This window comes from Vigna unguiculata, chromosome 2, assembly GCF_004118075.2.
Source record: "Vigna unguiculata cultivar IT97K-499-35 chromosome 2, ASM411807v1, whole genome shotgun sequence".
NCBI classification, from domain to species: Eukaryota; Viridiplantae; Streptophyta; class Magnoliopsida; order Fabales; family Fabaceae; genus Vigna; species Vigna unguiculata.
Genome location: NC_040280.1, coordinates 6266409 through 6338497, shown reverse-complemented (window position 1 = coordinate 6338497; position 72089 = coordinate 6266409). Strand labels below are relative to the sequence as shown.

The 72089-nt window shown below is 32.7% G+C and overlaps 3 protein-coding genes across 8 annotated transcripts; 2 read left to right on the top strand and 1 right to left on the bottom strand.

The window, feature by feature from the left end:
• The first annotated feature begins 14655 nt into the window (after nt 1-14655).
• Nucleotides 14656-24510, top strand: LOC114173223 (probable RNA-dependent RNA polymerase 1). Of its 4 annotated transcripts, none has more exons than XM_028057489.1 (6): nt 14656-14674; nt 17765-17850; nt 18797-19322; nt 20650-22535; nt 23273-23423; nt 23566-24510. In XM_028057489.1, the coding sequence occupies exons 3-6, from the start codon at nt 18798-18800 to the stop codon at nt 24340-24342; spliced, it is 3339 nt and encodes a 1112-aa protein (XP_027913290.1). In that variant the 5' UTR covers nt 14656-14674; nt 17765-17850; nt 18797; the 3' UTR covers nt 24343-24510. The 4 variants fall into 4 exon arrangements, with proteins under 4 accessions (XP_027913290.1, XP_027913292.1, XP_027913289.1 ...); XM_028057491.1 differs by lacking the exon at nt 14656-14674 and adding an exon at nt 17551-17650; XM_028057488.1 differs by lacking the exon at nt 14656-14674 and having other exon boundaries at nt 17733-17850.
• Nucleotides 24511-27539: 3029 nt separating this feature from the next.
• LOC114173336 (probable RNA-dependent RNA polymerase 1) lies at nt 27540-36870 on the top strand. 2 transcript variants are annotated; one of them, XM_028057655.1, is made up of 5 exons: nt 27540-27734; nt 31898-32448; nt 32825-34719; nt 35141-35291; nt 35836-36870. In XM_028057655.1, exons 2-5 carry the CDS (start codon nt 31924-31926, stop codon nt 36664-36666), a joined length of 3402 nt encoding a protein of 1133 aa, XP_027913456.1. In that variant the 5' UTR covers nt 27540-27734; nt 31898-31923; the 3' UTR covers nt 36667-36870. The 2 variants fall into 2 exon arrangements, with proteins under 2 accessions (XP_027913456.1, XP_027913457.1); XM_028057656.1 differs by lacking the exon at nt 27540-27734 and adding an exon at nt 27823-27840.
• Nucleotides 36871-49713: 12843 nt separating this feature from the next.
• Nucleotides 49714-53865, bottom strand: LOC114173832 (alpha,alpha-trehalose-phosphate synthase [UDP-forming] 6-like). Of its 2 annotated transcripts, XM_028058471.1 has the most exons (4): nt 53573-53865; nt 50873-53495; nt 50515-50788; nt 49714-50267 (listed from the first exon to the last, which is right to left on the bottom strand). In XM_028058471.1, the coding sequence occupies exons 2-4, from the start codon at nt 52876-52878 to the stop codon at nt 49962-49964; spliced, it is 2586 nt and encodes an 861-aa protein (XP_027914272.1). In that variant the 5' UTR covers nt 52879-53495; nt 53573-53865; the 3' UTR covers nt 49714-49961. The 2 variants fall into 2 exon arrangements, with proteins under 2 accessions (XP_027914272.1, XP_027914271.1); XM_028058470.1 differs by having other exon boundaries at nt 50873-53865.
• Between the last annotated feature and the right edge of the window lie 18224 nt (nt 53866-72089).

The window sequence follows — 72089 nt, the reverse complement described above, 5'->3', positions numbered from 1 at the left end:
ACAGTTTGTTCCAAAAAAAAATTGTTATGGAAAGTACTATTAGTATCAAAAAGCATATTTTAAAAGTTTGTTCCGAAAAACTTATTTCGAAATGTATTTTTTATATATATATATAAGTTTTAAGTTCGTCAATTTAGAGGGAATATATGACACTTTGAAGGAGTTTGCTATCATTAGCAAATCAGCTAGTGGAATTGGTGTTTCTGTTCACAATATTCGTGTCACAGGTAGTTACATCTGTGGCACAAATGGGACATCAAATGGTATTGTTCCAATGTGTTCTTAAAATGGTAGAACCCTTCCCTTAGCTATATGTGACAAATTAAGTCTTTAGTTGGGTTGTGATGTTATGTTGAAGTTCCTGTTTGTGGTGTTTCGATTTCTGTCTTGTGTACCTTGATCTATTATAATTTTTAATGTTAATTTTTTTTTACTCAGTTCATTCTTATGTTTTAATTTAATGCTTTGTAACCAACACCACACAAGCTATCAAGATTTATAAAATATAAATGATAATTAAATTACATAAAAATAAAGTCCAAACTCTAAAAGGAAATGCTACATGTAACCAGCTTATTATGATTTGGATTGGAGTGGTAATAGAAGTTGAAATAATGTAAAATGTAAAACTGAGTGACACTGAAACTTCTTATCGTATATCAGTTTGGTAGAGGCACAAAAATGAATCATGCATGTCATTTCAGTATTCCATTTATTTCATTTTATCTGTCAACTAAACTCATTAATCTATGTATAAAAATGTTTTTTAGTATATCTTACTATATAATAATTAAATTACTAACTTTTATTACATTATCATGCCTTTTTTTTCCTTAGTATATTTGTATACTATATTATATATAATACAAATCCATAACTTAATAATACAAAATAATAATAATAAAATAAATACATTTATACGATAAATTGTTTAAATAATATTATTAATAATAATTAACTATATAAGTATTTTAGTATAATGATATAATTATTTAATTCTTTTCTTAAAAGATTAAACTTTTCATTTTGATATTCAATCTATTTATTATACAAAACTATTATTCATTTGTTGTTTATCGGGATTTGTATATACTAGATAATTTTTTATTTTAATAAGTATTAAGTTTTATATAATTTCATTATTTTTATTATAGATATATTTTTACTACAGTTAATATTAAAAATATAATTAAATATTTTTATTACAGTTACATATGTAGATATATTTTTAATTTCAGTAATTATTATAATTTTATTTAGTTTTAATATTCTTATTACATATATGTTTTTACTGTAGTTTAAATTTTTAAGAAGAAAGATACAATTAATTACTTTTATTATATTTGCATATCGTAGATTATTTTAAATTTTAATAACTATTACAATTTTCTTTAAACACGAGACTTTTATTACATATATATTATTAATAAAAAAATGAAAATTTATTTTATATTATTTTTCTTAAAAAATAAAAAATTTAACAAAAAGAACACTGGGTAGGTAAGCACGCAATATGGTCTAGACCATTATATATATATATATATATATATATATATATATATATATATATATATATATATATATATATATATATATATATATATATATATATATATATATAAGTTAATCAAGTTAATTAATTAATATTCACAAATCTATTTATAATAACAATAAAAATGATTTTTTTTTATATTGTTAAAATCTTGATTTAAATACTATATCTACAATTATACATAATTTCAATATTTTACATAATTATATAATAAAATTATTTATTTAAATGTAATAAAAAATATATTAATTTACTTAGTAAAATAAATTAAAATGTAAAAAAAAAATAACAACCTTGCATACCTATTTCATTTTAATAAAATATATATTTCATTTTAATAAAATATATATTTCATTTTAATAAAATATATATGTGTTTCTATTTAAAAGGTTTAACATTAATTTTATGTTATATTTATTTTTGTACGGGACCATATTACACAATATGTCTACCCATGTATATACATCTCATTTTAGTATAACATACACCTATTTATATCTCTATGTATTTTCATTTAAAAGTTTTAACATCAATTTTATGTTGTATTTATTTTGTACGGGATCATCTTACACGATACGCTTACGTTTTACTATAACAACAATTTGTGTACACATTTCATTTTAATATAAAATATAACATACATGTTTTTTATATTTACATGTGTTTCTATTTACAAATTTTAACATCAATTTCATGTTGTATATATTGTATACAGGACCATTATACAATATGTTTACAACATACACATTTCATTTTAATATAATGGTATAATTACTGATTTGATCCCCTAATTTTTTTATTTAGTTCAATTTAGTTTCCTTATTATTTGTTGGTTCAATTTAGTACCCTAATTATTTATTAGAATTCAATTTGGTAATCTCCCTTAAGTTGGAGTTAACACTGTGTCCTTATAAGACACGTGTCAAGCCGTGATTTTTTTTTTAATTTTCTTTTCTAAAAATTTATAAATTTGCCACGTGTCAGATTACTGTCGTGTCACGTGACAGTTTACAGTCATGACACATGACAGTTGTAATAGTTGTTTTCAACGTGGCAGTGGCTTGACAAGTGTCTTGTATGGACACGGGGTTAATTCTAACTTAACGGAGAGGATCAAGTTGAACCCTTTTAAATAGTTGAGATATTAACTTGAATCAACCAATAATAAGGAAACCAAATTAAATTGAACCAAAAAATTATGGGACCAAATGACTAATTATACCTAATATAATATACATGTATTTATATCTACACGAATTTTCATTTAAAACTTTTAACATTAATTTCATGTTTGCTTTTACTTACGGGACCATTTTATACATTAAGCCTACATTCTACATTTAACAATGATCGTGTACACACATCTCATTTTAATATAATATTTAACACAAAAATTTAATTATAAATTTTAATCATATAACAATATTATTTTACTACCTATTAAAAATTAATTTTTTTCAATTTTATAATTTAAAAGAAATAAATTCATATTTAAATATTATTTTTTAATCTTAATATTTAGCTATTATTTTATAATATTATTATTATTATCATTAGTATATTCTATTATTATTAATATTACTTGTCGTATTTTTTATAACCTATTACTTTAGCATAAAAAATAATATTAAAATAATACTATTTACTTTTAATTAATTCATTAAAATTAAAATTAAAATTAATTATTTAACTTTTATTATATTATTTAAATATTATATATAATTATAATAAAATATGTATATACATGAATAAATAATTTATAAATGTTATAATAATTATATTAACATTTTTACTCTAAATTAGAAAAAAAAAACTGTGCATAAGCACGAGTCTTAATTTTCACTTTTCTTTGTATGTGGATAATACTTTTGCACGGGACAAAAGTTCACAATATACCTACATTTTATTTTAACAACAATACATATGTACGGGGAAAAAGTTCACAAGACACCTTATTACTATACCTTGCCATCAAAATCACACCCTTCATATTTATTCTCAAATGATTTCAATATTTCAATATAAATTAAGTATAATTATAAACTATGTATTGTGTAAAATATGGATTATATCAATATATAATGAATTTAATCAATGGTCTTGAATAATGAGAAAATAAAACAGATTGTCATAATTAACCAAAATCTAAATAATATATTTACAATTTCACATAAATTATTCCAATAATAATAATACTTTAATTTAAGTTTTTTATTATTATAATGTATAATATTTAAACAAAATACTCACAATATCAACAACACAACAAAAAAACCCGTGAGTATGCACAGGTTTCATACTAGTGTATATATATATATATATATATATATATATATATATATATATATATATATATATATATATATATATATATATATATATATATATATATATATATATATATATAAGTTTTAAGTTCGGCAATTTAGAAACTTTCAACTCTTTATTAATTATTTGTCCTCTAAATTTTCAATAATTTAAAACTTTTCACTTGTTTAATAATTATTAGATTTTTTTATTAACGAAATGATGCAAGTGTTAAGTGGATAAAGTGATTGTTATATTTTCCTTCCTTAGTTTATGTCGTATCTAATTTTATGATTTTATTATTTTGTATTTTTTTAATTATATAATATTGTAATATTAGAATTTTGTAATTTTATAAAATTTCAGCAACTTCAAAACGAAAAACCGTAAACAAAAGAAAGAAAGTGGTATAAGACCCTTGAGCTAATTAAAAAAGAATCAATATAAATATTGCTAAAAGTGAAAGTATTTACAAATTGAATGAACATATTCAAAATAAATAATAAGCAAATACCATAAAACTAAAAAAGAAGAAGATAAGAACACAGATAAATAAATAAATGTAAAGGAAGAGATTGAATGATAAGAAAAATTTGATATAAAAGATTGATGTCATTTTGATATTACAAAAATAAAAATAGATTATTCATAAAAACAAATTTGATTACACATTATGATTCTGCTTGGTAAGGACAATATCTTCAAATTAGTTTTCACTTATTCAACTATTATTTTCAACTAAAACTCTAAGTAGAGTAAAACAATGAATTGATATTTATACAAGTATAAATATTTTAATATAATATATAATTAACGTTAATTAATAGAAATTATAAAATTTCTAATAAAAAGATTTGTAAAATTTTAAAATGTAAATGACTGGTTTAAATAATTTCATCCAAGCACATGATTACCTTTACAAATAAAATTTCATCCCAACTATGCTCAAGATTGAAAAGATTGTTAATTAGAAGATTGTTTAGTTCTATATTTATCTTTACCGAAATTAATTTATTAATTACTCATTATACTAATTTGATTACTTTAGCTTTATCCTTTTGAAAGTCAATACTCAAGTCTCATAATTCATACTTATGCAACAAGGAGTCCTAGTTCATTTGTGGAGAAAAAGGGAAAGTAAAACAATCAAATAAAGAATATGAAGTAGCCTTTTTTAAGAAACTCAATTTTTTCCTAAAGAATAATTGAAAAATGAGTTAAATATATCATTGTTCTCAATTTTTATAAACTTTATTCACTTTTGTTTAATATTTTTTTTAAATGTTCGAAAAGGTCCTAATATTTATAAATTGTGGTCAATTTAATCATTTTTCTAGATTTCGTTTAAATTGATAATGGAAAGTGAACAGTGACTAGAGCTGGCAATTTAGCCCCACTCATAGGGCTTGGCCCTGGCCCATGTGGGCTGGGGCTAAAAAAGCCCACAGGACCAAAAAGCCCCCCACTAAAAAAGTCCACAGGGCTAAAAAGCCCACAAAAGCCCTGTGGGCCTGGGCCAACCCATGGGCTTTTCTATAAACATGAAAAAAAATTATATGACAAAAGTCCAAGCTTCCAAATCCTAATTAATTGTACCAGCCATTGCAAGAGAAATAAAAACATCACTCACTTAAATTTAAACATAAATCAGAACAACCCATGCCAAAAAGAGATGTGATTTCATACAACACATTCACAATTATACTATTTTTCCATTCATAAAAGGATATTATCATTAACATATCCTTTCATCCAAAGATCCAATAGCTAATAGACCTTAAGAATAACACTCTAATAGCTTCAGCTATAGAAGACATCATAGATTGCCTGGATACAGCCACTTCAAGTATGATGGTCAAAGTCTGTGTTGTCCTTACTAAGATATTTTGATATCACTGGAAAACAAAAGAACAAAAAAAATTAGTCTAAGTGCTCAATAAGAGTACCCTCTGTCAATGGAAAAAAAAAACCATGTAAGTAGATATAAATACAAAATGTATGGCTTATGAAAGAAGATTTTTGAGTAAAAATTAGTGAAAATTAAACCAAAATTCTTGCTCAAGCATTTTAGTCATGGCATGAATCGCAATTCCATGTATCTTCCAAGATTTACATAGTTTGTTGCTCAACTACCATTTTTTTTGGCATAACACTCTGACTAGGCACCACCAGATAGCAAATATTTGTACAAAATAGCAACTTAGATGGCTAGAAACAATAGCATTCGCAAATGGTTCTTTTCATGGCTTGAAACAATAGCAGTAGCAAATGGTTCTTTTCAAAAAATCAGTGTGAATTTTTCTACTCGGCATATCAGTTTAATATCATCCACCACATCATGTGGGAGTTTAAATTTATTATGTATGTAACAGAAAATAGTATCAAGTCATGTTTACACTCCAAAATAATCATGCTTCTTGTGGCGCCAGTGATGGATTGTCCAAATTAAATTTTCAATCACATGGTGTACAAATAATATATTATAATCACAAACTAAATAGAAAGAACAATAAAATCAAGTTCGGAATTTAAAATAAACTAAGGATGAGAAACTAGGCAATTCACTTTCATGGTTTGAAACATCAAACTTCAGTTTTTTAGCAGTATTATTCTCTGTTCAAACTGGTATATTCAACATCCTCAAATATGCAAAATAAAACTATTTCGCGCAAAACTCTGTAAATTTTGTAAAGGAAATGGTGAAAACAAATTTTTTGTTATCAATGCCATCCCCTTTTCAAAATCATGAAATCTATAACACATAAGGAAGTACTTCTGAAATTATTAGTGAAACAGATCAGCCAACATCACAATAGACACCGCGAAACAAAACTCCACCAAAAAGCTAAAATCCAAATTCACCCACATGCTACTAGTCATAGGTGAATCTTACTACATAACTAAAAGCACAAAAAAAAAGGAAACAACCATGCCTATCCAAATATTGCGATCATTAACCTATGAAACTACAGGGGTTTTATTCTGTCATATTAAATCTAGATTATAGAAGTTTCCATGATTTCTTTTCTATTTTGAAGAACTCCCTCTAGATCTTACTGAAATGCTTTCCAAATAGTCGTATCTATATCTTCCTTGAAACCAAACTCAAAATATGAAATTGAACATAATCCATTTTCATTAAATATTCTAGCCTGAATGACAGAAAAGCACGATATAATCCATTTTCATTAAATAAAACTTGACAATTATGCAGCCTATAACGAGAGTTGATTGGAGACACACTTTGAAAGATAATTTGAAAAGCAAGATTGACTAATGGATAGAAATTTGGCACATGGAACAAATAAAGGACAATATGAAAAGTAAAATACAATGGAAAAACAAAAATAAAGTAACTTACATGTAAAAATTATACTGTTTTGGTCAAGGTTTGTGGTCTTTTCTAACCTTATAAATCTGAAAAATTATCTCTATCAAAGCAATAAATAAATTTTTGATTCTAAAATAAATAAAAAACAGTCGAAGACATTTTTTTTCATCTTCAAGGACTGTCATTTTCTAGAGATATGTTTTGATATCTTCATTTTGAAAATTTTCTAACAAAATACACTATATTACTCAGTCACTGCTAATTATAGTTATCAATGCTTACTTTGGTTGTCAAATAGATTCATATCAAATCCATTGAAGATCTAAACATATATTTCACAGATTTACATATATAATGACTATGTAAAATATCTGAATCTAAAATAGTAATGCTTTTCAAAAGAAAACAAAAGCTAAAAGCATGTTTGAAGCAGTAATTGAACCTGTTAATCTTCAACATCTTCAAGAAGTTTAGACTCATCAGTGATTCCCTCATGTCCAAAAATATCATGCAGAACTTCATCTATCTCAGAAACAATTAACAGATAATCAAACTATTAGTCTAGAGTTAATTATACAATGTAAAGTAATTTTAAAAACAATAATATATAAACTTACCACTAGGATTTTCAGAAAGTCCGTATAACCAACTTTGAGTACAAATCAACATTTGCACATGATCAGGAAGAATAGAGCTTCTATATTTGGAAAGTACATGCCCACCTTTGCTAAAAGCTGACTCTGATGCCACAGTAGTAATGGGAATACTAAGCACATCTCGAGCCATTATAGACAACATAGGGAATTTTTTCTCATTAGTCTTCCAATATTTGAGTACATCAAAATCTTCACTTTCTTCATCATCTATTGTTGGTTCATCTAGGTAAACATCTACCTCGCTCTTGCCAATTATGGATTTTGATTCATTTTGATACATTTTAAAATCCTACAATGTATTACATATTAATTATCAAAACGAAACAAGAAAAAAATGAAAATAGTGAACACCAAGTATAAAATACTTACCGAAATAATCCTTGATCTTTTGGCCTTACTCTCTTCGATATTGGATTGAGACATGAAGACGAATTCCGTAGGAGATTGGGAAAGAGAACCACTAGAGATAGACAAGTTCTTTGCATAATCTCCAAACAACATCTTGAACTTTTCTAACACTTTCTTAGTTTTCTCTTCATAAGTTAGAAGATCCAACTTTTTATAACAATACATTATAAAATCAACCTTTAGTCGTGGGTCAAGAATAGCTCCAAAAGCTAACACAATACTATACTCCTTCCAATACTTTTGAAACTTCTCCTTCATATTCAAAGCCATTGTCTTTAAAATGACATCTTCATTCAACAAATTCTCTTCAATGATTAATTGAATCTTCCAAATTTCCATAAAATACAAATTTGAAGTGGGATAAGATGAACCAGACATCATGTTTGTGATTTCATAAAATGGTTCTAAGAATTGACACATTTTCTCTCCCTTATCCCATTCCTCAGAAGATGGACAATTTTTATAACTTCTATCAACCACTTTAAGAATTTCAAAAGCTTGTTTGTATCTTATTGCACTTTCAAGCATCAAATAAGTCGAATTCCATCTTGTAATCACATCTAATCTCAAACCAATGCTCATATTTATGCCAACATCACTAACACATTCTTTGAATTTGAGAGTTCTTCCATCCGATGATTTAACATACTTAACACTCTCTCTAATGTTATGAAGTGCTTTGTCAACCACCTTTAAACCATCTTGAACTATCAAATTAAGAGTATGAGCACAACATCGAACGTGAAAAAACTCACCATCACATAATAAATTTCTCTGAACACAAAGATGGCTTTTTAAAATATCTTGCAAGGTATTATTAGCAGAAGCATTGTCCAAGGTAATGGTGAAAATTTTCTTATCAATACCCCATTGCTTTAGGCAATCAAATACAACACTTTCTAGTTCAGCACCCGTGTGTGGTGGTTTCATTCGACAAAAGTTCAGAATCTTACTTGTCAATTTCCAGTTTTCATCAACAAAATGTGCAGTTAGGCAAATATAACCCTCAGAAGTAATTGCAGTCCAAACATCAGAAGTTAAACAAATTCTATTAGGAATCCTAGACATGATTTGCTTAACTTTATCCCTCTCTTCAATGTATTCCTTCTCCACATCTAAAACAGTGGTGTTCCTACATTTCATGTCAACATCTGGATTAATGTATTTTATCCACTCCCTAATTCCTTCATACTCAACGAAATTATAAGGAAGACCATGTTTAATTATGGCTCTCGTAAGTAACTTAAGATGAACCTTTTGATTGATTTTTCGTGTCCCAAACTTTCCTTCTTGATCAAGACTGAGATCCACATCTAAGTTTGCAATACTTTTACATGAATCGATATGACGACTTAAATGTGAAGTCCCATAATTGTTTTTGGTTTTAGGGTTTTTACCAACTTTATAGTGATGGCCACAATACTTACACGTAGCCTTTTCAATTCCATCCTTGTCTTTACCTATTCTTGTGAAAAAGTTCCAAACATTTGATACTTCTTTTTTATTTGTGGCAGTACTTTCAGATGGACAAGGAGTTTCAGATACAAGATCATCATCCAAATTCAAAGGGTTACTCTTAGAGGGATCCATATTTTAAAGCTATTCCACACAACTGCATAAAATATTTTAGAATTTAATCCTCATTGTAATAGTTAAAATTGCTAGATAATATAGATAGCTAAACAATATAATTAGACATTTTTCACTATGAAGATGTCTATATTGGAATTAGTATACAAAATCAAAATACAAATAGGCACACCAAGAACTTACAAACACAGAAGTTACACAAATGATAATATATACAGAAGTTAAGTTATTCAATAGTTTCCATTTGAAAATATTTCATACTGAGGTATCAAAGATAATATATACCAAAAGTACTGTAACATTTACCCATCTCCCAAGATCTTGTACATGCACTATGAGCCCAACTTTAATAAAAAGAAAATTAAGTAAATCAGGGAAGTTCATCTGAGATGGTAAACACACCTTTTTCATAGAAGATACAAATTTATTGTTTATAATACCAGCCTGAAAAACATCATATCGAAGTCAACAACGATGTAATGAAAAAAAGTCCATTAATATTATGCCTAGTTCACAGAATGCACTTAAAAGCTTTTACAAAAAAGGCAGAACTAGATGTCAAGAAGCTTTTAAGCACAAACAGATTCATGTTAATAATCAACTTAGATTCTGCATCAGTACGTTGGTTACTGCTAAGGAAAAAGAAACAAAACCTTCTAAATAATGACACGTATCTAAACGAAAAAAGGAGAAGAAAGATAGGACAAAAAAATATACTAACAAAATGTTTGTGTTTACCCATTTTTCAACATCTGTATCAACCATCTACCATAGTTTTAAAAACATAGGTTTTCACCACTCTCAAAAATTGTAATAAAAAACAAATAGGGAACCGAAGTGGCTAAAAGTAGCTAAAATAAAATAAATACAATAGCTAAAACATAATTTTCACAGCCCAAATAGAACACAAACTTTATCATTTGTTTAACCCAATACTGTTTAACAAAATGAAACCTAATTCAATCAATTAAGAGTAACTTTGTTACTTACTACGATTAAAAGTAATTGCATGATTTTTGTTTTTTTACTTTACATTTTTTACACACGTGAGCCCCTCACTTTTACCATGTACGTATCCAAAGTTGTAACGTGAATGCAACATTTGATTTTCCAGTAGAAGGGGCTTTGGTCTGGTTCAATCATTCTCACAATTTTCTTTGTTTCATTCAAATCATTTACCCACTCCTTTTCTTTTTTCTCCTTTTCTCATAAGGGTAACTAGTAAAACCTTCCATCTCAGGTGAAAAATGCATCTCTGTAGTTAAGGTACACTTTCACAGAAAATTCACCTCTTCACATGTAACCAACTTAAGATGAGAGATCTTATCTGTAACATGTAACTAGTAATAAATAATCAGCTTTGAAAATGAATGAAGGCTTAGATTTTTATTAATTAAGATATTGATATTGTTAGGATCCAACAATCCATTTCTTTTACCTAAACAAGTTATAAAATAACAAGACATTTTCAGTAATATGCTGAGATTGCCCATAAAACACAACTTAAAGAATTAGTATACAAAATCAAACTACAAATAGTTTTACTTGACTACAAACTACCCTAGATCTTTAACCATTCTTTTTTTAATCTTTGCTGTTGAGGATGTTCCAAAATAATAGACTTGTTGCATTTATATAATCGTTTATTAGAAACATCTATATACACAGAAGATCAGAAAGTTTGACCTCAAAAAATGAATTATGACTTTGTCTGCCAATCAAATATTTAGATGAAACAAGACAAGAATTCTCAATAATCCATATTGTAGTCTAATCACAAAAGAAAGAAATCACTAATTCATCAACAGAATTTGCAGAATATAAACATTTCAAACATATTCTCCCATAGACAATAATATAGCTAAAATGGATATGTTAACATAGCAAACTATTCTTGCTAGACACTGTAAGACACAGAAATGGACCCTACAACTAAGATTTATTCCCTATATCCCCCAACCCCCGGATCAGTGAAATCTGAAAATTCTATCTCCTATAGAAACTTCCCATATTCAAATTGTTACGATATATTCATATAAGCATGCTACCTGAATGCTAATACTTCCACAAGTTCTAAATCAACTTGAAAATTAAGAGAACCCAGAATAGTTAGGCTTTAAACAACCATAAACTTTACTACAAACACTTAAATATATAACTAATTTCATAATTACCCACTTTTGATTGGTACAACACTGAGATTACTTACCCCTATTTCTTCTTTGATATAATATCACGAAAGTTGCTCTATATCAGAATTGCAGTCCAAAAACTGGAGAAAAAAATTGCAAAAGGGGATTTGTAGTTAGATTTCAAAGAGGTATTCTTAGTCACAGACAAAAGGGTTACCTTTGATATCACTTTTTCGTTGACGAATCAGGATTCTCCTCTTCTATCACTATCACCACCGCTCTACACCGTCGTATGTTGCCGTCAAGCTTCGTCGTAGACGGTGGCGGTTGGAAAACGTTAGATATAGCTTGAAGTTGGGTGAAAGAAATTTAGGAAGAAGAATAGTTGTTGAAGGAAGAAGACGCGTGTACATTGTTTTTTGAATGAAGAGCGGTTATGAGGGGGCTACCCGGCCCTAACTTGTCCTAACCCACTGCTTGGGGGGCTTTGGGGGTCAGGGGCTTTAAAAAAGCCCCCTGATAAGTGGGCCACAAAAATGGGGCTTAACTTTACAGGGGGCCAGGGCTGGCCCAGGGGCTAAAATAAAAAATGACAGCTCTAAAAGTGACTGTCATGTGTCACTTTGTGATTTTTTAATTTTTTTATATTTTATATTTAATTTTTAATTTTTTAATTTTAAAAAAATTTGTTCATGTGTCAAGTCATGACATGTGGCAGAGTCAATGCCACATGTCAAGCCTATGTCACTATCATCTGTCAAGTTAATATTATTACCATGTGTTAGTATCTCGTATCATATATTCGATTCAATCTCAATTTTTGTTAAATTTGTTCAATTTAGTCCAAATTTTTGTTATTTTTGTTTAATTCAATCCCAATTTTGTCCCTCTCCAAACTGATCAAATTTAATTTTTACATAAATATTATACATTATTTTAATTAAAATTCACATTTACATTAAATATTTCTTTTATTATTTTTATACCAAACGTAACTACACTTTTGGAAGGAAATTATTAGATTTATGCTTTATTTTTGCTACATGTAAAAAATAGGGTTAGAGTAGTTTAAAATTAGAAGAAAAATACTTCATTATTTTTAAAATTAGAAGGAAGATTCTTCATTAGTTTTTGAATGATAAGGAAAATTCTTAATTATTTTTAAAATTAGAAGGAAATCTTCATTATTTTTAAAATTAGAAGAAAAATTCTTTATTATTTATAAAACTAGTAGGAAAATTCTTCTTCATTTTTAAAATTAGAAGGAAAATTCTTCATTATTTTTAAACCAATTCTAAACCTATTTTTTACATGTAGCAACCATTAAACATAAATCTAATAACTTCTTTCTAATAATATAATTATGGTTGGTTTAAAAATAATGAAAGAAATATTTAATGTAAATTTAAATTTTAATAAAAATTTAGTATAACATTTATATAAAAATTAAGTTTGATCAATTTAGAGAGGGGCGAAATTGGGATTGAATTGAACAAAAATAAGGATTAGATTGAATAAAATTAACAAAAATTGGGACTGAGTAGAATATAAAACATGAGACACTAACACGTGGCAATTGTACTGACTTTACATGTGGCAATGACACTAGCTTGACACTGTCACGTGTCATAATGCTGACTTGACAGGTGGACAACTTTTTTAAAAAGTAAAAAAGTTTTAAAAAATAAATTAAAAAAACCACAAAGTGACATATAACAGTCATTTTTTACCACAATTTACAAAAATTAAGACCTTTTTGAACATTTCAAAAAAATGAAGACGGAAGTGAACAAAGTTTACATGTTGCGCAATCTCATAATCTTCTTCACCAACTATTTGAGGTTGAATCTGAAGGATCTACTGCTGGATAGATACCTTTGGCGGTTAATCCTCTTGATAGTACAATAGTAGCATCTAAATGTGCAAATGTTGTAGCAGGAGCAATGTTTATTAAATCGTCTACAGGTACACAAACTGCTTGAATAGAAGTTATGGACCCTTCTTTAGTATAAGTGATTCTTTTTTGTAAAGAACCATTTCAGTATTAAGAGTGGGTTGATAACCCATATTTGGTTTAGTTAGTTTTCTTTGTAGCTTTTTATATTCTCTTTTGTAAACGTTCTTATCATCACTCTCAATAGAAAGTTCTGGTTTTTGTAATATGGTATCAGTAGAGAATTAAGTCTTTGTTTCCCCTTTTGGGTTCTCTCTTTTCCGTTCTTTACCCTTATTTCATTTTCTTGCGGTTTCCATTGCTTCTACTGCCGCCTCAATCAATTCTTCCACAACCATTGTCAAAGAACCTCATCACGATCTTACCCATCCTCTTTTCTTACACCATTCAAATGGTCACGACCTCCTTCTCACTTTGCAGCCCTTAGATCACACAAATTACGTCACTTGGAGTCATTCGACGAGGGTTGCTCTCTCTGTCAAGAACAAACTTCTGCTCATCGATGGAACCCTAACTGCACCTTCAGACGATGATCCTTCTTTCGCTACTTGGTCAAGGGCAAATAACATCATTATCTCATGGTCATACAACTCGATTTCGAAAGAGATTATGACAAGCATCCTCTTCGCCTCCACTACTCATCAGATCAGGGAAGATCTCCGAACCCGGTTCTATCGCAAAAATGGTTTGCGCATCTATCAACTCCAACGTCAATTTCTGTCCCTACAACAGGGTTTTGACAGTGTGAGTACCTATTATACCAAGCTTAAATTGATATGGGAAGAGCTTTCTGGATACAAACCCAATTTCAATTGTTCTTGCGGTGGCGCTTCACCAACTTCAACAACACCCCGCCTTAGAATATGTCATGACCTTCCTGATGGGTTTGCATGATTCCTTATCTCAAATTCGTGGTCAAATTCTTCTCTCTGATGCTTTGTCATCTATCGATAACGTTTTCTCCTTAATCTTGCAAGAAGAATCTCAACGAGAAATTATTGACACCCAATCATCCAATAATTCTGAAAAACCTCCAATTAAAAATAATTCCAACAATATTTAATACAAATGTGAATTTTAATAAAAGTTTTAATATAACATTTAAATAAAAATTAAATTTGGTAAGAGTGACAAAATTGTTTCATTTTGAAAATTGGGATCGAATTAAACAAAATTACTAAATTGAATATAACACACTGGCACCTAACACTAACATTGACTCGTGTTGTAAGACCCTAGAAAATGGCGTTTTAAAAGTGATAGTGGTTTAAAAATAGTGAGACTCGATTATTTTAATATTAAACGGTATGTCCTGATCGTTCTTGTGATATTTCTATGTGTAGATAGAGCATCATGTGGAGTTAGAGGTGTTGACGTTTTTAAGGCGTTGACGTTTATAAAGTTGTCTAAACAAGATAACAGGTAAGGGAAGCTAACTGTTTTACTTGAATTTCATCTAGAAATCATTCTGATGACTTTGAATTGCATGATTGATTGTTGTATGAGTGCTTGAATTGCGTAATTGAGTGTATGTTTGGATTGTGCTAGATTTCTTTGTTGTTGCATGTGAGAACAGATTAGGAATCTGGTATTTTCGCCTAAGCGAGCAGCTCTTGCCTGAGCGAAAACACCAGAAACTCATCCCCTGTTTCTGCGCGAGATCTCGCCTAGGCGAGCCAGTCTCGCTTGAGCGAGAGTCACTCTCGTCTAAGCGAGACAGCTTAGCCTGAGCGAGAATTCGCCCAAAGTTTGGGTTGTTCTCTGTTTTGAGCCTCGCTCAGGCGAGAATGACTCGCCTAAGCGAGAGAGCCTTTTTGCCTAGGCGAGACCTTCTAGCTTGGGTGAGAACCCCTGCAGTTGAGTGTTATTTCTTTGTTTCTAATGGATGAAGCTATGTTTGAATGTTAAAATATGAACTTAGTTATGATATGCATGAATTATTATGACTGGTAATATGTGTGGTGAAATTGCATGAAGTTGGAATATGAGAAGAAGTGGTTGAACTAGGATTTCAAGGGAAATTCTAAGAGGAATGTTTTAGTGCATGTAAGGACATAAGGACTCAGTTTTGGTTGGTATCCTGACGCTCCTAGTAACCATTAAGACTCATGTAGAGTATGATGGATTACGTTGGGGGGAGTAGCAGGAGGTCCTGGTCTATGAACCTGATCCGTCATAGAGGTGATGGGACTTACCTTGGGAGTGGTTGGGTGATAACCCCTTGTGTCCAAACTCTGCAGAGTTTGGGAACCGTCGCAGGTGCAAGCCACCAAGAGATCCGATGTCGCTTACATAATCCGGATATTGAGTCTAGAGTCATGTATATGTGTTGTGGTGGTCTATATGATTCTGGTGATAATGAGAAAGATTGCATGGTTTCTATTTATAATTGAATTGCATGATTCCTTAATCAGATTAGCTTACCCTTGCTTTTTATGTTCCTGTCTTGTGTTGTATGTTTCCATTTGCGATGATCACCTATTCGGTGGGAGCAGATGTGGTTGCAGTGTCAAAGACACTTCTGGAGGATGAAGAGCCATCGTGTTAGTGTTGAAGAGGAGGTTTCCAGTGGGAACTTTAGCAGTGGTCAGTAGTACAGAGTTTATTAGTTAGTTTAAGTGTATAAGTGATATATTTTTATAGTCATACCTTTTGTAAGACCGTATTAATATATTGTGTACACTGAATTATCTGTTTTGGAACTATGATGAAACTCCCTCTTTATTAGTTTTAAGCTGCTGAAATTGAGATGTTACACGTGTAACTAAGATGTTACAGGTAGATATTTATTGCACATGTACTAATATTTTACAATAACTTATTTCTATTTTTATTTTGAATTTATTTCAACTTTAATTTTTTTTTTAAATTTATTTTATGCATCAAATTAATTTAAATAAAATTATGAATACGATTACCATTAAGTAATTAATGATTTTTTCATAAATAAGCACCTAATTCGTATTGAGGGAAAATGTTTAACTAAAAACCAATTATATGTATTTAAATCTTTCTTTAACATTTACTTATATTTTTGTTTTAATTACATAACATTTTAATTGTATAAATTAATTTTTTTTTTTTGTTTTTTGTGGAAATTTACCAAGTCTCCGAGTCAAGGAATAGTTGGTGCACAAAAAGTTAAGAACTGCTTGCTGGAGAAGGAGTCGTGCTTGATTGGTCAAAAAAAAAAGTGAAGATGTACGAATTAGTACTCTCAATGTGTGATTTATGTTGAGGTTTTTAAGAATTTTCAGATATAAAAGAGACGTTAAAAAGAAGAATTTGTTATTTTACTTTACATATTTTAAAATTTAAATAAGAACTAAATTTTAAAACTCATGTATATTTAAAGATTTTTTTAAATTAATTTAAAAAAATTAGTAAGTAAATATTTTCTATCATTTAAATGAAAAATATATTTTATTCTTTACATAAATGGTAAATTATGTCTTTTTACTTTGAATAAAATCATAAAAAAATATTTTTTTGTTAAACTGAAATCGTCTCTTGAATTAGACGCATTTAATTTGATGTAATTTAGTCAAATATATATATTTTGTATAAAGTTGTCACATGACAACAATTAAATGAATATTCCATTTTTGTTTTTGTTTCTGTTTGTTTCCTTTTGCTCACTCTGCGCCTTGCTTGAACAACACACAGAAAGAGATCGGAATCTGCTGCAGTAGGCTACACCGAAATCCCTGCAAATTAACCGTTAAGATATTTGTTTCTTTTGGACTTCCTAAAATCATTCATGATCATTCTAAAAGTTTATTGATAGAAAATTTATCCAAGTTCCTTCAGTAACTTCACTCTTCATGTTCACAGCTGTGCTTGTGTTGTTGACTTAACATTGACATCTTTTCTCACTGGGTTTGTCTCCATTTGCTGATACCTCCACTCTTCAGTATTGGGTCAGTTTCATATTCTTCACTCTTTTGTTCATTCTTCTTGTGGGGTGTTCATGATCACTTCATTGTGCATACTAATATCCCAAAGTATTTATCTTGTTTTGATGATCATATATCTTCTCATGTTTCATGACTCAAGTCTGAGGATGTGCATGCATTTTTGTTTTTCTTGATGGTCAATGTGGAAGAAATTTTTGTTTTTCTTCAACAGAATGCTGCGTTTTTGTTGTTCTTTCTTTCTCTTTTGTTTTATGGGACTTCCTTAAGACATGATTATGGAGGTTCTGATGGTGTTCCAAGAAGTGGAGACATTTTTCTTTTTTTGTGAAACAACCTAATGGGTTTTATGCCTGGCCATTACTTTAATGGGTTTTTCTTTCTTTGTTAGTTTACAACTAGGGGCTCTGTGTTGATGTTTATTTTGATAAATGAGACGGCATAATTTACAATATATCAGAAAGAATATGGTTTTACGATTCTGTTTATACACCATTGATTTAATTGCAATTATGTTGTCCTAAGGTTTATATTTTTGTTGTCAAGGTTCAATGGTATATTATTCCTTTTTTTAGTAATTTCTGGAAATGTATATAAATTCTTTGAATGGTGTTCCTTTCTGTACTTGTTGACAGCAACAAGAAATTGATGAAAGTTGTTGAGAGTGTAATTTTGTTTTTCGGAAGGTTGTAAATTAGAGACACAACTGGAAGCTGTCTCTCACATTTCATGAATGAGAACATCTGTGTTGAGAAGTTGAATATTTGGAGATGTAGAGGTCATAAATTTAACAAATTGTGTGGATATGTGCTTTGAATAGATAATGTAATGTATGATGTAACATGCATAAACTTTGGGTGCTTTGTTCATCAGAAATCTGTGAATCTCCTTGTTAATACAAATAGGTGACATTGGTGTTTCATATTCTAAGTTTTTTCTTGTTCTTCTGTAGGATGGGTAAAACAATTGAGTTGTATGGATTTCCTAATTATGTGAAAGCTTGTGATGTGAAGATATTTGTAGAGAATTATAGTGGTAAAGGAAGTATCGCAGTTATGAAGCTAAGACATGGGAAAGGTCGGTCTGGAAGAGCATTCGCTATTATTCAATTCATCACAGAAGACTGTGCTACACATATGATGGGGATGGCTAAAAACCTTTCAGGAGGATTGCGGTATGGAAAGGCTTATTTAAAAGCTCGGGAAATGGAGAGTGATATTGATCGAAAGCTAAGAATGGATTTGCCTGGTTTGGAAGGTGTGAAACTGTATTTTGGCTGCCAGATATCCAAAGGAGGATTTTCTGTTTTGGAGACAATTCAGGATGTGAGTTTAAATTTTGGGAGTGGAAAGAGAAAGGTGGAGCTGAAATTTTCGTATAACCTGGTGCAATACAAGCTTCAGCTTTCATACGAGAACATTTGGAAGGTTGAGCTGCTTCGACCACGGAATAAAACTGCATGTTATCTCCTTCTTCAGGTAATCAAATTTGTTTTTTTATTAGCTTAAGACAAATTTCGTTTCTTAATAAACTTAATGATGGATGTGTTAAAAATAAGGCTACTGTGAATTGGAGTTTGGTGTTATTAACTGGTTAGTCTTGCTTGCTAGTGTAACACTAATATTTTTCGCTTTATTAAGTTTAATAACTATATAAATAACCCTATTTCGAATAATAAGTTTTTAAAATAAAATTTCTCACCACTTTATTAAAATTCAAGCAAAAATTGTAAAATAAATGTGAAACAAAACTCTAAGACTACCAATACTATTGATTCTACTCCAAACTCTCATTCTTCTTTGGTGTGCATCACCATTTTAGATAGGAAAATTATTTGTTGACAATCATCACAATCATACTCCTGTGTAAAGAACACAATCATCACATTAAAAAAATGCAAACACAAATAAAACAGAAGGGCAAGCTAACATAACAAAGCAAAAACCTCATTTTTTGAAAAATAACTCAAAAGTGTTTAAAGTTTGGAACGTATAAAAATATAACTTTTCCTTCAAATCCTTTCCTTGATCAAATGTAAATCTTATTGAAGTTTATGAAGTAGATTCCCATAAAACAGACAATTAAAACCCCTATCTCTCCTTACCAGAGTTTTTCTCATATCACTTTAACACATCTCATTTCTGACTAAGAAAATGGAACTCGCTCCAAACTCAATAGTATTATATAACTCTGTTTGTACACACTCTAGGTGTGGCTCATTATTTTACAATACAATGAATATTTTACATTTGTGAGAATTAAGAATCTCTCAGCCTAGGAGAGATTCATGGAAAAAAAACCGTTCTACATATCTACCCCAAAAATTTATGAGCCAAATTCAACTTATACACTCTTTTCACTTTTTTTAAAACCCCCCGAGCCCAGCGGAAAGAATGGCCCGCCTGGCAGAAAAAGAATGGCGGTTGCTCTTGAGAATTGAATGAGACCTCCCAGTTACCATACCATACGGACACTCTAACCAATTGAGTTACAAACTCCTCGTTTTACTTATAATTTTCTAGGGTCAGCACTAGTTAAAAGATCCCTTGCATGCCAAAGCATCATGATCCATGACCATGGTGAACCAGAACTCATTTACCAAAAAACAAGAAACAAAACAACAGGACACAAAACATGTGAAATGAGGAAGACATGTAGTTATTTATTCTATAAGATTTTACTTAAAGCCAGCTACTTCATCTCTCATTATGAATTCTTGTCAAATTCTAAGACTGTCTTTGTATTTTCCTATTACTGGTGTGATTGACAAATGCTGAATCTTATTTATTTTTCTTCAATTGTTAGTTACTTGGTGCTCCCAGGATATTTGAGTATGACGTGCACATGTCGGCAGATGTATCTGACAGTGTATTTGATAAATCTTCGTACAACTACAAAAAATATATCCTTGATGAGGAATGGACCAGAACAATAGATTTCACTAAAGACAGTTGTATTGGGCAGTCCTCCGCCATATGTCTGGAGTTTCCTAGTGGCCAAAATTTACCAAATTTCAAGGATATCTTTGCTTATTATGAGCAAAGTGAGAGGCAATACACACTACACCCAGGAGTTCCCTTTTCTCAAAATTGGGGTCTTGTCCCCATTGTTGCTCCCCAAGGTGTTGAAATACCATTTGAGATCTTGTTTAAAGTCAATTCATTGGTTCAGCATGTATGTCTTGCGGGACGTGCACTTAATGATGACTTCTATCGCTTGGTTGATCCGCGCACAATGCCCCTTGATTTTATTGAAAATGCTTTAGAAAAGATGTACTACTCTAAGGAATTCTGTTATGATCCCACGAAGTGGTTTAATGATAAGTACAAAAGGTACCTTAAATCAAATTCAAAGAATGGTCCTCGGTGGCCTGCAATATCTTTGGATAAAGGGTTGGTATATGTTCGCAGGGTTCAGATCACACCTTGCAAAGTTTACTTTTGTGGTCCAGAGGTTAATGTCTCAAATCGTGTTCTCCGTCACTTTCATGAACATTTGGATAACTTTATACGTGTTTCGTTTGTCGATGAGGAGTTGGATAAACTGTTTTCAACTGAATTATCATCCCGTGCACAGAACAAGAAAACTGACTTGTACACAAGAATTCTTGACATCCTTAAAAATGGCATTGTTATTGGCGACAAGAAGTTTGAATTTCTAGCATTCTCATCAAGTCAGTTGCGGGAGAATTCTCTCTGGATGTTTGCTCCTACAGGGAGGCACACTGCCGCATCCATAAGGAGTTGGATGGGAAATTTTAACAATATTAGGAATGTTGCAAAGTATGCTGCTAGGCTGGGACAATCTTTTGGTTCATCTACTGAAACTCTAAGCGTCCCTAGACATGAAATTGAAATTATTGAGGATGTGAGGAGGACTTGTGATGGAAAGGAATATGTCTTCTCTGATGGTATTGGGAAAATATCTCTTAAATTTGCCAGGAGAGTGGCTAGAAAATGCGGCTATCATGGCACTCCATCTGCCTTTCAGATTCGTTACGGTGGTTACAAAGGAGTTGTAGCTGTTGATCCAACATCACGTTTTAAGTTATCACTGAGGAATAGCATGCGGAAGTATGATTCAGATAACACCAAGTTAGATGTTTTGGGTCGTAGTAAGTTTCAGCCTTGTTATCTGAATCGGCAGTTAATTACTCTCTTATCCACTCTTGGCATCAATGATGGTGTTTTTGAGAAAAAACAAAGGGAAGCTATGTATCAACTGAACACTATACTAAAAGATTCATTGAAGGCACAAGAAGTTCTGGACTTAATGCCTGCTGGGGAGATCACCAATGTCCTGAAGAAGCTCCTGATTTGTGGCTACAAGCCTAGTGAGGAACCATTCCTTTCAATGATGCTGCAAATATTTAGGGCATCAAAACTGTCGGAATTGCGACTCAAATCCAAGATCTTTATTCCAAAAGGAAGAGCAATGATGGGATGCCTAGATGAAACTAGTACCCTGGAATATGGTCAAGTATTTGTGCAGATTTCCAACAATAGGCTGCGGGGTCTATTTGATGATTCTTTGCCCTATAATTTGCCAAAAAAATACTCTGTTACAGGTAAGGTGGTAGTAGCTAAAAACCCTTGCTTGCACCCTGGTGATGTTCGTGTTTTAGAAGCTGTGGATGTGCCAGATTTGCACCACATGGTGGACTGTGTTGTTTTCCCTCAAAAAGGACCGAGGTAAGATGCTTAAATATTTCTGTTTCTATGAGCGTTCAACACTATGTTATGGAATGATGTAATTTAAAGATTGTATGGTGTTAGTAGGATATTAAATGTATAACTACAAACTGTTAGAAGTTGTTAGAATACCGGTGTCAAATGCATAACCTTTTTCTCTCAAATTAATCTATTGAATAAGAATATTCTTTCTTTTAAATTAATCCTTTAAAGTGTGTGCAATAAAGTTTTTATAGTCTCTAAAATTCAAATAAATGAAAGTGGTGAATAGTGCTTCCGTAGCTGCAATCTATATTGCTTTTATATGTTTATGCGTGTTAACAAATGCTTGCGATATTTGGTAAACTAGGATTGGAGCTTGGAATTTATTGGAATTAAAGAGACCTAGAGAATGAGTAGAAAGCATTATTTTATATGAATATGTATTTTATGCTGTTTGCTCTTCCATTGCATTATTTTATTCTATTTTTCGTGGTAAGCTGTCAATTTTGTTTAATGGAGCATTGCTAGGCAGTTGCAGTTTTCTTGTTGCCTGAAATAATTCAGTTTTGCTCTGGTTCTGTTTGCTATGTTACTTCAGCAACTATCAGTATGAAATCATATGTCCAAGTACATCTTTTCTTTGTGCAGATTTCTCCTGTAAATTGAAATGCTGATATTTTGGGTAGTTAAATGCTTTATAATTTCCTTTTGAAATGTCTACCTATACCACTCTAGTAATCGATTTTCGTTATCAGACCTCATCCAAATGAGTGTTCGGGAAGTGATCTGGATGGAGATATCTACTTTGTCTGTTGGGACCCTGAATTGATTCCTTCCCTTCAAATCCCACCAATGGACTATACTCCTTCCCCAACTGTAGAATTGGATCATGATGTGACAATTGAGGTATCATGACTCGTGATGCTTCCTCTTCTTCCTCTACATTCCTATGTTTAAACTTAAATACCTGCCCCAGTATTCAACACTATCCATGCGTTGTTAGGTTCTTTTTTCTTGTATTTATTTTGTGACGGTTTTGTTTGTGCAGGAGGTTGAGGAGTATTTTACGAATTACATTGTGAATGACAGTCTGGGAATAATTGCCAATGCACACACTGTCTTTGCCGACAACCAACCAAGAAAAGCCATGTCTGAAGAATGTCTTAAGCTTGCAAAGCTGTTTTCAGCAGCCGTCGACTTTCCAAAAACTGGTGTTCCAGCTGTTATTCCTCGTGTACTGTATGTCAAAGAATATCCTGACTTTATGGAGAAGTCTGACAAAGAAACCTATATATCACCAAATGTAATAGGAAAGCTCTATAGAGAAGTTATAGAAGCAATTTCATCAAGTGATGGTGGCTCTATTTCATCCTTCACCCGAGAGGTCGCGAGAACGTCTTACGACTTTGACATGGAAGTTGATGGCTTCTTGGATTATGTCGATGATGCTTTCTATCACAAAACCAATTATGACTACAAGTTGGGAAATCTGATGGATTACTATGGCATCAAAACTGAAGCTGAAATCCTCAGCGGTAATATCATTAAACTGTCAAAATCCTTCAACAAAAGGAGGGATGCAGAAGCAATAAATAAAGCTGTGACATCCCTAAGGAAAGACGCTCGGTCATGGTTCAATGAGGGCAATAATGGTGATGATGAATATGCAAAAGCTTCTGCATGGTACCATGTTACTTACCATCCAAGTTACTGGGGTTGCTACAACCAGGGGATGGGTAGGGATCATTATCTAAGTTTCCCATGGTGTGTTTTCCCTCAGCTTCTCCAAATCAAGAAGAAGGTCTTCAATAGAAGGTACTCTTAGGCATGCATATGGATAACTTTGGACTTTGCATTACCTATTTTCCACTTGGATTTCTGGGGGCACTCATTACTAGTATCAGTGTATAAGGAACTACCGGTATAAAGTTTCTATCATTGACGATTTCCAATTTTATATATTACTTTAGAGACAAATATATTTATCCTAAAAGAATGTAAACAAAAGAAAGAAAATGATATAAGATACTTGTTTTAATAGCTAATTTAGAAAAAATAAATATAAACATTACTAAAAGGAAAAGTGTTTACAAATTGAAAGAATGGATTCTAAATAAATAATAAGCAAATACCATAAAACTAAAAAAAAAAAGGAGATAAGAGCACAAATAAATAAATCAAAGTAAAGGAAGAACTTAAATGTGTTCATGTAAAAGATTGATATTTTGATATTAGAAAAAAAAATAGTATACTGCTAATTTTTCGTTCTAAAATATTATATTCATTCAACACTATATAGACTATATACTTCACTCAAAAACAAATTTGATTACACCACCTGTTATGAATCTCTTTGGTGAGCACAATGTCTTCAAATTAGTTTCCACCTATTAAACTTTAATATTTTCAACTAAAAGTCTAAGTAGACTAAATAAAACTAATCTGAATCGATACAAATATATTTATAAATATTTTAATACAATATACAATTCACGTTAATTAATAGAAATTATAAAATGTCTAATAAAAACATTTGGAAAATTTTAAAACGTAAATGACTGTTTTAAATAATTTAATCCAAGCACATATTAGTTTTCAAATAAAATTTCATCCCAACCATGCTCGAGATTATATTGTTATTAGAAGATCATTTAGTTCTCAATTTATGTTTACCAAAAATTAATTTATTAATTACTCATTATACCACAAAAATAGTATTACATAATTGTGGCATAGTTTCACCCAAGACGAATTTGATTACTTTAGCTTTATCCTTTTCTAAGTCAACACTCTAGTCCCGTAATCCAAACTTATGCAACAAGGAGTTATACTTGATTTGCGGAGAAAAAGGGAAAAGTAAAACAATCCAACCAAGAATCTGTAGTAGCTTTCTTTAAGAAACTCATTTTTTTTTGCTAAAGAATAATTGAAAAAATCACATAAAAAAAAAGAGTATTGATTAAATTCATAGTTATGTATACTTGTGCTACATAACACAGTCCATTGTTTCCATTTACATTTTTTCTTTTAAAAATTTTAAATATAATTTTTTAAAGTAGTGTTCGTTTGAAAATTCTTAGAAGATTTTTTTTTTCTTTTATATATTGACCATATTCCTCAATTATCACTATATTTGAAACATCTTAACAAATTTAAGTTGAAAGTCGAGTACCTTCTTAATGTTGAATATAGGATAGATAGTAAGGTTCTTAAGAACCTTTCAAAGTCCCTGAAGAGTAAAAAAATTCCTCAGCTGCGTACTTCTTGTTGAAATATATTTTTTCATTTAAATACCTTGTCATTTAATTTTGGCTTCAGTCAGGTCACATTATCATTTCTTCTTTCTTCTTACCTTAAACTCGTCGATGACTTATGCATTTTCTATTCCATTTTAACCAACAAATTAAAAGGGATTGGAGAGTGAAAAATGATTTAATCCATAAGATAGAAACGGAAACATGGAAGTAATGGTCATGTCGTACTATTAACAACAAATTATTTTTTAATAAAAATTGAATTAAAATCTCTAAATTTATTGGTTAATAGATAAATTAAATGACACTAGTTGATCTTGTTTTGAAAACAGGTGAATGAATGGAAAGATGATCCATAATAATAAAAAAAAAAAGTAAGAAATAAAACTAAAATAAAATAAAATATAAAAAATAATATATATATATATATATATATATATATATATATATATATATATATATAGATATAGTTAAGTATTATTATATATTTTGAACTCTAAACTTATGGTCATTTAAAAAGATATTATTAAAATAATAAAAATAACAAAATATAAATTTTATTTTTTTAATTGATTTTTTATTTACTTTTTTTTTACTTAGTTTTCTTAATTTTGATATTTTTCAATTAAGTTTTGATTCGATTAAGTTAATTTCTTAACTGCATTATGCGACTCTTGTTTTCTTAAATATTGATGTTTTAGAAATGTACAATTTTATAACAAATATAAAATAATATTAAAAAAATAAAATCATTTTTCATTTTTCAATAATGCTATTTTATATTAATTATGAAACATTACACATAGAGAAAAGATTACGTAATAAAAAAACATCACTTTCTTTACTTTCTTTTATTAATAATAAAGTTAAAATATGAGACCCATTAGAAAAATAATAATTTTTTAAATATTTAATAGATTTAAAAACAATTAATGTAAACCATCATAAGACTTAATCAAATTTATATTTTATATTTATTTATTTTTAATTTCTTTTTTACCTCTTATAATGTAAATGAATTTTATTTTTTGTTACTTTTCTAGATTTTTACTTCTAATCAATCACCTAGGTGAGTGATGTATTGTATTTTTTTTCGTGGAACCTTACCAAAGTCTTCCAATGAAGGAATAAGTGATGCAGAAAAAGTTAACAACAGCTTGTGAAAGAAGGAGTCGTGCTTGATTGGTCGGTGAAAAGAAAACAATAAAGTGATGATGTACGGATTAGTACTTCTATGTGATTTTATTATTGGATTATTCAATTTATTATTTAATTATTACTTTACTATTATTTTCTTTTTCTTTCCTTTCAATCCACTTTATTTGATATATATATATATATATATATATATATTTATATATTAGTTTAGTTTTTATTTTTTTTCAAAATCAGAGATATAATAATAATGTAAGTTTCAATGTCGATTTAGATGGAAAAATATTTTATTCTTTTCATGAACAGGAAACTATATTTTTTTTTTTACTTGAGTAAAAATCATGAAAAAGGATTTTTTTGTTAAAATGAAATTGTTTCTTGAATTAGACGCATTTAATTTCACGTAATTTAGTTAAATATATATTTTGTATAAAATTGTGATATGACAACAATTAAATGAATATTCTCTTTTTATTTTTGTGTCTGTTGGTTTCCTTTAGCTCACTGCACTTTGTACACGTGTAAAGAGATCAGTATCTGGTGCGGTAAGCTACACCGAAATCCTTGCAAATTAACCCTAGATTTTTGTTTTTTTGACTACCTAAAATCCACACCGTAACAGTGTCGAATCACTGATAATCATTATAATCATTCTAAAAGTTTATTTTAAGAAAATCTATATAAATTGCTTTACTCACTACACTCTTCAAGGAGTGTTCATTGCAGTGCTTGTGTCGTTGTTGGCTTCACTTCGACGTCTTTTCTCGTACTCAGTTTGTCTCAAAATATACCTTCAGTAAATATTTGGGTAAGTTTCAGATTCTTCATTCTTTTGCTCATTCTTCTTGTGGGGTGTTCTTGATCACTTGATTATGCTTACTCATATGCCAAAGTCTTTATCTTGTCATTTGATGGTAAGTTATGTACTCATGGTTTCATGACTGAAGTGTGACGATGTACATTGCTCACCAAGAATGTCTTGATGGTTGTGTGCAAGAACTTTTTGTTTTTCCTTAACAAAATGTTACATTTTTGTTGTTTATTTCTTTGTTTTCGCTTGGGTCTTCTTTTAAGACATGTTTGATCGTAAGGTTTTATTTATCTGTTTTTTTTTTCTTTTAGTTTAAGAAAAATGGAGAACAAAATATTTGTTGGATTTTATACCAACATATTATAGCGGTTCTGATGGTGTTCCAAGGGTGGAGACAGTTTTTCTGAAACATCCTAATGGCTTTTATGTCTAGCCGTTACGTTTTCTTTCTTTGTTAGTTTTTACGGTGAAATGTTTTTCCTGAAAGAAACTGTAAACTTAAACACTCATTTTGCGGTGTATTGGGGTGGAAGGAAGACCGGGTTCTGAAGAGGAAAAGGAAAAGTTGAGAAAAAAAAATGATAGATTTGTAATAAGTGATGCCGTGAGAAAACAAGAGAGAAATGTAAAGAAAATTTCGTGAAAGGAAAATGAAAGAAAAACTATCTGTTTTTGTTCTGTGTTTCTGTTCTGAATTTGACGTGTTTCGTTATATCAATGTCCTGGAACGTTTTACAGAACATGACTGGACTATATGAACTCTTTGCATATTTAAGAATGAAAGCAAAAAAGTTCAGTTCATTTTAGGAAACTCAGTGACCTCAAGAATAAAATATGGTATCTATATATATGGACTTCATTTTGTTTCTAAAACTTTTGCTGCTTGGAAAATAAATTTCAGTTTCGAAATGTTAGTACTTTGTAGACAACAACTCTATAATCTTTGTGAAAAAACTTTATTCACGTCTTGTGTTATTGTTCATACAATACATAATATATTTATAGACCCACATTTTCTTACCATTGTACTCTCAACGGCTATAAACGGCTAACTCATTAACTACCTAGACTCCAACGGCTAGTGCATTAACCACTCACAACGGCTAGTTTCTTACATCGGCTAGTTACCCATAATGGTTAACACATTTAAGTTTATTAAAAACCCAACAAAACTCCCCCCGTAAACTTAAATGCTTCTTTTATTCTCAATCTCCGTTCCTTTATTCTTCATCACGGCTTCCAACGTGCAATAACTCTTCTCACATTGTGCTTGTCCCTTTCATGAATAGTTAAGTTCTTCACTTTCTTCATGACTGACTTCCCTTTCACTTTATCTATGGTCGACATGTACTTCGCTTTCTCTGTGGCTAACTTGTTCTCTGCTCTCTCAGTTTTTGCATTCTTATTGGCAAACTTATTCTTCTCTTTGGTCGACTTGTTACTCATTGGGTTCTTTGTCTTTGTGACCGACTTGTCGTTAACTGAGTTCTTGTCAATAGGCCGACTTCCTTTTGAAAGATTAGACCACACCCACGTATTGTTGTGCTCAATCTCCTCATCCATTTCTAGTCGCCACTTCTCATCTTGCACCTCCAGTGCAGCTCTCAGATCCTTCTCAACTTGTAACTGTTCTTGCAAACTTGAAACATCTTCTTCAAATTCCAAGTGCTGCTTTTGCAAAGTCTGCTTCCTTCTCTCTAAGCTTGCTTGTAGAATTAAATTGTCTCTAACCTCCTTTTCAATACTTTGTTGCAAGTCTCTTTCTGCAATTTCTAACCTTTGGATTAGAAGCTCTTCTTCTTTAAATTCTGAGCTACTCAAGCTTTTCACATGCTCCACCGAGCTATCTGAGTAATCCACTTGCTCCACCAACTTATCCGAGCTATGTAGGCGTTCCACCAAGTTAACCAAGTTGGCCTCATGCTCCACCATGGTGTCTAGGGTATCTACATGCTCCACCACCCTGTGTGGCCTATCTGCATGTCTCACCATCCTATGCAACTGACTTGGTTGTGTTACCGAGCTATCCACACTACTTGACTGTCTTGTCGAGTTATCGACTATTCTCAGCCTTCTTGTTGAATTCTCCATGCTACTTGGTCTTCTTGCCGAATTCACCACTTGCTTATGCTCGACTCCCGAGCTACGCGCCATCATCAACAATGTCGCTTCTTCTTCAACATCTTTTGTGAGGTTGATCGTCTCTTCCTTTCTACTTTCAGATCTACAGTCTTTGGCAAAATGTCCGGATTTACCACAACTGAAACACTTGTCCGAGTAGCACTCCTTTGCATAATGACCATACTTGCCACACTTGAAGCACTCAACATTTGAGTTGCTTGATTGACCTCCTCTCCATGGACCTCGTCCTCTTCCGTGCCAATTTTGTTGACCAGATTGTTCTTTCTCTTCTTGTCCCCAACTTTTACCACTAGGACTGCTTCTTATACTTCCTCAATATCGTCCTCTACCTTGAGTGTTCTGAGCTTTCTCATCTTTAATTAACATCTTCGTTTGGAGTAATTGATCAAGTGGCTCCCACTTCTTCTTTCATTGTTCGTGTGCTTCAAGAGATCCTGCAAGCTCTTCAACCGTGAGCTTTGATAGGTCCTTGGACTCCTCAATCGCGCACACCACATTCTCAAAGTCGTTTGTCAATGACCTCAAAATCTTCTCCACAACTCGGCTAGCAGGTAACGTCTCTCCGATTCTAGCAAGTTGGTTTGCCACGGTTTCAACTCGAGTAATATACTCGGCTACTCCTTCGGTCTCTTTCATTCTCATGCTCTCTAACTCGCCCCTGAGTGTTTGAAGTCGCACCTGGTTCACTCGGTCATCTCCCTTATAGGTCTTCTCCAAAATATCCCACGCTTCTTTTGAAGATTTGGCACTTGCAATCTTCTCAAAGCCAGACTCGTCCACAGCTTGGTACAGGATGTACAAAGCTACCTTGTTCTTCACACGTGCGTCTTTCAGCACTTTCAACTGGGCATTTGACCAACCTGTAGTGTTGGTTGGTTCATCGAAACCATCTTCAACCACCTCCCAATTTTCTTGGGATCTAAGAAGGGCCTTCATTTTGAGACTCCAATTGTCATAGTTGACAACCTTTGTCAACTTGGGCAGGGAAACACTGTTTGTAAGACTGACCATCTCACTATCTTTTTTCTCAAACACTTAGGTCTCTAGCTCTCTTTTCTCAAACACTCAAACTCTCTAGCTCTCTCTTTTTTCCACTCAGACACTCAAGTTAACTGGCTCTTTATACCACTTTGTTAGTACTTTGTAGACAACAGCTCTATAATCTTGTGAAAAAACTTTATTCACGTCTTGTGTTATTGTTTATTCATACAATACATAATATATTTATAGACCCACATTTCCTTATCATTGTACTCTCAACGGCTATAAACGACTAACTCATTAATTACCTAGACTCCAATGGCTAGTGCATTAACCACTCATAACGACTAGTTTCTTACAACGGCTAGTTACCCATAATGGTTAACACATTTAAGTTTATTAAAAACCCAACATGAAAAACATCACTTTTGATTGTATGACATCATACATATGTTTTTGTGGTTTGACGGTAAGGGCTTATTGCATATTTAAGTTACATCTTTAACATTCTGGTAGTAGGGAGGATAAGAGTATACTGGGTTTCAATGTTAATCATTAGTTTGAAACACTTTTCTCAGTTTGTACGTGCAAGAACATCACATGCATTAAAGAACTGAATGTGTGAAAACATGTTGTTTCTCAATTAGGCCTACACTCAACTTATGTTTAGTTTAGTCATTCAGAAACACTTCTAGTAGTTGCAGATGTAGAGATCATAAATTTAACAAATTGTGTATATGCATTAAATATTTAATGTCCTGTATATGTACTTGAATAACATTCATTGAGAGATAATTCTATCATAAGGAAGTCATTAAGTTGTTGCAGATGTAGAGGTCATAAATTTTACAAATTGTGTATATGTGCATTAAATATATAATGTTATGTAAATGTACTTGAATAACATTCATAAACTTTCACTATTTTATTCATCAGAAATCTGTGAATCTCCTTGTTAATACAAATAGATATCTTTTAATTACTCGGTGTGACATTGCTGTTTCATATTCTAAATTTTTTCTTGTTCTTCTGCTCAGGTAAGGCAAAAGACTTTGCATTTAGGATGGGTAAAACAATTGAGTTGTACGGATTTCCTATTTCTGTTAAAGCGCCTGATGTGAAGAAATTTGTAGAGAATTTTACTGGTGAAGGAACTATCCAAACTATGAAGGTAAGGCATGGGAAAGGTCGGGCTCCAAGAGCATTCGCTATTATTCAATTCACCACAGAAGACTTTGCTGCATCTATGATGTCGAGAGCTAATAACGTTTCAAGAGCATTGCGGTATGGAGCCGCTTATTTAAAGGCTAGGGTAATGGAAAGAGATATTGATCCAAAGCTAAGTGTGGATGTGGCTAGTTTGAAAGGTGTGAAACTGTATTTTGGCTGCCAGATCTCTAAAGGAGGGTTTGCTGTTTTGGAGAGAATGCAGAATGTCAGTTTAAGTTTTGGGAGTGGAAAGAGCAAGGTGGAGTTGAAATTTCCGCATGACTTTGTGCAATACAAACTTCAGCTTTCATACGAGAACATTTGGAAGGTTGATCTGCTTCGACCACGGGATAAAACTGCACGTTATCTCCTCCTTCAGGTAGTCAAATTTGTTTTTCATTAGCTTAAGACAATTTTTGATTTCTTAGTGAACTTATTGACGGGTATGTTGAAAAAATAATGCTACTGTGAATTGGAGTAGAATCATGGCAAATACATTGCTTGGGTTTTGAATCCTTGCTTGCTAAAGCACCAGTTAAATCCCTCGCATGTCAAAGCATCATGGTGAACCAGAACTCATTTACCAAAAATAAACAACAGAGCACAAAACATTTGAAATGAGGAAGATATGTAGCTATTTATTGCATAAGATTTTACTTAAAGCCAACTACTTCAATTCTCATTAGATTTTACCAAAAATAGTATTGATGTGATGGACAAATGCTGAATCTTATTCATTTTGCTTCAATTGCTAGTTACTTGGTGCCCCCCGGATATTTGAGAACGATGCATTTACGTGCACAGATGAATATGAATATGACAATATATTTGAGAATCCTTTGTACAACTACTACAAAGATGTCCCTGATGAGCAATGGACAAGAACAACAGATTTCACTACGGGTAGTTGTATTGGGCAGTCCTCTGCCATATGTCTGGAGCTTCCTAGTGGCCAGAATTTACCAAATTTCAAGGATATCTTTGCTTATTATGAGCAAAGTGAGAGGCAATACACATTACAGGCAGGAGTTCCCTTTTCTAAAAATCGGGGTCTTGTCCCCATTGTTGCTCCTCGAGGTGTTGAAATACCATTTGACATCTTGTTCAAAGTCAATTCATTGGTTCAGCATGTATGTCTTGCAGGACCTGCACTCAATGGTGACTTCTATCGCTTGGTTGATCCGGGCAGAATGCCCCTTGATTTTATTGAAAATGCCTTGGAAAAAATGTACTACTCTAAGGAATTCTGTTATGATCCCACAAAGTGGTTGACTGATCAGTACAAAAGGTACCTTCAATCAAATTCAAAGAATCGTCCTCGGTCGCCTGCAATATCTTTGGATACAGGGTTGGTGTATGTTCGCAGGGTTCAGATCACCCCTTGCAAAGTTTACTTTTGTGGTCCGGAGATTAACGTCTCAAATCGTGTTCTCCGTGAGTTCCATAAACATTTAGATAACTTTATTCGTGTTTCATTTGTCGATGAGGAGTTGGATAAACTGTTTTCAACTGATTTATCATCACGTGCACAGAATAAGAAAACTGACTTATACAAAAGAATTCTTGACATCCTTAAAAGTGGCATTGTTATTGGCGATAAGAAGTTTGAATTTCTGGCATTTTCATCAAGTCAGTTGCGGGAAAACTCTCTCTGGATGTTTGCTCCTACAGAGACTGGATACACTGCCGAAGACATAAGGAATTGGATGGGAGATTTTAGCAAGATTAGGAATGTTGCAAAGTATGCTGCTAGGCTGGGACAATCTTTTGGTTCATCTACTGAAACTCTAAGCGTCCCTGTGTATGAAATTGAAATTATTCCGGATGTGAGGAGGACTTGTGATGGAAAGGAATATGTCTTCTCTGATGGTATTGGGAAAATCTCTCTTGAATTTGCCAAGAGAGTGGCTAAAAAATGTGGCTATGATTGCACTCCATCTGCCTTTCAGATTCGTTACGGTGGTTACAAAGGAGTTGTAGCTGTTGATCCAACATCACGTTTTAAGTTATCACTGAGGAATAGCATGCGGAAGTATGATTCAGATAACACCAAGTTAGATGTTTTGGGTCGTAGTAAGTTTCAGCCTTGTTATCTGAATCGGCAGTTAATTACTCTCTTATCCACTCTTGGCATCAGGGATGGTGTTTTTGAGAAAAAACAAAGAGAAGCTGTGGATCAACTGAACACTATACTAACAGATTCATTGAAAGCGCAGGAAGTTCTGGACTTAATGTCTTCTGGGGAGATCACCAATGTTCTGAAGGAGATGCTCATTTGTGGCTACAAGCCTAATGAGGAACCATTCCTTTCAATGATGCTGCAAATGTTTAGAGCCTCAAAACTGTTGGAATTGCGACTCAAATCCAGGATCTTTATTCCAAAAGGAAGAGCGATGATGGGATGTCTAGATGAAACTTGTACCCTGAAATATGGTCAAGTATTTGTGCAGTTTTCTGGCAATAGGCTGCAGAATCTATCTGATGATTCTTTTTCCTATGATTTGCCAAAAAGTTATATGGTTAATGGTCAGGTGGTAGTAGCCAAAAACCCTTGCTTGCACCCTGGTGATGTGCGTGTTTTACAAGCTGTGGATGTGCCAGCTTTGTACCATATGGTGGACTGTGTTGTTTTCCCTCAAAAGGGACAAAGGTAATTATTTAACATTTAAAGATTGTGTGCAATAAAGAATTTTATAGTCTCTAAAATTCAAATAATAAATGAGAGTGGTGGAATAATGTTTCCTTAGTTTTTTTTTTTTTTTTTTTTATGATTATTATGGGTGTTAAAAATTGTGTGTTATTTGGGAAACTGGGATTGGAACCCTTTTACCTTAAAACTTTCCTCTAACTATCCACCAACATTTATCTCTCAAATTCTACAATGTGTATAGAAAGGAAAAAGGAGGGCAGCCATCAAGTTGGTAAGTGGATATATAACTTTACTGCGTATAATACAAATGAATTTTCAACAGAACTTTTCAGCAGAGGCTTTGAGTATCAGATATTTATTTCCTTAAATTTTCTTTTAACTGTGTATTGATACCACTCTGATAACTGATTTTTAATATTAGACCTCATCCAAATGAATGTTCGGGAAGTGATCTGGATGGAGATATCTACTTTGTTTGTTGGGACCCTGAATTGATTCCTTCCCGCCAAATCCCACCAATGGACTATACTCCTTCCCCAACTACAGAGCTGGATGAAGATGTGAAAATTGAGGTATCGTTCTCAAAGCTTGACATCCATAGGCAATTTTTTATGTATTCTTAGCATTTTTTTGGTATTACAACCGTTACCTTGATAGAATAGATTATGTGGTTGCTTAATAACACCATTACATTTACATTTGGTTATGACAAACTTATTCTTTAACTTGCATTGCTTGTCTTTTTATACCCTCATTTTTTCAGTGACCATGCACATTTTTATCTATAAAATTTCACCCATTGTTTTGTAGCTATCTTCATTGTTCACTATTTTTACTCTTGTCCAGTAGTTAAAAAATATTTGAGTCCCCTTAATTTCTATAGGTTTTTAGGGACTATTAAAATTGTGGTGAAAATTGTTAGTTTTTGTGTAAAATTTTGATTGGAGAATTTTCTTGTTAATCTAAAATTTTTGTAGATTTCATGACTACTGAAATTAAAATACCTGTCCCAATATTCAGCACTATCCATGAGTTGTTAGGTTCTTTTTATCTTATTTGTTTTGTCCTGCAGCTTAAAATTATGTATAGAAGTTTGTGACTGCTTTCTTTGTGCAGCATGTTCAAGAGTACTTTACCAATTACATAGTCAATGATAGTCTGGGAATAATTGCCAATGCGCACACTGTCTTTGCTGACAAACAACCAGGAAAAGCCATGTCTGAAGAATGTCTTAAGCTTGCAAAGCTGTTTTCAACCGCGGTCGACTTTCCAAAAACTGGTGTTCCAGCTGTTATTCCTCGTGAATTGTATGTCAAAGAATATCCTGACTTCATGGAGAAATCTGACAAAGTCACCTATAAATCGCCTAATGTAATAGGAAAGCTCTATAGGGAAGTTAAAGAGGCAATTTCATCAAGTGATGGTAGCTCTATTTCATCCTTCACCCGGGAGGTCGCGAGAAGGTCTTATGACGTTGACATGGAAGTTGATGGCTTCATGGATTATGTTGATGATGCTTTCTATCACAAAACCAATTATGACTACAAGTTGGGAAATCTTATGGACTACTATGGCATCAAAACTGAAGCTGAAATCCTCAGCGGTAATATCATGAAACTTGCAAAATCCTTCAACAAAAGGAGGGATGCAGAAGCAATCAATATGGCTGTGAGGTCCCTAAGGAAAGAGGCCAGGTCCTGGTTCAATGAGGGTAGTTATGGAGTGGATTCTGGAAGTGTTGATGATGCATATGCAAAAGCTTCTGCTTGGTACCATGTTACTTATCATCCAAGTTACTGGGGTTCCTACAATGAAGAAATGAATAGGGATCATTATCTGAGTTTTCCATGGTGTGTTTATCCTCAGCTTCTCCAGATCAAGAAGGAGAAAGTCTCCAATAGAAGGTACTCTTCGGCATACAGATTGAGTGGGTTGCATTTGTATTGATCACAACTAGCTGTGAACGGATGTTTTATGGAATAGATGTAGATATTGCGTTAGTATGAAGGACTTGCTTTGTGTAAATGTGGCTTTTAATGATTTCGTTGCAGCATCCTACATTAATCTTACACTTTTGTTAGTTGTAGAAAGAGTTATGATAAGGGTTACTTACGAAGGAGAAAAAGAAAAGAAAACTTTTGCGTAATATCACCTCCACTTTTTGGAGCATTTAGCAAGCCAAATCACAAGATCTTTAAAAACTTGTTTTTATTGTTTTGATAATCTGGAGTCTCTTTCGAGTGAGTTTTAGTTACTGATAGTCGATTAAGCTCTTTAAAACGCCTGGGAGCTCTTAAAGTAAGCAAAGTCAACTAAGCACGGTGTAATGCCAATAGATTATATTCATTTACTTTTAAAGTTGTTAACTACAGAAGTTTCAATTAGTAAGTCTTTGTAAAATATGTTGAAGATAGTAAGCACGATAGAACTAACACAACACATTAACATGGACTTCTTAGTTTGGATTTTGGTTTCAATGTATTTACTTCTACCTTGTGCTATTGGACTTTTAACGTATTTATGGTAACTTGTTATCTACCATTAACAAAAAATTTCTAATGTATTTTCAATATTTTTATTATTAAAGAATAATTTATATTTAAGATATTAACTCCTTTATTCTATACAATTTTTTTATTCTTAATTTTATCCTTTAAAAATTTTTAATTGTTGGGTCATTTAATAAATTATTAAAGTGTTAATTATTTTCTGTACTTTTGTTTTTCTTTATGATTTTTAATTATTTGGTCATTTAATAAAGTTAAATTTATGAAATTATATTTTACTTTTATTTATTAAAATATTATTATTTAAAAATAATATATATTTATTAACGATACAAATTGTTTATCCATATAAAAATTCTATCTTTGTTTTCTTAATCAACTTAAACTATGATAAGCATCTCTGAAAATTATTTTAAATATTACTTGATTTTTAAATTAAAATATAATTACTTCTTTTTATAACATTCCATTTAGTAGTATAAAACTAATAATATAAGACATTTCATAATAATATTCAAAGGTAGATTTTATGGAATAAAAAGTATATTAATACAGTTTTTTAAGAGTTCAGATTAAAAAATATACCATTTATACAACATCAAACCTTTAAAGGTATCCCTATACTGAATGTACAACCCTTCATAGATCTGCTACAAGCTTACAACTCTAACTACAAACTTCTCATCTCTCATAGGTGTTTCTAAACCCGTATCTTCATCTGCTCCGACCAAAATGATGATCATCGCAAAAGAAGAAAACAACACAAGAACACATAGTGCAAGAGTAAGCTAGTATACAAAAGAGTTATCCTAAGACCATTAAAATATATCAATTATAAGTCATACATAGACAAATTTCCATAATTCACATAATTGCACATAGATAGTTGACACTAAACTCAATTATCCGGATGCATGCATTTGGAATCATAATCACTAGAGACTTGCACTTGTGGTAACCTTTATTGCTTTATAGAGCCATTGTCAATGGATTTCACCGTATCACACATGAATCATTCTACTCTATTTGGTGTGAATGATCATCTAAGGCCATTATCCTCCCTTAGACTAGGACCTCCTGTTACCGTCACACATGAATCATTCTACTCTATTTGGTGTGAATGATCATTAGAGTTTCAGGATGTCACCTTACTTGAATCTATAGTCCAATGCATACACTAAAATAACACCACCATAAAATCTTCCCATGAGACCCATGGAATTACATCAAACACATACAATACTCGTGTATATATATATATATATATATATATATATATATATATGTGTGTGTGTGTGTGTGTGTGTGTGTGTGTGTGTGTGTGTGTGTGTGTGTGTGTGTGTGTGTGTATTCACAAACCCATTATCATCATAGTTTCACAACAATACTTTCACAATCAAATACATCCTTAATCATATTTTCATATTCACATATCAATAATTCCATCTCAAATTCCCAATATCAAACAATCACATATTTTCCAACAACATACCAAGTCAAGTCTCAAAAATACCACATCATTCATGCATAGCTTCACTCATCATATTTTTAAAATTAACCCAGTTAATCAAAGGTTAAAAAAAAGGAATTAAAATTTTGCAGCATTCTCGCTTAAGCTAGAAATTCTCATTGCAACGATAGGAGCTCTCGCTTAAGCGACATGGTCTCTCGCTTTAGCGCAAGGGCTCTCGCTTAAGCAATAGAGACTCTCGCTTAAGCTAAAATTCGAACAAAGAGCAAAGTGAAATTTTGGCTATTTTTGCTTGAGCTAGATTTATCTCGCTTGAGCTAGATTTATCTCGCTTGAGCGGCAGGGGCTCTTGCTTGAGCGACAAGGGCTCTCGTTTAAGCTAAAGATTCTCGCTTAAGCTAAAATAACACATTTCACCTGTTCTCAGCATGCAAAACCAGAAAACACAAACCACCATAATTTACGTGTACTCATCAATTCAACATATTAAACACAACAATTTAAGCAATTCAATCTATGAAATTATAACATGCAAGAAAAATTTTACATCCATCAAAAGAAATATCTTCCCTTACCTCAAATGTAGACCAATATTCAAACAATGAAACCCCAAAGATGATTTTAATTACCAAACCCCAAATCAACCTCGAGAAGCCTAAACGAAAGAATCACATAAAAGAATGAGACTTTGGTCAGAATTCAAGCAGAAACAAAAACCCCAAACTAGAAGAAGAAGGTTAGATTTTTACCTTACGTGGAGGAAGCAATTGTTCGGGTGGATTCGTAGAAGACTCTGCCACGAACCCAAAAATTGCCTCTGATTCAAGAAAGGATGAAGATTCATATGAGAAAGATGAAGAATGAGGTTGAGTTGAAATGGAAAAAGGAATTGGAGTGAAGAGAAAAGAGAGAGGCTTGTGTTTTTTGAAACTAAAACAATTGATATTGTATTTTTAAAAGAAGGTTAAAATATCTTTTTGGTCCCAATTTTCGTCAAATTTTTTCAAATAAGTCTTAATTTTGGTTTTGTGTTCAAGTAGGTCCCAATTTTCGTCAATTTTGTTCAATTGAGTTCTTTTTTGCTAACACCATTTAAATCATTAACGGTCATGAACAGTGACTGTCACGTGTCATTTCGTGTTTTTTTTTTAATTTTTTTAATTTTTTTTTAATTTTTTTAATTTTTTTTAAACGTACACGTGTCAACCCAGTAGTATGCCATGTGTCACTTTGTGTTTTTTTTTGAATTTTGAATTTTTTTTTTATTTTTTCAAATGTCCACGCGTCAACCTAGTAGCGTGTCACGTGTCAAAGTCAATATTCTATATTCAATTTGGTCCTATATTTGTTATTTTTGTTTAATTTAGTCCCAATTTTTGTTAACATTAACAAATTTGGTCTCTCTCCATATTGAAACCAAATTTAATTTTTATATTAAAATTCACATTTTTTATTAAATATTTTTATATAATACATTAAAATTCACATCATTATAACTTTGATATAAAAATTAAATTTGATCACATCTTTGATAGGGACCAAATTGGTTAATATTAACAAAAATTGGGACTAAATTGAACAAAAATAACAAATATAGGGACCAAATTGAATATAAAACATTGACTTTGACACGTGATACGCTACTGGGTTGGCACATGGACATTTAAAAAATAAATAAAAAATAAAAAATAAAAAAAAATCACGAAGTGATACGTGGCACGCTACTGGGTTGACCCATGTACATTTAAAAAAAATTAAAAAAAAACTTAAAAAAATTAAAAAAAAAACAAAAAAGCTGCGAAGTGACATGTGGCAATCATTGTTCATGGTCGTTAATGATTTAAACAGTGTTAGCAAAAAAGGACCCAATTGAACAAAGTTGACGAAAATTAGGACCTATTTGAACACAACCAAAATTAGGACTTATTTGAAAAAACTTGACGAAAATTGGGACCAAAAAGGTATTTTAACTTTAAAAGAATGAGTTTTTACACTTTTAGTTTATGTCCTTAAATATATTTTAGTCATAATTAAAGTTTTTATCCAATGATTTTTAATATGCTTATTATTAAAGAATAACTTATATTTAAAGCGTTAATTCTTTTTTCTATATTATTTCTTTCATTCTTATTTTTACCCTTTCATAATTTTTAATTACATGGTCATTTAACAAGTTATTAATGATTAACTTATATTTAAAGTATTTAGTCTTTCTTTTTTTTGGTTTAATTAGTCAGATGGTACCCATTTTCGTTCAGATGTGTCAGTTTGGTACCGCTTTTAAAAATGTGTCAATCTAGTTCCAACTTTTAAAAAAGTGTCTTAATAAGGTCCCTTTCAGACAAAACTTACTAAAGTTGTTAACTTAATTCATGACTTTTTACCACTAAATTTTAATATAAATATCAATACTTAATTTTGTAAGTCATTTTAAATATCAATATCGTTAACCATGTTAATAATTTTTTGCTGAAAAGGACCTAATTGAGGCATCTTTTCAAAAGTTGGGACTCAATTGACACCTTTTTGAAAATGGGTACCAAACTGACACATCTAAATGAAAGTGGGTATCTTCCGACTAATTAAACCTTTTTTTTTTCATGCTATTTCTTTCATTCTTAATTTGTAATTTGATCCTTTCATAATTTATAATTACTTTGCCCACCAATAAGATCACATGATTGTTACTTCTGTCTTTCTATTTCAAACTTGTGGATCAAGTTGTACAATTTCTCTTCAATTTCCTCGGTCAACTTACCATTGGTGAGGGAAAGAACAAGTTAACTAGCAAGTTGAAGAGGATTAGAGAGTGGAAGAACAAGTTAATCCAAGTTCAAAATGGAAACACATAATTAATACTCACGTCAGTCTCATTAACAACAATTTTTTCAATAAAAATTCAATTAAAAATCTTTAAATATATTAGTTAATGGATAAATTAAATGACACTTTAGGCCCCTTGCTTTTAAGCCATGTGAATGAATGAAAAAGTGACCATAATAAAAAGTAGAAAAAGAAGTAAATAAATAAATAAAATATAAAAATGTGTGTGTGTGCGTGTGTGTGTGACTTTCCTGCTCATCCTATTCAAAGTTTCTCCTTCCCTCTCCTCTGTGTGTGTGTGACTTTCCTTCTCATCCTCTTCAAAGTTTCTTCTTCCCTCTACTCTACTCATTTCAGAATCTAACACCGTCCGTCGGTTTTAAGAATTGAAGCAAAGGAAGGAATCGCTGCAACATGCTATAAAAAATGTTTCTATCAATTTTCCTCAGGTGAGTGAAATATGTTCTTTTAGGAAACCACTATAATCTTCCAAGGCATGAAAACTCTTGAGTTGCATATTGTTCCTTTGTGTTCTAGATGCACCCTTACTCCATGCTGGTCGTGGAATCACAAGCCAATCATCGTTAGGGATTTTGTTGTGTGTATAGGTCAGGCTTAAGTAGTGTGGTGGTGTCCAAAGAGAACATGGGTAGGCTTTTTCTTTAAGATAAAGGGACTTAATAATTTAAAATTCTTTTCTTGATATTTGAGATTGAATGAATTTGATAAGTTTTAAAAACTATTGAGTTTTGGTTGTCGAAAATAAAATTTGGGGCTTTTGTGTCTTTTGAGTGTTTGGTGTATGTGTGGGTGGGTGGAATAACAGGAGTGGATATGTTAGTGATTGGGTGATTGTGTTGAAATTATGTGAATTTTATACAGCTATGATGAAGTTTTCTGTGAATAAATATGTTGTATTTTTCATGCTTCAAGTTGAGTTTGTTGAAACTGTAGGAACAATGAATAAAAATTATGCAATTGAAATTTAAGCACATGATAGCTTAATTGATATGAGTTTTTGAGATGATGGAAGAAAATACTTTATTTATGTTCTGCTGCTATATATTTTTATGTGTTATTTTTTTAATGTATTTTCATTGGAAGTGATATATGTTTGGAGATAGGAGTGGATTGTTGAGAATGGGTGCAATATAAAATGTACGAGGATTGAGAATTTTAGGCGAGTCTTGTCTATTATCCACCACCACATCATATGCAGTCTTGCCTACAAAGTTCCTCACGTCCTTGTTCGCTCATTGGCATTTGCGAAATTTGAAAGGAACTCCCTCACCCTAGAGAAAGAAAAATTAGCCGTATCAAAAAAGAAACTAGTGAACAATACAATCCCTAAAGCAAAAAAAAATTGAATAGAAGAAATCAAAATGAAATGGAAAAGAAACCTAAATTTTTTTACTAAAGCATACCAAATTAAATTCTCGCTTCTGCAATGGTCTAAGCTTCAATAAACCAGCAGATGCAACAAGAGCATGTGTGGTTGTATGGTACAAGGTAGTGAGAGTTCCTACGAGAGTTAATCTAAGGGTTTAGAAATAACATAGGTAGGGAAAATACTAAAAAAATTAAAGGAAATAAAATTTACTAAAATTATAGTTTTTTAATTATTTAATTATAAAAATATTTAATTGAAAAGTGTTGAGGGGGAAAAGTGAAAACATGATTTGGCCAGTAGGAAGGAATATGCTTTTACTCGATGTGTAAAAAGTTTAACAATTTTCTTTTGTGTAATGTTGTGTTACGAGAAAATAGAAGGCAACATTTGCTTTGTTTTGACCACATATTATAAGGGCAACACTTAAAAAAGTTTGGTACAAATAAACAACACTTTATCATATTTGATTTTTTATAATCTTTAAGCCGCACTTATAAAAAAGTGTAGTCTTTGGCCATTTTTAAACTACAATGGTAAAACGTTGTCTTTTATATGTTTAGGCAACATCTTTTATATGTGTTGGCAAGTTCTCTATTACCTAAAGTGAAAAATGGTGTAGTGCTGAATCCATTTTTTGAACTAATTATCATTTAATATTATCATGAATTCATTGTTGTGAACAACATGAAATGATAAGCTCTTATGTTTTAATATTTTCTTTATTTCAACTTTTAAATAGTGAAATGCATATTATTTTTTATAACTAATTATCACTTGATAAAGTCTTTTTGATATACGAATAAGAAAAAAGTCAAAATGGTTATTTGTTTTACAAACATTTCATTACTTATATTAAATAAAATTTATTTACAATTTTTCCAAAAATCTCATGCATTGTATAGGTAAAGTGTAATTATAAAGCATACCATATGTGCGGTACATGGCCGGAGTACCCCAAAAGGTATACGACCTGATTGAGTACATGTCGACCCTCTAGGATGACATGTACTCGAACTACGTCAATGGACCAAGTTTAAGGACGAGTAACCTTCAAGTTTAAGGACATGGACTCTTTGACGCTTTTTAGAAGACTTTGTAGAGTATACCTCACCTCAAGAACCCCATACATATGTTGCTTTTAAGTTTTAACAAACAAATTCGTTAACAAAAAAAAAAACAAAAATAGAACAAAATTATAAAATAACTAATCATTTTTAGTATTATAAAGCCAACAAGCTTTCAATAAATATTTAATAATGAAACCTTTCACTAAAAGTCTTAATCATACATAAAACCTCAACCAAAGAAAATTGATAATTGATCCGTTCGTGATATTGAATCTCGATATTTAGACAAGTACAATAAGTTAACAAAAATTGGGTTTGGTATTGGCCTTTGTGCCTACTTAGAATAAGAAACCCTAATAATAGTATCACTACCCCCACTATCCTTAAGCATTAGAGTGGAAAACAACTACCTTTATCTTTATAAATAAACCTTTATACACATTAAAGGGAGATAGAAAAATTAAGTGTTTCTACACTAAGTCTATTTCAGATTTAGCAGGTACAATAACAAAATATGAACATTATACATAATATCTTAACTTATATAGGTTGCCCTCTTAATCATGGCTAACATTAACTTGAAATTATTGAAGTTATTAAGGGAGGTTTTGATGAATTTCTTGTGTTAAGGAAAAAAAATGTTCTTTATTATAAAATGTAAGTGTAGGATTTAACATTTAATAGATGTAAATAGAAGATAATATTAGATCAAGTATAAGTTGTTAAAAATATTAAAAGTCATGGTTGAGGCGTAAATTGCAAGTTCAAACAATAAATGCACAGAAACACATGAAACCCTAAACAATACATCAAATATACATGACAATTAGTAATGGATGCTTTTTGATTGTGTACCCCCCATTTGCGATTGCGGAGACATTGTAGTGGTGTGCACAACTAGAACTACAAAAAGCTTAGGTAAAAAATTTTGGGGTTGTGCGAACTAAGGTTTGTTTCAATGTTTCAATTTGAGGTTTAAGAACGGGGTTTATGGTACTTGAATATGTTTTCTGTTGTTTTTCTGTTAAACAAAGACGAAGTGAAGATGTGTTGGGGTGTAATTTTTTCAAATGGTGCTACGAAGATGGTGTTGATGAAGAGATGCCATTATCATTAGGCAAAGGAGGAAGATCGCTGTTCTGGAAAATTTAGTGAGGATTTGGAAGAAACAAATGCAATTGTCATTAGCTGTGATATGTTTTCTGGTTGTAATGAACATAGTAGTTTTGAGGGGTTGTAATTCCCATTAGCTAGGTTGAATGATTATGATTTTTGTACTTGTAATTTTATTCATGAATGAATGAGATTCCTTTTGGTATAATTACATGTTCTGTAAAGTTTTAAATTATGTTCCAAACTAAGAGTAATTATTTACCAAATCAAAATGAAATGAAAAAGCCAGAATTGGACAAATAAGTAGATCACGAAATACTTAATTCATAAATACAAATGTGATAAATTGCAGAGTTGCTACATTCCAAATTAAGGCTTTTAAGCCTTCCACCAAAATAGTACACATTACATAATCCAGAAATAGAAATTTGATAAACCAAAATACAATCCAGAGTTGATCTCCCAAAACATCACATTATTTCCCCCCAAAATAATTAATTAAAAAACAAAATGTTTTTTTCCACAAAATACATTCAAAAGTTTGATCTCCTAAAACAACATCCACAATCATGGACGTGGTGGCCCTCGTATTTACATTTTTGGCCTCACCTTTCTGATGTCATACGATGGTTGTGGTACTGCAGCTCTTGGTGGTGCTGCACTTGTTGGTGGTGGCATAAGTTTTGTTATTAGTGGAGTGGGTGATGCTGATGTTGCTGGTTGATTGGGTGATAGTGGTGCAATTGGTACTACTTGTGGAGTGGATGCTGCTGGTTGAATGGGTGCTAGTGGTGCAATTGGTGTTGTTGGTGGACTGGGTGCTGCAGCTCCACTTGGTGTTTGTTGAGTTGGTTGTGGTGCTGGATCTGGGTGTGTTGAAGGTTCAGTGAGGCATTCTTCACAGCCTTGCTGAGGAAGTGCTAGACAAGTATTTCTCTTATGCCTAAGTGCTCGACTTACTAAACATCTTTTTTAATGGCCACCTGGCCTCATTTGGGTGTTATCTTTCTTCAGTTCCCAAGCTTCCAACTTTCTCTTCTTCTTTGGTCTCCCTAACAACCTTCTTTTACGTGGAGGTAGGACATCAAGGAAGGCAGTTGTTTCCCATAAAAGATGACCATTGACAGGCAGTATTATGGAGTTGTAAATCTCTTCATATGTTATATGTCTGAACCAATGGGAATGTAATCTTCTGCCTTTAGATTGAGGAAGTTCATGGCAGCAATTGCATGGCAGTATGGGATCCCACTGATAAGCCATTTCCTGCAGCTGCATTCATGGCTTTCTGTATTGATGATGTACATGTCTCCAACATGTGACACATGCCTAACTTCAAACAATTTATCACCTGACCAACTACACCAGAAGTAGGACCAAATTGAAAAAAAAATTAAGAGTATGACCAAATTAAAAAATTAATCACCTAAAGTAGGACCAAATTGAAAAAACTTAAGTAATAATAGGACCATATGAATGTACCTTGGTAGCCAATACTTAGTTTTTCTTATTCTTTCGATATTCTGGTACGAATCTTAGAGCAGATTTCACCTTCGTACTTCTTGACCTTGGGTCTGTTTTTAGACCACCTCTTCATAATATATAGTCGGACTCCTCCAACATGGTGATAATCGACTTACTCCTTTGCATCAACAATAACACTATTGAAAGCTTCACTTATGTTGTTGAGCTTGTGAATTTCCTACATCTTCACCCACATCTTCAACTTCAACTTGAGCTTGTGAATTTTCTACACTTCACCCACGTCCTTAACTCCTACTTCAAGTTCTAAATTTCCAACACCTTCACCCACATCCTCAACTCCAACTTGAGCTTGTAAATTTTCTACACCTTCACCCACATCCTCAACTACAATTTCAGGTTCGAACCTTCTTAAACCTTCACCCACTTTATCTTGGAAATTTCCTACACCTTCTTAAACTATGAACAAATTGAAAAAAGTTAACTAAAACTAAGACCAAATGACTATTTAAACTTTTTTGTGTACTTCTTTTATTTATTATTAATAATTTGTTACATTGTGAAGGCAAATGATTAATGTGCTTTGAGATGTAAACTTAACTAAGATGTCAAAGTGTATAATAAAATTTAACATGAATTTATTTTAAAATAAAATATGCTTTTCAAGAAAATTTTAATAGAAAATATCACTAATTAATGTGTTTAAGCTTAATTTTAATTGTTAACGAGACAAAGACATATTGATACTCGTATTTCTAATAAAATCCCCACGATTTATATATCTTAGCATTGTACAATAAAATGTTCATTCAAATTATTTCACTTTAACAACAAATAAAGAAATATTTCATATTTAAGGCTTTTCAAATAAACAATTCTATTTTTTTGTTTACTTCTTTTTATTTTTATCATACATTCCAAACAAGGAAATTGGTTTACAAAACAAGTTAAATCCAATGTTTAATAATTTCTCATGTTATGCGAGTTTGAAATGTTATTTTTACGAAAATGGGTTTCATATAATAATAAATTTTTATTTTTATTTATAATAACTTAAGTCGTCCATATTTTAAAAATATTTGATTAGTTGATGATAATAAAATCATGTTAAATTAATTATTTTTCTTTTTTATCAATAAATATTAGTATTATTTTTTGTTAGAAAAAGGTAAAATGCACGATAAGTATTCCCTTTCATCCATTTCTTCCATGAATCTACTTTATCTCCTACTCTCTTTTTTTCGTAAATCAACTTTATCTCAGATTAATATCAAGTATTCTTCTTCTCTTTTTTTTTTTTTTCCTTTTTCTAATTGTTTGCCATATATAACTTTCCTCTTTGTGTTATTATAGAAATAATTATGAAGAAGAATATTATGGATCATTTAAAAAAATACCATTTATAATTTGTATAACAAAAATAAAAAAAATTAATCGAGTTTAAAGTGTGTAAAATTTTTTATCGAATTTTTATTGAAAAAATTTATGTTTTGAACAATTAAAATTATTATTCATAACGATTAAGAAATTAATTCTTACTGGGTAAAAGATATATAATTAATTTTAATTTTCTAAAAAACATGAAGCGATAGAAAACTAATAAAATTGACCTTAAATTTTAAAAATCACAAGTCTTTCTGTTTTAATAATAAAATTATTCAACTCCCAATAAAAAGTTTATATTAATTGTATCTTTGGGGGACCAACTAAATAAATGTAGGGTTAGATTGATGCACAAGACTTTTGAGCTTTGCCAACAACAGTATCCTAACTTTCGTTAATAATAGCAAGGTCGCATTAATTTCAATTAATTAATAGAAGTTAAATTAGGCATAATTATCTTTCAAACCATTGTACTTAGAATATTAAGTGTTTATATGTTTGGATTAATTTCATATATTTAAAAATTTCAATTCAACTTATTAAATTAGTTATGATGTTAAACTATTCCAGTTGAATTCGAATCGAACTAATTAAACTCAAGGATGATTAAATTCAATGTTGAATTTATAATTTATAAATTCAATTATTTCAGATCAAATTAATGATCTAAGTTTTCTGTTATTAATTATTATTTACAGAATTTTACAAGTTCGTATTTTTTATTTTTGTTATTTACTTTGTATAAGTGATCTATAACTAAATATATTCTCAACACAAAATATCGACTTTTCCAATCCAAATAATTTTTCATGGAGCTAAATTCATTTGAATTGTAATATATATATATATATATATATATATATATATATATATATATATATATATAAATAAATAATATCTTAGTCAGTGACAAGTTGAGTTAGAATTTTAATTTGTTCTCAACCCACACTAATCACTTTTAATCCAACACAAAATGTGTTTTTATTAAGATTTACTTTAAAAATCATTGAAAAACAAATGTGTGGATGAGTATTAATAACATCTTTTAAAATCTACTTTAAATTCTTTAACTAATGTTCTAAGTAGACTAGTTAGCCTTTGTGAAATATATATATATATATATATATATATATATATATATATATATATATATATATATATATTTAAGAAAAGAAATTCTTCATGTATATTTTTTTTTCTGTTCACAAATTTATACCTAATACCTTACTTTAAAAAACATTAATAATAAAATCCTTGTCCCTTAAGTTCATGAATCAATAATATCTTACCTTGTTTATTAAGTGGTCCAACATACAAATGAGACAAACACTTGCACCAAAAAAATGAGACAAACAATGTTCTAAAACTTCAAGTAACTCCTCTAGATTCAACCACTATGAATACTTCAAGAAAATTTGGCCATAATTAGGCACATCAGAGAAGTGTTGATCCTCTAAAAGTCTCAAACTTCAAGTAAGAGAAAGAAGGAAATGTAATTTAACAATGATAAAAACAACTTGTTATTGCAATTGTAACTTTTAATTAAACATAAAAAGTAAAAAGAAAAAAAATTACAACTTCATTCCTACACCCAAAACAATACAATAATTCTTTTTGATTCAAGGTTTCCTTCTGTACCCATTTTCATTTATACTTTAATAAATGAATAGTTGATTTTCACTGTTATGACAAATGTGTAAGTTACTTTAACAACAAAGAGTTCATGGTTTGAAAAGAACCAACTATATGTACAAGTTTTCCTGATAGAAATCAAGCATTTCAAGGAGCAGAATCCGATACAGAACTTCTCTCAGTAAAAACTAGGATAATTTACATGGAAATATCAAAGAAACCAATAACATTAGTTGTGTGTGTATATATTTATATAATATATATTAAGATTCAAGAGCAGCACAACTGAGCCTACATTCTCATTGACAAAGTAAAGCAAGCACAATAACAGTAATAACATTAATAATAATACCTCTCACCATCACCATATCACCACCTTAACAAACTATTTGCTCTGAAGAAAATGAAACTACTTGCTCTGAAACACAGGCTAAGCCTTGGAGCAATCTCACTATTTCAGTTGTGTCATCCAGATAGTACTTAGCCTTACTGGGTTTTCGGCATACGGTGCAGGCGAAAACTTCGGCCCGTGGGGCGATCGGCCCGCCCATCGAGCTGGTGATCACCTCAAACATGTCTTCATCAGACCTATCATCTCCTATGCACAGAACAAAATCAGGGTACATTCCATTTTCCTGCATGGCAGAGAGTAGCCTTTTGGCCACTAGTCCCTTGCTCACACCCTGCATCACCACATCTACTTATTAGAAAACACTTGGAATTTCTCTAAAACAGAACCACAAAGCAAAAAGTGAACCAAGACTGGATCTACATTCACTATGTTTCCTTTTATGTTACTTAACAAAAACAGGTGAAAGAAATTTAATACACTAACTAGTATCTTGATGAAGCTGCCACTGATATCAATATCCAAGAAATATATTGAATGTACCAAAACAACTCTTTCCTAGAGAATATTGTTGTACACACCTGTGGTTTAACCTCTACATTATTCTGGCCACTCTTGACTGTTACTGGTTCATTTGCAAGCACACTCTCAAGGTGATCAAGAAGTTCCTTAGCTTGGCATGATCCAAAGTCTGGATCTGCATCCTCATAGCACCAAACAAGTGCAGTCTCCTTGTCTTCAATGGTGGATCCATCAGTTGTTTCAGTATAAAGTTTCATCACAGGTTCTGCAATCTGTTTCCAACTACAGTCTGTTGCTGCAACATGTGTTTCCCACTCTTCATCTCGCCTCATTCTGAAACCATACATAATATAGAAAGCGATGTTAACTTGTAACTATACCTAAAGAAAGCACCAATGTTCAAGAGGCAACACTTACCTAAGAAAGTAACCGTGCTCAGCTGCAACTCCCAGATTCTCACAAGAAGAAAACCATTCTGAAAGCATCTTTCGGCTTCTTGCACTAACAAGGAAAACCATGTTGTTCTTATCTCTACACAAACTACTAAGGATTTCAATGGATTTACTGCTTGGACTCTTATCAATTGTGGATGATTGAGGCATCAGTGTACCATCATAGTCAAGAAGGATTGCTCTAGTTGTTGTCCTCTTGTATGCTGAAACTATGTGCTCCATTGAGAGCTTCTTGAAGTTTGGATCAAGTGCAACAACTCTAAAGCTTAATCCAAACCCAATCCCCCACCACCTTCGTCTCACATGATCACGACAAGTCCTTTCCAAATCTTGCAAGAAGCTTCTAGCCCAGTACCCAACATCATGAGTACTAACATATCTATAATGCTTCTCATGCCTAAGCTCCTTCTCTGAATCAGCCATTTCAAGAGCAGTGTCCATTGCATCGGCTACTGCATCAATGTTCCACGGGTTCACTCTGATTGCTCCACTCAAAGATGGGGAACAACCAATGAATTCAGACACAACCAGCATGCTTTTCTTCCTAGGAGAGGAAGCTAGACCCAAAACTCTATCCAACATTTCATTTCCCTGACGACTGATGATATATTCATACGGTATGAGATTCATTCCATCCCTTACTGCAGTTACTAAACAACACTCTGCAACAACATAGTAAGCAACTCTCTCATAAAACTTGAGAGGCTCCTCTATCAGAATCACAGGATCATACCCTGGTTTCCCAAATGTTTCGTTAATCCGTTTAACTGTGGCCTTTGTCTCTGCCTGCACTTCTTTCACATCCTTCCCCCGTCCCCTAGCAGGATTGGCTATCTGCACCAGCACTACCTTTCCCTGATACTCAGGGTGCTGAATGAGAAGCTGCTCCATGGCCAATAGCTTCAAACTTATTCCCTTGAAAATATCCATGTCATCCACCCCAAGCAACAATGTCCTTCCCTGATCAGAAAACTGTTTGATCAGCTCACAAACTTTGTCCTCAGTCTGAGGCATCTTCAAAACAGATTGAAGCTGACCCATGTGAATACCAACAGGAAGAATTTTGATACTAATAGTCCTACCATAGTACTCAATCCCAATATAACCTCTCTTTGATTCGTAGGTAAGGCCTAGCATCCGGCTGCAACAGGAGAGGAAATGGCGAGCATAATCAAAAGTGTGGAAGCCTATCAAATCCGAATTAAGGAGGGCTCTCAAGATCTCCTCCCTAACAGGCAATGTCTTGTATATCTCTGATGAAGGGAAAGGGCTGTGAAGGAAGAACCCCAATTTCACCCTGTTGAACCTCTTCCTCAAGAAAGTTGGCAACACCATCAGATGATAATCATGTATCCACACATAGTCATCTTCAGGGTTGATAACTTCCATGATTCTATCTGCAAAAATTTTATTAACCGACACATAAGCCTGCCACAGTGACCTGTTAAACCTGCCACCAAGTTCTGGTGACAAGGGCAACATGTAATGAAACAGTGGCCACAATTGCTGCTTGCAGAAGCCATGATAGAACTTGGAGAACTGGTCAGCCGGAAGAAAAGTTGGAACACACTTGAAGGTCTCAAGAAGTGTCTGCGAAACCTCGTCTTGTTCACTTGGATGCACCTCCTCCTTAAGACATCCAACGTAAATAACCTCTAAATCATCATCCCCTAACCCATCTTTGAGCTGAAGAAGGGCATTCTCATCCCACTCAAAACACCAACAACTCCTATTCCCATCTGGCCTCCTCTGAGCCCTTATGGGAAGCTGATTAGCCACCATGATTATCCGGTCACGGTGCGTCGCCGACGACGACGGATCAGAGCAAACACTATCCACTGGGTCGTCATCAACATCTGATATCAACCCAGCCACGGTCATAATTCTTGGAATTCTCCTGTTCATGTACCCAAATGAAGGAGCCTCTCCCGAGGCCAACTCCAATAGGTTTGAATAGGATTTTGACACCATCCTTGTATTGTATAGCCTTGTAATCGCTCACAAGCTAACTCACAGGGTCTCCAAATACACTAAATACCCACATAATCAACAAGTTCCATCCAAGGTAATCCTCAATAGCCACCAATATTCATGCCACAAACAAGGCCCAAATAACGTTTAACCGAAAAGGGTTTGCAAACCCAGATAAACCAAATGGATGAAGAACAGAAGAGTGTGGGGGTGAGCCACCAACTCAAAAAGATTTCGTTTTGAGTTCTGGGTCAACTAATACTGGTCCTGAATTGGGTGAAAGAGAAATTGCAAAGCATGAAATGGCAAGAGGTGGAGGTGGTGAATCTGTGATGAGTAACAATGAAGGGCATCAAAGGAGAGTGCAGAACTTGTCTGAAGACGAGCTTGGAGAAAGGGATCAAAACAAGGGGCAGATGAAACATGTAGTTAACTAGCAATCCAAGTGTATGTGTGTGTGAGAGAGAGAGAGAGAAGGAGAGAGAGAAAGAGAGAGAACAAAAGGAATGGAATAGATTCAGATCACATAAACAGCTACAACAAGAAACAGCAACCAAACAACCCTCCAGAGATTGATGTCATAAATGGACTGAACTTGGAAGTCAGAACCAGATGGCCTAAAAGACCAAATGAGCAAACGAAAGATAAAAACAAGGAACTCAAATGGAATTAACTAACAGTTCAAGAAAATTACCAGTTTGGCTGAGTCCTGAATTCCAATTTCACTTTCATTCGGTGAATGTAAAAAAATTTAGAATCCACATCCATAATCCACAATCCACTCCATTCAAGAAAAATAAACCTTCTCCTTGTAGAATAAAAGAAAAAGAAAATAAAAAATGATAGTAGTAGTAATAATAGTATAAATTACAAAGAAAATAAAGAGAAAAAATCTTGAATTATCTTTTGGAAGAGCTTTCTCACTGATCCACAATGGCCACCCAACCCCATGATATCTCTTTCCACTGAGCCTAGACAGCATGCAACAGTGTGATACTTTTGGAAGCTCACTTGTTTTCGTGGGTCAACCACTAAAAACAACTTCTTTTTCTCTTAAAACCCCATCAATCAAAAATGGAAACTTCCCCACCCTTCGATCATTACACAGGACTTTCAAGTAATCAAAATCAACGTTTCTCAATTCGTCGTACACCGTTTGCCCTATGTGCGGAAAGTAGCATGCAAATGTCTCATGAGTTCGTCCTTATCCTTTGTCCTTCGGCAAGTCCGTCACCGAGGATTATGTTTCGTGTGGGACCCACCTGCGAGGGTTGTCTGAAATTAGCTGCAAAGCTCGTAGGTCACGCCACGTTTCGCGTATTCATTGGGTTCTATATCTTCTGTACACGTGGCATATTCCTAACCGTTCATCTCTGCATTGAGATTCCTTGCTGTTTTGATACTAATATATGTCATCCTAATCTTATGTCCCCAACATGGGTGTGGCACTCTGATACACCGAAAATAGCGTGAGCCTTTTCTGGACCCAGTAAAAAATGGCCACGTCATATAGACTCATTGATGTTGGTGATGTGAGAAAGTGTGATTGGCTGAGTATGGTATGAGAGGATAACCTTCAAGTGGAAAAATGGAGCTTCGAATTCGGAGCCCCGGCCCAGTGCTGTGGACAGCTGGATGTCACATTGAATTACGTGCCACATCACTGGTGGACCCGGATCCAGTGCTTATCCAAGAAACATTACTTTAAAAAAATATGTATATCAATATTAAAATAAGAATCCTATTTCCTTCTTGACTTGGTGGGACTATATTATAGTAATTCTTAAAATAACTTAATTAGCTAACAGTTATCTTAGTATCATCTTCTATTTTGTTAAGATTATAAAACTAATTATAAGAAGTTAACAAAGTTTAAGAACCACAATGATAATAAATTATGCATTTCATAAATTGAAATTCGTTTAACATTTTCTATTGATGAATATTGTCATAACAAAATTTCACTTTATTATATTTTCCTTTTAAAATTTTGCTTAATTTTTAAAAAAGTATTTAAAAATAATGATATATTTATATTTGAAATAAAATAATAATGGTGTCAATGTATGTACTCATTCATAGAAGTAAATAAATTCATGCATCTCATGAAGATAATCTAATATATTGAATTTTACTAATTCTTTTAGTATTGTCTTTATCAATAATGGTAAGACTACATATTTGACATTAATTAAAATTATCATATTTTAAAGACAAATAAATAAATAAAACTAGTCCAAATTTAAGAAAAATATTTTTTTTCTATTTATAAACCGAACAGTGGAATAAATGAAAATTAAACAAGTGGAGCTAAACTTTATAAGTAGTAAGTCACTCTATTATATTAATATTTAATTATGAAACCTTTTTATCCAATATGGTAAATTGAAAATATCACAGGTGGTGTGGACAACCACACTCAATTAAAGGTTCAAAATTTATCCTAAATGACCGAGTTCATAATCTTTCATTATTATAATTAATATCATTAGTAGAGAGTTAAAAATAGATCATTTTGGTCTTACACAAAAGTCAACTTCAAAGTTATTTTCTGCAGAAGGATATTTAATTAATCCTATTTAAAAAATATTTTTCATGCTCATTTTCAAAGAAATTTTGAAATGTATGCAATTATATTCTCAATTTAAATGAAAATATTCATTATAGAAAGCCATTTGAATAAGTTACAGGCACAATTTTTCCTACCTACAATTTGTTGGAAAAATGTATGAATAAAATGGTAAGAAATCTTAAATGGCAATGATAGTAGAGAAATAGGATTTATGAGGAGAGAAGCACAGAGGATATAGAGGGACACTTGATGAATTCCTGAAACACCACGTGTCAATTATTTTTTAAATTTGAAAAGAAAATTGAAAGGAAGAGGACAAGAGGAACCGAACAGGGACAGAGCGGCAATTTCACACTTTTAAGTAGTGACGGATAAGGTTTCAAATTGTCTTCGCTGTTTCTCACTGTAAAATTATTATCATTATTTTTTATAAATAATAATGATAATAATAAATTTTTTTCTATGATGATAAGTATCACAGTGTTTTGTTTGGGTGTGGTGCCCCTACATGAGAAAGTATGCTCTCTCTAGTATCCAACTCCCTCACTATCAGAATATTTTTTTGCAGAGATAATTTTTTTTCTTTTTTTTTCTCAGTTAGGGTTATATGTTTTATAAGCAGCATGACATAATATTATTAGGTGCAAATTTCATCACAATTTAGCACCTCAATTAGTTTAGTGTTTAAGAATTATATATATATATATATATATATATATATATATATATACAATTTATTGTTTCTTCCTACTTTTTAATTGATTACTCATAAAAATAATAAAACTATACATATTTTAATTTATAATTTATAAAAGTGTGAGTACTCGTATATGTAAAATTTCACTAGTTTGAATAATATAAATTTATAATAATATTATAATTTAAATTATTAAATTTATAATTAAATTTAATTAATAATTCAAATAAAATAATATATAAAAATAATAGATATTTAATTAATTTAATTTAAAATATTAACTAATTAAATTTTATATATAAATTTAAGTGTATTTTTAATAAATATTAATAAAAATAAAGTTAATAAAAATAAAAATTGATGAAATAACTCAATGATGATATCAAAATTTATAATCCACTCTGCGTTAATTTTACCCAAAAAAAAAATGTAACACCCTATTTATTTAATAAAACTAAATAAAAGATATGTCACACAGTATAATATAAGAAGCAAAAATAAAAGAGTATAACGTCACTCCTATAGATATCTCAATTACTTAAAGGATGAACAAAAGAGGTATACCACGATGCCAGGTACAAGGTAAGGTAAGAGAGTGATAATGACTTAAACAAATTCCCAGAGAAAACAATACATGGGCCTTAGCCCCAAATGAAAAGCCCAAAAGCAGAAGTCAATCCAAAGGCTAAGCAGCAGAACCATCACCTCCCTGTTGACCACGGGTGTTCCTCGCATCTGCTCACGTCAACAAGTTAACGATCATCGCAAAAGAGAGAGAGCCACACAACAGGACACACAACAAAACAGAAGGGTAAGCTAGAGCCAAAAGTGGTTTTATCATGCAATCAGATATACTTTCGCAGTCAATTATACACACATCATCCGAGCATGTTATGACTCCTCAATTCAATACACTAAGACTCGACTCGACTCATCTGGATACATATAACCTGGTCGGATTCAACGGATGCTTGCACTTGTGGTGGATACATCTGCTCACCCCCGAGCTATGTGTTACAAGTGTTATAATGAATCAATTCCCTCACACACAAGGTTATCCCTTAATGAGTTTCAAGCCTCCTGCTACTCTCACTACATGAGTCAGTCCGCTCTAAGTGAGACTAACTGACCCCGTAGAGTGTTAGGATGCAATCCTTACCAAGTTATATAGATGGGGCACTACCATGGACACCCACTAATAGGGGCCATGAAATTACGTCCCGACCACTAAAGCACGACCCTGAAATCCCACCTAGAGATTTCCAAGGTATTACATACTGACACGGACCAAGCATACCAGACCAATCAAGAAAGAGTTATCACACATATACATATACATCACATACCAACTCTTGATAATTCACCTATTTCATTTCTTTCCCAGTGGTTCCATACCCATCCTTTTCTCTCAAACCATAGTTATGGGATCTCAGTTCATGCCACTTTAACACCAACCATCTCATTTAGTTTACATGCCAAGTTCATACCATACCCATCATTCACCGTCCATAATTATATCACTCATATATAGCAGTTCATCACATGTTTTTCATCATAACAATCACACCCAAGCAAGTACCAATCATCCAAGAATAATAAACAACCAAGCATCACACTGCCATCGCCCAACTCCTCGCTCAAGCGAGAGGCTCTCGCTTAGGCGAGCCCCATTCGCCTAGGCGAGGGCTCGAAAAGAGGAACAGTAGCCTCACGCGGGATCTCGCTTAGGAGAGACCCTTCTCGCCTGAGTGACCGCTCGCGTGAAGCAGCTTCGGCGAGCTTCTGTTGATCTCGCATAGGCGAGACATGCTCGCTTGGGCAAGAAAACCAGAGTTCACCACTATTCTCGCGTGTACAAGCATACAACAGCCCACACATGGTTCAATAATGTCGTTCACATATTCGTATTAGCACACCAAGCATGTTATAACTATAAAACAGTAGCATAAACCGAATACACACAACAAAAGGGTGAACCCTAGCTTCCCTTACCTGGAAAAGGGCTAACAAATGGGTTCTTGGGGGCGAACAGAGAAACATAGTAGCTCCTAGAGCAGTTCAGTGAGCTGGAAACATAAGAACAAAGAGACACGAAGCTACTCAGTACGAACCTAGTTGGAACTCAAAGCAACTGTGCTAAACAAGAGAGGTATGGGATGAGAGGTAACTTACGTGGAACGAAACTGGCTCAAACAAGTGCGACGGAGGCCTAAGACTGAACCCTAGCGGAGAGGGTGACGGCTGCTCAAGGAGTTAGGAAATCTGTTTTAGCAAAGTGAGAGGAAAACGTGAGGTAGGGCAAACTTAGGGTCTAGTTCCCCTTTGGGCCAGCCCTTAGACCCAACTCACATGGGGCAGTCCTTTAATATAGGGCAGAAAGAAATATGACATTTTAATGGGCCTTACAAAAAATAGGTCAAATAAAATTAATCTATTATCTATCTTATTATTTCAATTTATATATATATATATATATATATATATATATATATATATATATATATATATAAAATATTTTGACAATAATAAACATTTAGAAAAGCTAAAGTTATATTAAAATTAGATATACAGAACAAAGATTAAATTAGCCATTTAGTCTGTTGGAGAAATTATTTAAGTTTTTTTTAACGTCCTATTTAGTAAAAAAAATACTATTAAAAAAATCATATATTTTAATATAAAGAACAGTTATTAAAAAAAATGATATATAAGGCACAAACAACTCAAAGGAAAATTATGAATATAAAAAAGGAGTTCTTTTTTTAAAAAAAAAATACTAAGCTAGTGAATTTAAATTAATCAAACAATAATTAAGTTATCTCAATATAAGTGTATAAGTATTATGTAGTACAGTTAGATATGTATAAGTTATGAGAAGAAAAAATATATAAAAGATGTGTTTGACAACAAGTAATTAAAATATAGTTTTCATATTCATCTATTGGAATCTTGTTCAATATATAGAGTACAATATCCCATAATATAAGGAGAAAAGTAAAACCTAATATATCATTATAGTACATAAATATTTGATAATAATACAAGAGAATAAAATATATGATATTTCCAACAATAGAATTAAAATTAGGAGATATAAGATATCTCTAACACCCCTCTCAAGATGGACATGAAGCTTATGAAGGCCCAGCTTGAAAGTAGTAGTTTTTGGAGAGTAGCCGGATGAAAAGAATCTTGAGAACGCGAGGACCTTCAGAACGCGAGAACCTTGAGATATTGGTTTGAGAAGGCCGAGAACTTGAGAAAGCCGAGAACAAGAAAGTCGAGAACTTGAGAAAGCTGAGAACGAGAAATCTAATAACTTGAGGAAAACCGAGAACTTGAGAAAAAATGAGAACTTGAGAAAAACGAGAAACTTCAAGAAATTCGAGAACCTTAAGAAGCTGAGACGGTGAGAAAGTCAACATCGTGAGAAAACAGTCCCTTCACGAGGTTTGTGGGAGAACCAGTAGGATTCGCCATGGCAAGAAATCAATAAAAAAATGAGAAATTGTGAAAGGTATTTTTTTTCTCATCTGATACCATGTTAGATATCAGAGAAGAGAAGGTAATGACTCTGGTAGCATATTAGATATGTATAAGCTATAAGAAGGAAAAATATGCACAATAGGTGTTTGATGAAAAGCAACTAAAATATAGTTTTCATATTGATCTATTGCAAACTTGTCCAATATATAGAGTACAATATCCCATAATATAAGAGAAAAAATAAAACCTAATATATCATCATAGTACATGAATATTTGATAATAATACAAGAGAATAAAATATATAATATATCCATCAATAGAATTAAAATTAGGAGATATATGATATCTCTAACAAGTACTAAGCACAAAAGACACTTTAACTCAATTATTCAGATACATGTAATGAAATCGGAATCACTAGGAACTTGCACTTGTGGTGGTCTTTATTGCTCTGCACAACCATTGCCAATGGATTTCATCCTACCACACACAAGGTTAATTCATGATCATCTAAGGTCATTCATTATCTTGCCTTATACTAGGAACTCATGCTACTTTTACCACATGAACCATTCTACTATATATAAGTTTGAATGATCATTAAAGTGTCAAGATGTAACCTTACTTGAATCCATAAATTATTTCATACACTACATTACAACCAAAAGAATTACTCCATGAAATTCCCTTATATTCCACATTTTATTTCAAAATCAATCATATCTCATAGCAACATTGTTAGTTTTGAAATGGTTGAAAAGCCAAGAAGGGGGAGTTGAATTGGCTATTTAAAATTTAGGCTATCTTTACAAGCTAAAAACCACCTTTAATTGAATCAAATAGATCACCAAGTTAGGATGCAAACAGTACTTAACTATACACTTTCAATCGATCAAAAACAGAGTTAACAAATTGATTTTACTAAACAGATTCTGTTTTGGTATAATCGATCGATTGAAATTGAAAAACAGTCGACAGAAATACTAGGAAAAATGCAGAAATGCGAATTTGAATTTTAAACCAGAAACAATGCTTAAGAATGATCAAGATCAGTTCCAAATGATTATACAAACATGCTCAATGCTTTAGATGTTATGAAAACATGCAAGAACTTGAAAAAGATGATTAAAGCACAAGTTCTTGAAACTTTAAAATGAAAATGCAAGAGAGAAAGGTTAGAGAAGAGAGGACACCACGAATTTTTATACTGGTTCACTCAAATCTGAGCTACATCCAGTTTGTCAAGGCAACCTTAGCTTGACTTTGCACTATTTCAAAAGTTTTGCAAAGTATCCACCCTTACACTTCCAAAATATGCAAAAACACCACAAAAGACTCTTGAATCACACAAGAATCACACTAGCACAACAAGAACCCTCTTGCAGACCTGGAAAACCACCAGGCACACACACAAAGCTTAAGAAAGATCAAACCTTAGTGGTAGCACAACCTTGCCTACCACAAACCACTTTCTCCAAGCTTCAAACCAAGCCAAAAGCTCCAAGAATTGATCCAAGATCAATCTTCAACAGCTACAACACCTATAATCATGAAGGAGAGAGTTTCCACAAGTTTCCAGAACCAAATCGTGCTCTAAAATGATCAACAGACCTCTCTTTCGAAAATCACAGCTTTTATAGTCAAACTGTTACGAAATTCAACAGGTTGATTTTCAAATCAATCGGTTGATTTCACTTGTCTTAAGTGAAATCAGTCGATTAAAAACTAAATCAATTGATTGAATTTGTTGCAGTTTAAGACTACTGCAGCCAACCTTTTAACCTGTTGAAAAGCCATTCAACAGATTAAAAGAGACATTTTAACCTGTTAAAAAACCATTCAACAGATTAAAAACACAACAAAGACCAAACTACATCTAATGAATGTTTTAAGGTCTACAACATGAATTACAAACTACAAGTACACTTTCTTAATGATGTAACTACATGGAGAGCACACATTCCAACCTTGATCACCATGGATATCATCAAATCTCATTTCCTTCATCAATGTAGGCTTCATTCCAATGGTTATGGCTTCAAGATAGTTCAAAAGAGCTTCATTCAATCTTCATCAAATCTTCAAGAAGCAAATCACCTTGGCTTCTCATGTCAATAATACATCAAGTCAAGTCTCACACATCATATTTCATAATTTCATGTAATAAGCACTATGAAACATCAATGTTTATGAACAACTAGTAAAATTTCATGAAACACAAAAAAAAACACAAATGTGACACATAATAGTGAGGAGGTGAGAGTTCAAGTCAAAAGTGAAGAAAACAAATAGAATATTCCACAAGTAACCTGTGGATTTTACTACAATCTGTGGATTTGGATACAAGATGTAGATTTGAAATTTTTAACTTACGCGGAGGAAGGAAACATTCAGTAGCATTCGAAGAAGACTCTACGGTGATACCAAATTTGGCCTTTATTTAAAAAAATGATGAAAATCAGAAGGAGGAAGAATCCAAGTTGAGCTGAAATGGAGAAAGGAGCAAATGTTGAGACGAGTGTGCATGAGGGCAAGACAAGGTTCTATTTTCTTTGTTACGCTGGAAAGGCTAGATTGTGTTGAAAGGGGGAGCCTGCTCAATTTAACAAAGCTGATTTTGATATGTCCAATGTCATACAAAAACCCTGTATCACTACTTTAGGCTTAGTCCTGAACTTATCATTTGTATAGGTGATGTATACATAAGATTACATATAAGCCAAGCTTGAACTGTATAGATTAGATACTAGACTCTTGAATATGTCAAATGCATAACTCGTTAATGGATTAGATATTTAATTAATGGATTATTAGAAGGCACTGCACTGATGCAGTAAAAAATTCACCCATGATAATCGATTAGCTAAATTTCCTAATCCACTAATCTCATCAGCATAACTCTGATTTAAAAACAAATCTAAAATCCACCCCAAAATTATGCATCACTGAACTAAGAAGAGATTTTTCTAAGAGATTGAGATATACAGAGTTCTTGCATTCTTGGGAGATCATTCTATTGGGCATTCAAGAAGATTGACGATGGATTCAATCTTGGATGGTCAAGCTTGGCATTAGGATCGAATGTCACATCTACATATTCATATAGGTGTATTTGTTCCTTATTTTTCTTTTAGATTGTATTTCTATTCACTGTTGATTCACTGTGTGAGTGAAGGTCTAGGTGCAATTGTGTGGAGGAATTGCATCTAGGGGGAGTTATTGATTTGTAGATCAAGCTCCTTAGTCTTTAGGGTCTTGAATTATATAGGTATTGCCTTAATTCTTGTAACTCTACTGATTTAGTGAATCAAACCAGTATAAAAATTGTTGTGTTTTCTTGTTTCTTTTATCTTCTAGCCATTCCTAATTGATTGAATTAGTCTATTAACACAAAATTGAAAAATGGATTATTAAGCTTATAAATATTAAAAACAATTTTTAAGATTTTCTTATAAATAGTAAAAAGAAAATGAAAAAAATAGGATTAAATATTTTTTTAGTTTCTAAACTATAATGCAAAATTGGAATGGGTCGTTGTTTAAAACTATGATTCTTTTTGGTCTCCTAATTTTAGAAATAAATGGATTTAGTCTCTAATGGCATTAAATTTTTTCTAACGTGACAAACAACCTTATGGTAAACTGTATGACCTGTTTACATCCGTTAACATGTGTTGTCCACGTGACAAAAATTAATTTTATGAATTAAATTAATTTTTTTTCAACTACTCCACACAACAACTACCATTTTCATATTCTTCACACAGTAGAATCACCTATACACAGCCATCACCACACTTCTTCACCATCTGTTGTGACCTCTATAGTTAACCACACAACCATCTCAATTTTTTCCATCTTCATCCTTTAAACCAATGCTTAAAAAAAGTAAAAAAAGGAAGACAGTGGAGAGGAGGGGCTCACCTTCGCCATCATCTTCCCCCACTCCATCTTCGTACCACTTCCATTCATCATTCTTCTCCACCTACACTTTCCTTCCATCTTTCCTGAATTCCTTCACCATACTGACATAACATTCAACAAAAAGCAGAATCAACTCAAACCATCACGACCACTTTTTTCCTAAGAGAGAGCACGAGACACACAAAATCACCTTCACGATTCTCCATAATCATTACTTTTCACCCTTTCTAAACTAGTTTCTCCTTCATCCAGGCCATCCACTACAAAAATCTAATTTTCATCTTCAACCTCCATTCTCTAAAGAATCGCCAGCACCTCCACACAACATTCATATCTTCATGCACTCAACACCTACCTATCATAACCCACACGAGAAGTAGTAATTACAAGAAAATTGAAAAAAAAGAAAAAAAAAAACTTATTAGATAAGAGGGAATATAACACTCTTAGAAGTAATCACAATCAAGGGGGCAACACACGAAAACTCCAACGATATAATATATAGAATACAAAGCAAAATACAACCTCGTTGGAGGATAGGAGAACCATTGACGTCGATGAGGTTTCTTTACACAATACGTCATGTCAACGATAAACTTTGTCGATCAAAAAGGGATACAATCCCAAAGGTTAGGGCCAGGTCTGATGCCTCATCAGTTGGGTGTTTTGGAGAGAACGAATCACATTTGAGAAGATGAAGAGTGTGCGAAGGTCGTGTGATGTTGACGATAACTCTACTCTGAATGCAATAGTTATCGTATCCCATTTTAGGATTTATAATAAGGAAGAACACACTGTGGAAGAAAGATAACGAAGAAGGGGAAGGTTGCGTTGATGTTGGTAGAGCCATCTACGGTAGTCAGGGTCGCCAGCGGCAGCTTAGGCGGCCTGGGTCGCTAGTGTCTTGTATGTTGGATCGCATAGATAAAGGAAGAAGACGAAAGATTCAAACGAGAAATGACATGCTACGTAAGAGCAACCAATGCATTTTCAATTAATTTCATTGACCAAATTTATTTTTGCCTCGTGGACATCACATGTCAACAAATTGAGCGCTCAAGTGAAATGTTGTTTGCCACGTCAGACAAAATTAAACGTTATTAACTGAAGGACTAAATCCATTGTTTTCTAAAGTTAGGGGACCACACAAAATCAAAGTTTCGAGTATGGATGTCAACAAGGCATGTATGGTATAGGTAGTAGTTCCTTCGGGTTGGCACAAGCAACATGAAATAAAGATTTGATAAAGTTAAGTGCATAAAGATTATATGTGGTTGATGAAGATCTGCTTAAAGATTATGTTTCAATTGAATTAAATTTGGAAATAATGTGTTAAATGTAATGATTACATGTTATATCATGTTGGTAGGCTATATGATATAGGTTATGTGTCTTGTTAGTCTAAGTGTATCCTTTTTAATATGTTAAAATGGGTTTTAACAGGTTAAAAGACTTTTTGTATATAGTTTCTAGTATGAATGTATTCAATTAAGTTAATTGTTTTTCAATCAACTGATTTCACTTAAGTCAATTGAAATCAACTGATTGTATGAAAAATTCAACCGATTTATTTCACTTAAACTAGACTATATAAGTTGTATTTTCGATAGCAAAGGTACTATTCTGAGGTTTTTAGCGTGAAAACCTGTTATTCATTACTCGAAAACTCTCACTCTCCCTGGATTACACAACTGCAAGGTGGAGATTGAAGATCTTAGTTGATCTTGGAGGAATTTTGGCTTGGGATTAGCTTGAAGAACTCGTGTATGGTTGGTTAGGGAGAGCCATCATCAGGTTTTGTAGTTCTTGTGCCTATGGGTGTTTACCTGGTGTGATTCCAAGTTTGTGAGTGTGATTCTTGCAAGGTGTTAGGTTAGGTTTTTGTGTGAGTCAAAAATCTTGTTTTTTTCTTTGTTCAAAAGTGTAATCTTGGTGTGTGATTTGTAAAACTTTTGAATATAATGGAAACAAAGATGAGGTTGTTCTGGTAAGTTGGATGTAGCTCTATGATTAAGTGAACCAATATAAAAACAATTGTGCCATTCCCTTCCCTTCATCTCACTCACTTTAATTCACTTTAAAATCTCAAGAAATCCAAGTAAATCATTCTTTGTTGAGTTTTAATACGTTTCTATGTAATCTGATGTTGCATACTTATTAGGAATATTGATTGGAACAAGTCTTGTGTGTAAAAGTTTGTTGTATGGGTTAAATCTATGAATTCTGCATTCTTCATAATTTCCCAGGATTTTAGCTGATTGATTTAAAACTTTAATCGACTGACTCATAGGCTCAAGAACAAATTAGTTTGCTATTTTATTTTTTGACCGATTGAAAGTGTATTGTTCTGCAGCTTTTTGCATTCAAATTTTATGGTATATTTGATTCAATCAAAAGGGGTTTTAACCTTTGAAAAAAGTTTTAAATAGCCAATTCAACCCCTCCTTCTTGGCTTAAATCACCTTTTCAAACTAACAATTGGTATCTAAAGCAAGGTTCTTGAAAGTTATTGAAGTTTGATGAAAAATCTTTTGAAATAGGAAAACAAGTTACCTTTTGCAGAAGGTGCTTCTATTCATAGGCCGCATATGTTTAGTGGTATAAACTAATAGTTTTGGAAAATTAGAATGAAAATTTTCATTGAATCAATAGACCAAGGGATTTGGGATGCAATTGTGAATGGACCTTACACCTCTAAATGTGTTGTTGAAAATAAGTAGATGGACAAGCCTTGGACTAAATGGACAAAAGAAGAAAGGAGACGAGCTCAATATGAATGCAAAGAGCATCCTCACGTCATCTTTGAACATGGATGAGTTTTGTAGGGTCTCCCAATGCAAGAGTGCAAAGAAAATGTTGGACGTACTTGAAGTCACACATGAGGGGACGAATGATGTGAAGAGAGTAAGGAAGCATTCCTTGATTCACTCATATTGTCAACCACCTCATGGGTTTAGGCAAAGAATTTGACAAAGATGAGCTAAACATCGAAGTGCTAAAGTGTCTTTATAGAAGTTGGCAACCTAAGTTGATTACCATCTCAGAATTAAAGGATTTGTCCATCATCACCACAGTTTCACTATTTGGCAAGCTAAGAGAACATGAAATTGAAATACAAAGGCTAAGTGAGCTTGAATCAAGTGAGAAAAACATGAAAATCATATGCCTTGAAGACAAGCTCCAAGAGAAATGATGAACCTGAGGAATAGGTAGTTGAATCAAGTGATAACGAGAACTTGAATCTACTAGTCAAGAGGTTTGGGAAGTATCTCAAGAGGAAAGGCAACAAAGGTAATCAAAGGAGGTACATTTCTAAACGGAATTATTTAAATAATACTTCAAATTTCTTATGTTATAATTAAGGAAAGCAAGGACATATCAAGATTGAATGTCCTAATTTTAATAAAGAGAAGGAGAAGTTTGGTTACAGGAAAAAGGAGAAAAAGGCAAAGGAAAGACGCGTCTACATAGCTTGGGAGGACAATGATGATTCAACAAATAGTTCATTTCAAGAACGAAGTGAGGAAGCAAACCTATGTCTCATGGCTGGATATGAATCATCCTCATCAAGCCAAATGAGTTCCTTGTCATCCAAAGATAAAAATAAATATTATGAATTGTTGCATGACATTGAAGAGTTGCATAGTGAGGCTAACAAAATTGTTATTATGAACAATCGGTTCAAATGATTAAATAGTTGGTTGGAAAATAGAGTTAGCCAACTGGAATTAGAAACAGTTTATTTAAAAAATAATTTCAAACATTTAGAAATGATTTATAGTAATTCAATCGATTGTTCTGAAAAACAGATGGATACAAAACCTTGTGGAAATTACATTGTTTTGAAAAATCAAGTGAAATAACTTTTGAAAACCTATGCAAAGTTCACAAGAGGAAAAACAAACTAGAAGTTTTTCTTAGCACTCAAAAATGTGTTTTTGGGAAGGTTGGACTTGGTTATAATCCTATCCTTGAAAAGAAAGCCAATAAGTTATCTAGTTTCTTTTCCAAGAGTGAGCTAAATGATATGCCATTCATTTCTTGCCACATTGTATGAAGAAAGGTCATGTGCTTAAGAATTTCTATGCTATAAAATATGATGTTCCAAGAGGTTTTATGAAATGGATCCCAAAAGGATCTAGAAAGGTATAACCATGTTGGACCCAAACTATCAAAGGGTATCATGTAATGCTATTTTGTTTTGTAGGTCATAAAACATGCAAAGAAAGACCTATGGTACCTAGATAGTGGTTGCTCGAGGCATATGATAGGTGACAAGTCCAAGTTTGCAAAGTTGGAGCTAAAGGATGAAGGCTTTGTGACTTATTGTGACAACAACAAAGGAAGGATACTTGGAAGTGGAGTCATAAGCAATGGAGCCTCATTTAACATTCATAATGTGCTTCTAGTTGAAGGGTTAAAGCACAATTTGATAAGTAAAAGCCAACTTTGTGACAAGAGTTATAAAGTAGTGTTTGAACCTAATCATTGCCTTATCTATGACGCAATCGCATTGTGTTGTTAGGAAAAAAAGTCAACAATATATACTTGCTTAATCTGCATCATGCATCATTTAGCATTCACTATTTGCTTACAAAAGAGGATGATACTTGGTTATGGCATAGGAGACTTTGTCACATACATATGCATCATTTGAATCGACTAAATAGAAAACAGTTGGTTGAAGGTTTACCAAAACTTAAGTTTGAGAAGGATAGAATATGTAAAGCATGCCAAAAGGGAATACACACCGAGGTTTCTTTTAAACCCAAAAACTTTATTTCAACTGAAAGGCCCTTGGAATTGCTTCACATGGATCTATTGGGTCCTTCTAAAACCATGAGTCTTGGTGAAAACTTCTATGCATTGGTTATTGTTGATGATTTCTCTACATTTACAAGGAAACTATTTCTAGTTGCTAAGAATGACACCTTTCATGCTTTTAAGAAACTTGCCAAGGTTTTACAAATTGAAAAAGGTTCTAAAATAGTCTCTCTAAGGAGTGATCATGGTGGAGAGTTTCAAAATGAAATTTTGAACACTTTTGTGAAAAATATGGTATTAAGAATGTAGTGGTTGAGAGAAAGAACAAATCACTTGAGAAACTAGCCAGAACTATGTTAAATGAAACCTCATTGCCTAAGTATATTTGGGTTGATGTAGTCAATACAACTTCTTATGTTTTAAATCGTGTGTTGATAAGGCCAATTTTAAAGAAAACACCTTATGAGTTTTTCAAAGGTAGAAGGCCTGTTCTAAATCACCTAAAAGTATTTGGTTACAAATGTTTTATCTTAAATAATGGCAAATAGCAACATGGAAAATTTGATTCAAAAGCGAATGAAGGCATCTTTCTTGGTTATGCTATTAATAGCCATGCATATAGGGTTTATAAAAAAAGGCTAATGATTGTTGAAGAGTCTGTGCATGTTGTATTTGATGAAACTAACCCAGTGCTGCAAGATCAAAGGCATAAGATTACAGATAAAGAAGATATGCTGCAAGAAAAGCAATCTGCTGTAGAAAAAAATCTGTTGTAGATAAACAATCTGTTGTTGGAAATCAGTCAGTTGAAAAGGAAATTCAGTCAACTAAAAAAGCTGCAGACAACAATTTACCTAAGGAGTGGATTGAACCCAAGGGATTATCAAAGGACAACATGACCAGACAAAGAGTATCCACTAGACGCAAGCTTGTATTCTTTGAACATGTTGCATTTGTGTGTCAAATTGAACCTAAGAATGTGAATGATGCATTAGGTGATAGTAATTGGGTTGTTGTTATGTAAGATGAGCTTAATCAATTCACAAAAAATGATGTGTGGTCTCTAGTTCCTAGAACAAATGAAATGAATGTGATTGGTACTAAATGGGTGTTTAGGAATAAAATGGATGAAAATGGTAACATAGTTAGGAATAAAGCTAGGCTAGTTGTTAAAGGTTATAATCAAGAGGAAGACATTGATTTTGATGAAATATATGCACCTATAGCTAGGCTAGAAGCCGTGAGATTATTATTGGCATATGCTTGCTGTAACATCCCCAAGGAATATTACTTTGAAAATATCACAAACAATTAAATAAATGAGATTAAATACGATAATATAAAAATTTTCCTCATTTATTTATGCAGATTTCCAAAACGCGGGAAATTTAAAGTCGTAGTATCAAAACATTGCAACTGTTCTCAATTAAAAACATTACAACTCATAAACGCCACAACGGCTAATGTTCCAAAATATAAATACATCAAAAACTTTAAATCTTCAAAAAGCCCATATCATCCCGCTCTCTGGTCTCAAGCGTCTCCTGGCTCACCTGTCAAATCATCTGCTCCCGGATAACGAATCATCCGATCATCGCCATGCACACACAGATAGGGTGAGCTATGCATATTAAACAAATTAAATATGATACTCGTCCCAATAAAAATTTACAGATACATGTTAATTACAAGTTATCCACCCTAATCTCAGACTACTTCCTGAGTCACATGCATGAAACTAGGTCCTGGGACTTTCACTGTGCTCCCACGAAACTATCCCTTTCGTGGTCCAACCCTACGAGCCAATCCTGCTCATAGTCCAACCCTACAGACTCCTCGCCTGTAGTAACACATCCAAGCTTACACAACTTGGACCCTGGCACGCACGCAATCACCATACTATGGACTCCTCGCCCAATAGTAGCCGACGGGAACATCACAGTTCCTTGCCCATCGTGCACCCAACGCATGCAATCACCATACTAAGGACTCCTCGCCCAATAGTAGCCGACGGGAACTCACTAGTTCCTTGCCCATCATGCGTTCAATCGTTCAAGCACGTCCCAGACCCCTATTGGACTTAACCATCAAGCCCAAGTACAAAGAAGCGAACTTAGTAGAGCGAATTGTGATATAGAGAGTGTGAGAGGAATCGTGAGGGGGCTGAATTGATATAAGCCAAGGGAGGCCATTTTGAGTCAAAGGAAAGAATCGCGAGATTACTTGGGAAAGCTTTAATCCAGGTTAGGGGAGTTTTTACTGGTGTTTTGACAATAATCGTATGTTTTCATGCTTTATTGGATGGTTGCAATGTGTATTCTGATTTGTGTCGAATTCTGTTGAATTTCTGGAAATTTCCAGAAACCGCCTGGCGGGGTTGAAGGACCGCCAGGCTGCTCATGCCACGAGCGCTTGTTTTTCTGAGTTTTGATATGCATCGCCTGGCGGCTAAGGGTAGCCCGCCAGGCGGCACGAACTGGGTTGCCCAGTTTCCTCTGATTTTGGGTATTTTCGTGGTGTGAGAGGCTTGGGAGAGGTCCTTGTAATACGAGTGTCAGTGGTATGGTAGATTGTTATCAGAAAATTAGTAATTGGTGGATTACGCATGAATTTTAAGTGAAGTGGGGATTTAGGGTTCATGAATGATGAGAATGGAAAATGGGGGTGATCGCTGTGATTAGTCACATTGATGGAAAATGGGAGTGAAAAGGAGTTAGGGTATGATATCTGAGTATTGGGTGATGTGTAATCATGGTATACTTAATGCAAACTGAATTGGGGGTGATTGCGAATATTGTGAGTGCTGGAAAATGGGACAGATCACAAAACCTGGTATGAACCGCCTGGCGGCTCTTGGGTGCCGCCAGGCGACACATCAGAGGCGAGGGTGCTCTGGTGGCGTGCTAAGAAAAAATGCGTTATGGAAGGTTTCGGGGGAAAATTTCTGGAAGATTCGAGTTAATAGTCAGTAACTTTCTTTCTTTGGAATTGAGTGAATATACCAACATGGGGGGGGACTAAGATTAAGTTGCGGAATGACTCAAGGGTAAATGAAATATGAAAAGGTCAATATACGGTGTACCTTGTATTGGAATAAGTAATGAGCATACTAATTGTACTAGAGGGCTTGTTCTTATATTGATTTATGCAATATATTGAAATGTGATGATTAAGACTTGGGTTTAGATAATTGTACCTATTTTGGTTGATACATGTACTGTAATGCTATGAATGTATGTGTGCTGAAACCTTGTGTAAATGGGAGTATATTGAGGCCTGTAAAAAGGATCAAAAAACCAGTAACACTGCGCTACTGGTATAGCGCCTGGCGGTGCGGGGGTATCGCCTGGCGGTAGAGTGGGAACCAGTGGCAGTGGCGACTGTTAGCGCTAGGCGCCTGGCGGCAGGGTAGTCTCCGCCAGGCGGTGACGGAAAATTACAGGTCCTGTCTGGGCCGTATCGCCTGGCGGTGGGGGTGTGTCCGCCGGGCGGTTTTTAGTCAGTATCCGCCTAGCGGTGTTTAGGCGATACCAGTCGATTTGCATGGCTGTATAATTGTTTTCTTTTGCTTGATTAGTGGACTTGAAGGACTAAGTTCGCTTCTTTGTGCTTGGGCTTGATGGTTAAGTCCAATAGGGGTCTGGGACGTGCTTGAACGATTGAACGCATGATGGGCAAGGAACTAGTGAGTTCCCGTCGGCTACTATTGGGCGAGGAGTCCTTAGTATGGTGATTGCATGCGTTGGGCGCACGATGGGCAAGGAACT

What these genes read in the sequence shown, in the direction of transcription:
- LOC114173223 (XM_028057489.1), top strand. Translation starts at nt 18,798, where the DNA reads ATGGGTAAAACAATTGAGTTGTATGGATTTCCTAATTATGTGAAAGCT. An exon ending in TTCCCTCAAAAAGGACCGAG is followed by an intron (nt 22,536 to 23,272) that starts GTAAGATGCTTA and finishes TTTCGTTATCAG; the next exon opens with ACCTCATCCAAATGAGTGTT. An exon ending in ATCATGATGTGACAATTGAG is followed by an intron (nt 23,424 to 23,565) that starts GTATCATGACTC and finishes TTGTTTGTGCAG; the next exon opens with GAGGTTGAGGAGTATTTTAC.
- LOC114173336 (XM_028057655.1), top strand. Translation starts at nt 31,924, where the DNA reads ATGGGTAAAACAATTGAGTTGTACGGATTTCCTATTTCTGTTAAAGCG. An exon ending in CACGTTATCTCCTCCTTCAG is followed by an intron (nt 32,449 to 32,824) that starts GTAGTCAAATTT and finishes TTCAATTGCTAG; the next exon opens with TTACTTGGTGCCCCCCGGAT. An exon ending in TTCCCTCAAAAGGGACAAAG is followed by an intron (nt 34,720 to 35,140) that starts GTAATTATTTAA and finishes TTTTAATATTAG; the next exon opens with ACCTCATCCAAATGAATGTT.
- LOC114173832 (XM_028058470.1), bottom strand. Translation starts at nt 52,878, where the DNA reads ATGGTGTCAAAATCCTATTCAAACCTATTGGAGTTGGCCTCGGGAGAG. An exon ending in GAGCACGGTTACTTTCTTAG is followed by an intron (nt 50,789 to 50,872) that starts GTAAGTGTTGCC and finishes GTATGGTTTCAG; the next exon opens with AATGAGGCGAGATGAAGAGT. An exon ending in ATGTAGAGGTTAAACCACAG is followed by an intron (nt 50,268 to 50,514) that starts GTGTGTACAACA and finishes GTGGTGATGCAG; the next exon opens with GGTGTGAGCAAGGGACTAGT.